Source organism: Trachemys scripta, chromosome 10, assembly GCF_013100865.1.
Source record: "Trachemys scripta elegans isolate TJP31775 chromosome 10, CAS_Tse_1.0, whole genome shotgun sequence".
Taxonomy (NCBI): domain Eukaryota; kingdom Metazoa; phylum Chordata; order Testudines; family Emydidae; genus Trachemys; species Trachemys scripta.
In genome coordinates, this window is record NC_048307.1 from 51,998,684 (window position 1) to 52,052,770 (window position 54,087).

Sequence of the window (54,087 nt, forward strand, 5' to 3'; positions counted from 1 at the left end):
ACATTTCAGGCAGTCAGAGAAATTGATGAATGAAAATCTTGGTTTAGAAGCTATTTGATTTTGGGGACAGATATCCAAGTTCAGGTGGGAAAAATGGTGCATGCCAGTCGGATGTAGATATCTAATGTGTGCTTTGCAATAAACCTTTCAAGGAAATTCTGCTGAATTTTAGTCAGGGGAGATTGTTCTGTCTCAGCTACCTGCCTGTTTCTCTCATTTGATGCTCAAGAATAAAAAATGCACCTGAAATGCTCTTGTCTCCCAGCTTCCCCTCTGTGCCATTTCAGTCCACTCTCATTTAGTCCATTTGTACAACCTCCAACAAACCTACACTCAGAACAAAATCCTAAACTGTATCCTCATTTGAAATGCATGGGTTCAAAGGTAAAACCAACCCGGCCATGTGCCCCAGGGTAAAAACAGCAGAGAGGAACCAGCTGAGATTCCAGCCAGTAAGAGCAGATGCAACCAAAGCAGGGACCTTCCCACCCATGCTCAGAAATTCCTACAGTCTTGATTGGGCTTTCTATGCCCAGTGCCAATTTGCTCCATCCCACACACTTTACCTCAGGTTCACTGCACACCTTCCCCTCTCACCCTTTTCTCCTCTGCCCTGTCCCCATCACTGTCCTTCCCTTCCTTTTCCTTTGAATTTAGCTGATCCCCTCTTAAATGACTTCCCCCCCACACACCAAAATCATGGTACTAACATGTCATCTGTCTCCATCAGACTGTTCACTCTACTTGTGCATGAGACCCCCTTCCCCACCCTGTGTCTCTCCTGTCCATTTAGATTGTAAGCTCTTCAGGGCACAGACTGTGCAAACTCTATGTCGGTACAGCACCTAGCACAATAGGGGCCCTGTTCTCGGTTGGCCTTTGGCCACAATAAACAAGATTACTAATAATAATCAGCAGCCAACCAGCAAAACAAACAGCATTAAAAACATGATCACTACATCTCAAGCCCCATCCCCTTCTGACTACTTCCAGCCCAGCCTACAAAAATGTAATCAACGATCATAATAAAGGCTTACAAGATACTGCAAAGAACCAGGAGAGGGGGGCAGTGGAATGTTTGGAGGTGGGCTCATGTCAAGCCCAGCCCAACTCTACTGGAGCTGAAAGTGGGGAGGCCAGGCAGCTGGCTGGCAATGTGTGTACACAGGGAGAGGAGGAACCAGACCAGCATACCCTGAGAGACCCTGATCAACATCTACAAGAGAGCAAAAACTGGGCCAGCTCTTCTCAGGGCTCTGGTTAGGGGCCAGACGGTTTAGAAATAAACCAGTCTCTCAAGAGCCCCACAGACACTGTCCCTTTAACAGAGTGATTAATTATGCTAAGTAATACTATTGAAAGCGAATAATCAATTAATCAATAGTAATGCTAACAATAATGAATAGTTTGGATAATAAATACCCATATATACTTAATAGTCAATAACTACTTGCAATCAGTAGTTAATACTCATTACAAACACTGGTTTCAGAGTAGCAGCCGTGTTAGTCTGTATCCGCAAAAAGAACAGGAGTACTTGTGGCATCTTAGAGACTAACAAATTTATTAGAGCATAAGCTTTCGTGGGCTACTGCCCACTTCTTCGGATGCATATAGAGTGGAACATATATTGAGGAGATATATATACACACATACAGAGAGCATGAACAGGTGGGTGTTTATTATAAACACCCACCACCTTAGAGCTACATATTTACAGAACATCGGTCCCACTGGACCTCTCCTTGGGGTGAGCTGGCTCTCGGCCCACCTACGGAGATAGGGGGAGTAATAGAAAGGCTCTTCTCCAGTTGTAGCCTGAGACTCCTAGGGGAGAATGGTGTGCACTCCCCACATGCAGCCTGTGTTCCTCAGGGGACATGCCCTCTTACCTCTGCTTCCCCCCTACCCCGCCCGCTACTCCCCTCTTTCATACATATACTGGATGTTGCCTTTGGGCTGTATCCTGATGACTCTCAATCTGTCCCATCTCATCTCTGCTGTCAGTTCCCGGTGGCTTCAATGGAAAAATCCCCTCCTTACAGCCTGGACAGTTTGTGACAGGAATTTTCCAAATTTCCCCTGAATTATTAAGAGTCTGACCCATAGTCCTTTCCCTCAGCTCAGCCTTTGGGGTCTATTATACCTGGCTGGACCCACATCCCCTCAACCAAATCATGGTGGTTTGGATGTGGGAACTGGGCAGGCTAGAACTGGCAAAGCAAAGGATAAAAAACCCATGAAGCAATGTCCATTTCTTAGGCATTTACATCTCTTCTGAAGGCTTCTGAAGCTCCAGGTCTCAATTCTCCAGCTAAGTACCAAGGTCTAACACTTCTGCAGTACAACTGAGTAGGGATTATCAAGGAAATGATCAGTTTCATGAAGATGCAGTGACCTGGAAGGCAGAACTCTGATGACATCATTTGTTTTGGGCTGAGTCTGGGGAGGAGCTCTGTAAAAACCAGACCAAAAGAGAGAGAGGGGTAATAGCTCATTAGCAGCAGCTCTGTGTACATGTTACTGTTAGCCGGCTCTGCAAGGGAGTTTCTTCAGGGAGTGAAGAAAAGCCTATGAACTGTTGGGAGATTCTAAATCTTTCCTTGAGATGTCAGCCAAGAGCTTCAGCATAGTCACAGCTGCTGCAGTGCTTATTCTCTTCCAAAAGACACAGCTCTCAGTGCAAGCACCGTTAAATGGTAAAGCCTTTCAGCTTTTTATTTTATTGGCATTCCTAATCTGGCAGGTCTAATGTGGGCAGTAAAATGGAGAGATTATTGGTCTCCCTAGTATATTCATTGGTGTTGTTCTAGCTAGCAGATTACTTGGACTAAGTGTTAGGAAATGTCTCAGGGCAGGTACATTCCTGGGGAAGAGCATGTGAGGTTGTGTTATGGACTCATTCCACACTCAGAGTCTGTGATCTCTCTGCTCCTCAGGGAGTGAGGCAGAAAAGGGACCCTCCCTGAGTTAGTGGGAACACTGTATACTCATCCCTTTAGTTTTAAGGAGGAAAAACATGGCTCAAGTCACTGTGAAATGCCACCTTTCTTACATACTGGACTTGATATTTTTGTTTTAAAAAGGTAGTGGTCAGCCTTCTCCTCTTGGCTGGAGTTAATTCTCATCCATTAAGAAAAAATTCAGTGCAGTTATATAGGAAATAAGGGAGAACTGCAGCACGGATCTGGGGGAGAGAGGACTGCTCAGCATCTGTGTGTTCATGGAGTCTTTGAGAGTTAGAGTGACTTTTGAGCACTCAGCTTCATACAGTGCTACACCAGTACAAACTACTGGATTACGGCTGTTTGCTAGCAAGGGTTATACTAGGGCTGGAATCAAAACTTTTGGGGTCAACATATTATTTCAGGCATTTTTCCTGAGGAGTTTCATCTTCTCCAGCAGAATCTCCCACCTTTGGGCCAGTGCTTTTCAAACTCTGCAGTTCAGAGTCCTATTGGTGGTTCACAGAATAAAGTATTTAAGAACAAAGTAGTGGGCGGCTTGGAAGTTGTGGCATGTCTGGGAGAGAAACTCTCTTATGAGCTCTGAAAAATTATATGTTCCATTATAACAGAAGTGGTAATTGAGGTATGTGCCCATGTCCTTCCGACTTCGCCAAGCCATAGGGGTAACAGATGGGGAGACCATCACTCCCCCTACACACAAGTAAGGGATAGCTATTGCTCCTCACTTTTCCAACTCAGAGGTGCATTTTTGAAAGATTATCACTTCCTCTCTCTCTCTATATGTGTGTGTGTGTGTGTGTGTGTGTGTGAGTGAGAGAGAGAGAGAGAGAGAGAGAGAGAGAGAGAGAGAGGTGGGACAGTGTCACTATATTTCCCCCTCCCCCATGCCCAGAAACATAACTGAGTCACTCATCACTCAGACTTCCCCACACAAATGGGGGAGATTCTGCACAAGAAACTGTCTCTCCCACACACAGAGGGAAAGCCAAGGATTACCTGCTGCTGTTTACCCCCTCACACCAAAGTGAATCCTGCATTCTGGTGACACTCTCCTCAACCTTTGCCGGTTGCTGCTATGCTAAGCTCTATCCCTGGCATTTTCTAGATACAGTGGCATTTATTTTACTGAGAAAAATAGGGATGACAGTGGCCTTGTCTACATGGGCAAATTTATGATCCAGATGTCACTACCATTGCAGCTCTACAGATGGTAGCAATACTGAAAACTGCACTGTAGACAAAGCCTAGGAGATTTTCCCATCTTGTCATCCATGCCTATTCTGATCAGAGTTAGATGGCACTGTTTCTACTGTTGCTACCACCAGAGAAGCTACAACGGTAGAGAATCACAGGTCATTAGAGCTGGATGGAGAATGGAAATTCCATTTTGCCAAGGATTTTGAGATTTTGAAATTTGTTTTCATTCTGATTTGGAATGAAACCTGAACATTTCAAAGTTCTCCACACAAAAAATTCAGAAAAAAATTCAATTTCAGTCAATCAAAATGTTTCATTTTGACTTTTTAAATTTTATAATATATAAAATAGAAAAAAAATCAAAGACAAGATTTTTAAAAATCAAAACGTTTCATTCCAGAATGGAACTTCATGACGTTATTGGAACTCACCCTCCTTCCCTTTTTGTTCCAAAGCAAAATTTCATAAAGCATTTAGATTTGACAGAACTGCATTTTATGAGGAAAAATGGTCCCACAGAAGATTTTTCAGCCAGCTCTATAGAGGTCAATTTTCCCACTCTAGATGCAGCCATGGAGGGAAATGGGACAGTTAACACCTGGTATTTCTGTGTATTAAGCACTGCACCTGTGACTACACTGACAGTTTAGGGAAAAATCCTCCAACCCCAGGCTAGCTCTGCCAGGGGCGTGCTAGTGTAAAGTAGCTGCAGGAGTTAAGCCAATCAAACCCTGTGGGATTTCTAACCCCGTTTAGCAGTTTTACTAGTCTTATCAGACTTGTATCTGGCAAGTATGTGGCCCCTCATAGGGTATGTGTTACTTTTAACAGATGGAGGAGGAGAGAACAAGGTGCCCAAAATAAAAGTCAAAGAGTGCATTAATTCTGCTACCTCAGCTGCTACTTACAGTGTGGAAGTTTGCATTTCCTTTGAAAATTTCAGCACAAGGGAACCAGGGCCCCATAACTACCACTGAAACAGAATTTGAGGCCTAACCTTACCTTGCTTCGAAAATCCCATCCCTAATCAGAACACAAGAGCAAATGCTTTGCAGAGCCCTACTAGTTCATCTTGATGATTTAAGCTGCGTACGTGTGCAGGGCTATGCAGGTAACTGCACTTCAGGACACTGGAAAGTCAGACAAGAATCACTTATTATGCACATACACAATAGTTGTCAGACTCTTATAACTTAGGTTCATTTTCCAAATAAAAACCCAGATCTAAATACCCCAAAGTTTGGGCTAGGTCAGATTTGCATCAGCTTGGTACCAATTCTACTTCAGGTATGTCAGTTTTGCATGAGGACAAGTGCCTCTAACTCCATAGAAAAGCTTTAAAAATCTGAATAGATCCCCATACCAAAAAAAAATAAGCATTTGAACAGTTCCTTCGTATGAAACACTTCCACCCCACACTAGAATGACTAAATGGAATTTTACTCTAACCAGTCACCTCCGCTTTGAGAAGAAGCAAGAGCGATTTCATTTACAAGAAATGTGATAGGCACACCCTACCCAAAACAAACTATCAGATCTGAATACCTACAGTACAGTGTTGCAAGTAATATCAAAGCTATATTTGGTGTGATCTGTGGCTGTGGAAATTGACAAACCATGGACCACATTCAAGATTTTAATCAATCCTGGCTAGTTATTTATGCTCTCCACTTTTACTTCTGAACCCTTGTCTTTGTTTGTGTATTGTGCTACTTAGATTGACAGGCTAAAAAAAGTCAAAAACTATTTAAAATATTGCTGTGCTTCTTACAGAGATGACACTTTTTGACCTTCCAATGACTTGCAAAGATATTGGCCCAAATTCAATCCCTAATGCAAAGAATTAATTTGTCCCATTGACTATTTTAACAAATAAGCAAACAATAGCCACCAAGTCATGGTCTCACACCTCACAGGAAGAGGCATTTACACTGTCTCTTAACAAACGGCAGCCATTTCCTACAAGAATCACATGGTGAATACCCAGAATGATTCTGCAGAAAGGACTTCCTTTTATCTCTCACTTTGGCAGCTGACAATCAATTTTTGCTTGCTGCAGGTGTGCTTCAACCATCTGAACTATGCATGTGACCTTAAATGACAACCACATGTCTGCCCATTTATGCTTCACATTGTACCAGCCAGAGAGAAGAGCTGATTTCTGTGTGTTGTCTCTTGCCATTCCAAAAAATTTGGCTTTAGAGAGGTAATTAATAAAAATCAATCAATCCAGCCAAGCCCCTATTTAGCACTTTTCATCTATAGCCCTCAAGGTGCTTTACAATGGAGGGCAGCATCATTATCCCCACTTTACAGTTAGGGAAACTGAGGCACAAAAAGGGGACAGTGACTTGCCCAAGGTCCTCCAGCAGGCCAGTGGCAGAGCTGGGAATAGAATCCAGGTCTCATGAGTGCCCATCAAAGGGTCTATCCACTAAGAAACACTACCTTTGCCAAGGATTCAAATAACTAACCGATTCTCTAGCTCTGTGGGCAGGAGGACAGGGATCATTGTGACTGACAGTACATGGGTTCAGTCTTTAATAATCTGTGAAAACTGGCCTGCTTGTACTGGACAGCTGAAATCAGAAGACAGTTAAGTACTGTAAAATTCACCAGCTGACACTATATAGAATAAGCTAAATTTCATATATTCACCGTTGTATTTGTTTTTGTTTTTTTTTAACAGGATCTAAGTGGTCTTACATTGGTAAGTAGTTATTTTAATTCATACACTGAAATTTAATTCTGTATTTTGTACTTTAAGGAAAACAGGCCAAATTCAACCTGGCAACACCACACTGGAATCAGTGTAGTTATAACAGGGTTGAATTGGGCCCATTGTCTAGCAACCTCCTACTTAGATGTCAGGGTTCGGCATTGGGAAGGATTGCTTAGCAATATTCACAAGTGCCAGCTAGAGGGATCTGTGTTAACCTGCAAAATGACAAGAACTGTAGATGTTCCCCGAAGGTGCTGTCTTCATACCATTTACAAGTCTCCCTGTAGGGCTGTGGACAAACCTCTTATTCTCCAATCCAAACCCTAACATGTACTGGAGGAGAATTTTCAAGCTAAAGATATTTTTAAAATGTTATTAATCTAATGACTTTTTATTTTAAGGTAAAGAAGGCATTGTAAAACCATTTTAAAGACTGGGATTAGTAGGGTTACCATATTTGGAGTGTCCAAAAAGAGGACACTCCACGGGGCCCCGGCCCCAGCCCCGCCCCAACTCCGCCCCCTCCCCTGCTTCCCGCGAACATTTGATTCGCGGGAAGCCTGAAGCAGGTAAGGTGGGGGGGTGGGGGAAGGAGGCGCGGCCCAGTCTAGCCCCCCCAGCGTCTCCAGCCTGGGTCTGCTCGGGCCCCGGCTCGGCCCCCCTGGCCCGGCCCCGGCCCCCCCCGGCTCGGCACCGCCAGCCCTGGCCCCCGGCTCGGCCCCCGCCGGCCCCCGGCCGGCCCCCGGCTCAGCACCGCCGGCCCCACATGTCCCGATTTTCCTGGACATGTCTGGCTTTTTGGGATTTCCCCCCGGACAGGGATTTGAAGCCCAAAAAGCCAGACATGTCCGGGAAAATCCGGACATATGGTAACCCTAGGATTAGCATAAAATATTAGAGTAGAAACTTTAATTTGTGATGAAATTTCATTTGAATGCAACTGCAGTAAAACCTGGTTAGAACACTGCTTACTGCGTTGTATGGAAAACAACACTATATCTATGTGACCCACATCAAAACAGTAAAGCATGTCTTCTGTGTGCTGGAAGCAGGGCCGGCTCTAGGTTTTTTGCTGCCCCAAGCAAAAAAAATTTTAGCTGCCCCTCCCCCTGCCAGCCCTGGGCTCTCTCTCCCCCCCGCCCCACCAACTGCCACCTCCTGCCGACCCAGCCCTAGGTCACTGGTAACTCGCTCCCAGGGCAGGTCATTCAGCAGGAATTTTGGATGTGCACAGAACACAGACAGGATTGGTTCCCATATGGTTACAGAACTGCAGTAAAGTGGAACAATTTTCAGCTTGTGTGATTGAAGGATATCTGGATGCATATTATAAGACTGTCCTACATAAATGAGGAAAAGTTGAGGTGCCTTTATTATTCTTTTGTTCCATTCTTTGTTTCTATGTGGAATTTGCCAATGCAATATCACTGTCTTCCTTTTAAACAAATAAAACTAAAACTAAAAAAAAAAAAGCAATGGCTGTTGAAAATAGCAATTCCAGTCCTAATAACCACTGGGAAGCATTTCTTGCTCAATTTATTCTACTTTTTCTACATCAAGTTACAGTGGATCCATATGTTTGATTTGGGAGAAATGAAGTAACAGCTGCCCAAATTGAGCTTGAGCACTCCTGAATTTTGAGGGTGTTCAAATCTGGAAGGCAGGTGCTAGTTCCCTTTCTGAATATTAGCTAAATCTGGAAAAGAAAAGTCAATTTCTGCTTCCATGGCTCAGAAGTGTAAATCCTCCTACGTGCCTGGTACTGTATCTAAAGCTGCCCAGGTCCTAGTAGAGCCTCCCGTCCCTTACTTTTCATTTTAAATTCTAGTGGGATCCATGTACCTCCCTTGCTAGGCTTCAGATAGAGAGGTGCACTGTCCATTTAGTCCACCCAATTCTTTCTTTGGGGGAGAGCCCAGGGCTGGGGCAGCAGGAGGTGCGGGGAGGGAGAGGGGACCCCAGGGCTGGGGCGGCAGGAGGTGCAGGTGGGGGCCAGAGCTGGAGCGGCAGGGGGTGCGGGTGTGTGTGTGTGGGGGGGAGAAGAGCCCAGGGCTGGGGTGGCAAGAGATGCGGATGGGGGGAGAGCCCAGGGCTGGGGCAGCAGGGGGGTGCAGGTGGGGGCCAGAGCTGGGGCAGCAGGGGGTGTAGGTGGGGGAGAGTCCAGGGCTGGGGCAACACGGGGGTGCGGGGGGAGCCCAGGGCTGAGGTGGGGGGCGGCAAAAAACCTAGAGCTGGCTCTGTCCCTACCATTCACAGCAAGCTGCAGTGTGAGGTTTCAGTTCCACACTCCTTCCCCTTCCCTTTCCTGTTAATTGCGGCCAAGGGAATGCTGGGAAATGTAGTTCTTTCCCTGCTTCAGGGCTGGCACTATAGGCAGTGAGCTAACCAAGGAACTACAGATCCCAGGGCCCCCTGTTGGTTCTCAGCTCCCATGCTGGATTCTTGCGCCCCTGCAAATTTGCCGCCCCAAGCAACTGCTTGCTTTGCTGGTACCTAGAGCCGGCCCTGGCTGGAAGTCATCTCCCTCCATCTCTGTCACTCTATCGCCTTTCACTATGTCAGACACTAAAATGAAGTCAGCAGCAAGAGAAAGGAAAGCAGTGGCATTATACCCACTCATGGTGATGGAGATGAGCATGCAGTTATAGGGGCAAGGGAAAAAACCATGAGAGCCATGAGCAGTGCTAGAGCTAGAGCTGCTATTAGTGACCAAAATCACTGTTTGTTTAATGAACACTGGATGGGACTGAATGCTGCCATTGCTACACCACTAGTGACATTAGAGCCCAGGGCTGTATCACAGGATACCATTGCATTTGACAAAGCATCACTTTCCAGAACAAACTGTGAACCTGACAGAACTAGGTACTTGTCTTGGATACAAATGGAACCTGCTGTATTTCATACAGTATCCTTAAAGGCAAAACTGTTCTACTATCTGCACTGTTCTTGTATAAAAGTGTAGCTCAACTGTGTTCTGTACAGCAGTCTTGTTGACATCATTAAGAATCGTATACGGTGTGATAGCAGAACATGCCTATTTGTGTAGGAACCAGTGCGGCTGAATGGATCACACGCTGAACTGGGACTTGGACCTGTGTTCCACTCCCAGCTCTGCCTATGGTCTGCTTTGTGACTTTTGGCAAGTTACTGCACCTCAGAGAGTTCCCCATCTGTAAAGTGGTCATAATGATACTTAATGACACACTTCTTTGTAGTGACTGGTCCCTGCAGGTGATGTTAGGGGGAAGCTAGTGTTCTCACCTATGTGCAGGGGAGTAGAAGAACAGAGATAGACTCCTGGTACCTTCCATCCTCTTTTGGCCCTGCACAGAGGTCTGGCACAGTCTAGCCAAGGGAACAGACATGTGCCTTTGGCCTTGTCTATACTGCCACTTACAGCACTGAAACTTTCTTCACTCAGGGGGGTGAAGAAACACCCCCCTGAGTGATGCAAGTTTCAGCACTGTAAAGTGGCAGTGTAGACAGTGCTCCCAGTGCTGGTAGCTATTCCCCTCGTGGAGGTGGTTTTATTACAGCGTTGGAAGAGCTCTCTCCCAGCGCTGGAGCCGCGACTACACAGCCATGTTAAAGCGCTGTCACGGCAGCACTTCAATGTCGGCTGTGTAGTCATATCCTTTGTTACATACACAGAGGATAGGTCTACACTGCAATTAAAAACCCGCAGCTGACCCCTGCCAGCTGACTTGGGCTCGGGGGCTGTTTAATTGTGTGTAGATGATCAGGTTGGAGCCTGGGCTCTGCAGCCTGAGCCTGAACATCTACACCGCAGTTAAACAGCCCCGCAGCCCTGCCAGCCCAAGTCATCTGGCACAGGCCTCCATGGGTGTCTAATTGCAATGTAGACATACCCTGTCACTTTTCTGCCCTAGTCCTACTGGGCTTCTGCACTGCCCAGCACTCTGCATAGCCAGACCTAAAGTCCCAAGAGTGGTCAGTTTTACACAGCATTGAGGTCTGAAGCTAGGGATAGACTGATTTGAGCAGCAAATTTGTGTTTCTCTCTGCTATACAGATTAAGCCTTATTATCCAAAAACCATTTCCCATTAGTGCTTATGTGTTTGCCTTTCCTTGATCACTTCGCTTTCCATGGTAAAGGTCAGAGAGTTAAGAGAAGAACTAGAAGTGTCAGCTACAAAAACAGTTTCAACTTCCGCTAGAAAACTGGAATTACAGGGCTGATTTAATCAGTGATAGTTTCCATCCCCAGCCCTGGAAAGAGGTGTTTTTATAGGACCTCTTTGTCAGCAGTGCAGTTTGGCCACGGTTTAAGTGAGTGTTTCAATTCTTCTGCAGCTCCTCACTAGAAGCTGAAAGTCAATTGACCCAGTGCTCTTTGTATGCTGGCCCTCTACCTCCTTAATCATGAGTACTGGATATAAATTGAACATACAGAATTACTACCTTAAGGTGAAAAGAACAGGAGTACTTGCGGCACCTTAGAGACTAACAAATTTATTAGAGGATAAGCTTTCGTGGCCTACAGCCCATAAGATTCTTTCTGCGGATACAGACTAACACGGCTGCTACTCTGAAACCTACTTTAAGGTGGACAGCTGGCTAGAATGCAGAAAGTTAGCTGGTGTTCCACAAGAGTATTAAAGAAGAATCCCAGCAAGGTTATTAATGCACTTTAGTGCATCTATGTGGAGGGGAAGTGGGTACCACTGCAAGTTACCTTAAGAGTCATAAATTAACAACACTTTAATTAAAGCTGAACAATCTTTAGTTTTATTGTTGCCATATGTTTACTTCAGTTCAGCAAGGTGCACAGAAGCCTGTGCTAAGAACTCTCACCTCAAGTGGGGAATGTGCAACTTTGATAACCTTGTTAGAATATCCCTAAAGTTTCCAGCACAATTATTAGGCCTTTAGTTAAAGGCTGTTTTTGGCAGTTCCCCAAGATGACCACTTAACAGGTTTCTCTCTCTACATAATGCCCATCACTGACCTTCTGCATGTAACCACATTTATGACTGCAGCTTGGCTTTTTGGGTCTCGTTGCTACAATTGTATGCATGCAGGTCACAAGGTGGGGGCAGGGAGATGGCACAACCCCAACATGCAGCCCCAGTTTTGGGGTGTGCATTGCTCAGCTCATTACAAAGCTGTGCATCAGTATAGTTTCAAGTAATTTTTATTAATCATAATATTTTACTTACACGCTTCTCTTGTAATGCAGCCACGAGGGCAAAGTCAGATCTCCTTACGCTCATTCACGCAGGACTACTTACAGCATGTGAGGAAATGCATGACCAGGAGCTAGAAGTTGTACATTAGAATAGGAGGTGGTCTACAGGACAGGTGGTCTACAGTAATCTGGGGTCCTAAAGACACCATGACAGGGAGACCCCATGGCCTCACCCTCCAGCACCTGGAACTGTGGAGGCAGGGGTCCCTTCTCCTCCCACAGAAGCAGAGGCAGCAGCAAGGGGCCTCCTTTCTCACATGGTAACAGCACCCCACCTTCCTCTGGTAGATGAGATATGTTTTTGGGGGGTAGTCCAGGATCATTGCACTCTTCTTCCACACGCAGAGTCCTCTGCGATCATAGTATATATCATATCATAGGTAGGGAGCAGTGACTTGTGGATAATCACCCATTGAGATGCATGGGACAGCTCACTCTTCCTGATCTATCTTTTGGCTGCAGCTGTCACTACATTGATTACACTTGTCATGTTTTGAAGTTTTCTTCACAACTATGAGCGCTAGAAACTTTCTATTTGGAAAACTATAATTTTACTGTAATAGCACAACCCCAGGAGTTGGGGCTCTCAGCACGAACCAGTAGTACCTATGCCTTAATCTCACCCTAATTTATATTGCAACTTCTTACACTCTGCTGTTAGTTGCTTTTCTTTCCCTGCTGTAGTGCTCACAGACACCCTTGATCAGTGGACTAAGGGTTGTGTGTACAAATGGGCTTGAACCTGAGTAGATTTAAGTCAGTCACACTAGGCCTTCTAGGGGCCTTGTCCACATTATAGAATCTTACATTTGAACACAATTGGCAGTGTTAGGAGACAATGCTGAGCACAGCTTGTGCTGGTCCACCATGACTGCAAAGCCCTGGACAGTATGTCATCTAATTTGAGGGTTCTCCATTCTCAAACATAAGATTTTTTTTTTTTTTTTTTTTTTTTTTTTTTGCTGTAGACAAGTGCTAAATCAGTTTAAGTTTATGCAACATACATGTTGAGAGGATCTGGAAAAAAGGGTAAGTTCCAATACAGGCTCCCTAGATTTACCTCTGAATTTGACCCTTGTTCTGCAACATAGGACTCCTATTTCCATAGCAATCCATTCCCACTCTGTTGCTACCTATTCTTCATATCCATTGCACCAGAAGGAAGAGTACTAAAACAGCAGAGCTGTTCTGCAATGTCTGGCATTTAAATACCATGTAAACTTATCACTCATTCCTTGAGTCCATCCCTGATGTCCCTTTTGCAACAGCAAACCGCACTGAACCCTAGTACCATAATTTCATAACTGCCAAAGTGTGACAAGAGTCCAGCTCTTTCAAGTGAGTTCTGGTGCACTAAAACAAGGACGGCTACATGACAATATGCAGGGTTCTTGCAATGCCTGGAAAAACTGGTTATGGACAAGGAAACAAGTTGATGAGTTAGCTGAAACTGATGTGGGGAAATAGACAAGAATCTCTGTAGTTTAATCCCCATTGGCTGTCATTCTCTTTGCTTACCAGAAATGTGCACATCCACCCTGATGTCATTGATGTGCCTAAAAATCTCAGTAATTGGCATATTTTACAAGAAAAAGAATTATCTCCAATCTCAACTGCTGACCAATTACTAATCTCCAGTAACCCAATCCCTCCAAAAAAGTAGGTCTGAAAAAGTGTATTGCACTTCATGATGTGGTTTCCAATGGCTGAAGTCAGATTTCTGTTTTACTAATCTTTAAAGACTAGCCATTTAGCAATCACGCGACTGCCATAATCTTTTTGGTACAAGATATTAATGTCTTCCTGGAAACCCTATACCTTAGCAAGGTGCAGTCAGAGTTTGGGCTGGGCTTCTTGGGTTAAGACTGGGGCAACCCTTCCTCCCCTTTCCCAGCTCCACACAGAAATATAGCCCCTGATTCAAAGAAGCAGACATCCCTTTTTACCCTGCCTGCTGGGCCCTAACTGACTGCTGCCTGGTCCTAGCTCATCTAGCTGCTTGAGGACTGATTTTCATTGGTTCCACCTGCAATTGATCCTTGGTGGCCTCTCTAGGCAGCTCAGGAAGGACTAAACTTGGTGCTCTTTTTCCCCAAAAGGACACCTCCTTCAGGCAGGGTGCACCAAGATGGTAGGGCCTCCAGCAGAAGCCAACAAATGCCTGGTACACTCTGTCAGTCATTAAACTACAGCTGCACTGGTGCTGGAAAACAGGTATGAAGTTTTGTAGTGTAGAGGCAAGGGAGAACCCTGGAAGTTTTGTCTGAATAGTGACTACAGGATCAGGCCCATGCCATCTGAAGTGCATGAATAAGATAGAAAGGGCTGAATTCTACTCTGTTAGACTAAAAGAACTTGTATTGAAGTGAAAGGGACGGCACTTGAGGATAGAATTAGTGTAAGTGCTTTAGGTGATGTCATACATTTGCGGGAGAGAGACAAACTAAACAGATTTTGTAGTATATTTGCCACTGTCAAATCTAACAAAAGTTGAAATACAGGTTTCACTTCTTGCACTAAAGCTTAATAAAGACTTGCACATCAAGTCTCAACCTCAAGAGGCCAATTGTTCTCATTTCCTGATGAGCTGGGTTATATCCTCAAAGTGTGTGTATTCCCATAACCCAGTGCCAAAACAAATAGTACATAGTTCAGATTTCTGGTCTATGTTCTGATGAATGGGTCGGTGTTTTGCTAAAACACATGCAAGACGGATAGCATTCACCTTTCAACAGTTTCGGTGTACCATTTATTAGCTCTCAAACCCACTAAAGAGAATTTAAATGCTGTTTAAGATATACCATGAAAATCTGGGAGATAAAGAATCAAAGGGATTTGCAGTCAAATGGAAGCTAAGATAGAAGCTACTCCAGCACTAAGTGAGATCCAATTTAGATTATATTTGTGGAAGACAAGCTCCCAGATCACTGAACCTTAACAACATCAGCATCTATCAATAATTTTCATATTCATTAGTTTTCTTTTTTAAAACATTTGAACTAGTTTTGACATCAATTTTCTGATCTAGGGCAGATTTTGGCATCCACAGTTCAAGAAGGATATTGGTAAGTTGGTGAGGGATCAGAGAAGCGCCACAAGAATGATTAAAGGATTGGAAATCATGTTTTATAGTGATAGTCAAGCAGCTCACTCTGTTTAGCTTAACAAAGAGAGGATTAACAAAGAGAGGTGACTTATTCCCAGTCTATAAGTACCAATATGGGGAACAGAAATTTGGTAATAGAGGGCTCTTCGATTTAGCAGATAAAGGTACAACAAGATTCAGTGGGTGGACACTAAAGTGGAGAAAATTAAAATATAACATATCTGGTAAAAAATATACTCTGTTAGGGCCCAAACTTGCCAACATGTATGTAAGTGATTTGATTTGGTAGTTAATGGTGGTGCTTCAGTGAATAAACATTTTTAGCACTTCTTTTTAAAGTGTCATTGCAATTGCCTGGCTACAACACAAAATGATAAGACAAGACAACTAAAATCAGTGCATATCATCAAATCAGCTTTCCGTAAGAGTTTCAGACATTTTGGAGAACTCTAGTAAAATATTCCAGGCCCTTGGACCCACTGCCTGAACACCTGCCTTGATCAAGAGTCTGTGAGTGTGTCTGCTGTGCTTTCCCTTTTAGCTACAAGATTTTCCCAGTCTTTTTGTTCTGTGATTACTTCATATATCTTTTCCTAGTGAGCCAAGGAAAAGAGTGTAGCATCAGGCACCCTTGGAGCTTCAAAAGCAACCCCATTTTGATGACTCTCAGGAAGGACATACCTACCAAATCAAGCTGACTCTCACACTTCATGTGTCTATCTCTTGATGCCATTTTAGTTGCCTAAAAATAGATATTCAGTCTAGAATACAACAATGGCATGGAGTACAAAGTATGAGTTCTAATGCAATGGCTCAACTAAGAGACTACTTTTATAGCATATAGAGAAGAGGTGTTTACTTGTAAAAATGAAATGTTTTTAATCAAACAGTAGAGCATGTTTGAAAGAGATCATCAAAATTATTATGACAGATTATGTCTGAGACGAATCAAGTAGTTTGAGGCTATTCAACCCAGGCATAGGGCCTCTTCTGGGCAGCATCTGTGTGGATCCCCAAGAGTATAAGAGGCGCCCCTCTGCCACCACACATCCCAGCAGCAGCTGGCCAGATTCCACACCAGAAGTGTAGTTCTTGTCTCTCTCCTTCTGCCCATTGGTGCCTAGGTGTCTGAAACCGGCCAGGGAGGGTCCATAGCTGACCTTCCCCATAGTAGCCACTGGATGAGTACACTGCACCCTCTGCTACGGGAGGTGCAGTTCCTGGGAGCCCAGATTTCTTTCTGCAGATGCCAGCTGGTGGCATGGCACCTTTAGTTCTCACATTGCCTATGATAAATCCTATCCCTCAGAAAAGGGGCTGTTTTTATAGATAGTTTATGTCTATGGAAGTGAATCATTTACATATATACGTCAAGTTCTCTGAAGGCTTTTCCTGTTTGAGGGTGGAGATGACTAGATGCGAGTTCATGTATGTAGTGACTAATAAAATCATAGATTAATGTATATTTACCATTAGGATTAAATGAATTTGAGTCTTAATATATAAGCATTTTTTGCACCACAATTTCTTAGTAATGATGGGTCAAACTCAAACTACTCAGTCAAGGAAGTTACATGAACAGCTTTGATTGCAGGAATTTGGCCCACTCCTTCCAGTAATAGACTGAATGTATGAAACTGAGAAACAGTTTATCTCACCATTTTAAATAGAGAAAAGGACAGTTAGAGTCTGTTCTGGGTTTTGGGTGAATATTCAGGGAAACAGGGGAGTTCTTATATTATCCAAACCAGTTGTTACTAGCATGTAGGGAAAGTACCAATGAAGACGACAACAAAGATTGATAAACGTGTCTCTTCTGTTAACATTCCCAGGTCCTGATGGAGAGAAAACTTGGCCCAAGAAGTATCCATTTTGTGGAGGAGTATTCCAGTCTCCAATAGATTTTCATAATGATATTCTCCAATATGATACCACTCTCTTACCTTTAGAGCTTGTAGGCTACAATGTGTCCTCCACTGACCACTTCATGTTGACCAATAATGGTCATTCAGGTAAGGAAACCAAATGTGCAGCAAGAGAATTGAAAGAAAGAGTTTCTGGACTTATATTTCATTTCTTATATTATTGGCAGTGATCGACCAAGCCCTTGCAATAGAATACAAACATCTTGGATAACTATCTAAAGAAACTTGTAATTATAAAACACACATCAGTATACCATAAATATAGCTGTTGCACTTTAGATTAACTTACGCTTGTGAAAAGTTTTTCTTATTAATTTGGTTAAAATACTCAGAAATAGGAACAGAATTTGCAGCTTTGTTTAGAAAGAAGTGAAAAGTCAGTAAATCTGGATGAAGTCACCCTTAATAGATATTGTAATCAACTGGAAAGATAAAAAGTGGTTCACTGAATTTAAGACAAAAATCAAGCAAACCTGGGAGTTTCAGCAAACGCCTCTACTACTTGAATGAAGATAGAGAACTTCCTTAAGTGTGAGACAGAAAGACATATATAACCATTAGGATCAGCTTACACACACGCCTAGCGCCCTCCACTGTAGCATCAAGGCAAGATACCCTACCAACAACAACAGGGATGAGAACAGAGATGAAGCAATCTCTTAAAACCTCAGAATATTTCAATGCCACAAAGTAGAATACTTATAAGCCAATTCCCCACAATTTTTTCTAGAAACAACTTAAAGACTTACAAACGAGAACAGCAGCAAGGCTCTCCTGCAGCACATCCTTCTCCAGTACTGCCAAAGTGTCAAAAAACCCTGCATTATAAAATACCTCAGACTTCACCCCTTCCCAGCATGCTTTGTTAAAAGGAGCTTGACAGGCAAGCCTCTCTTTTCTCACTGTTTCTGTGGGATAAACATGCTCTGTACCATACCCGTAAATAGCCAGGTCCCCCAAGGAACTGTACTGGAATCAGTTCTGTTCAACATATTCATAAATGACCTGGAAAAAGGGATAAACAGTGAGATGGCAAAGTTTGCAGATGATATGAAATTCCTCAGGATAGTTAAATACAAAGCAGACTGTGAACAGTTACAAAGGGATCTCACAAAATTGGGTGACTGGGCAACAAAACGGCAGATGAAATTCATTGTTGTTAAATGCAAAGTAATACACATTGCAAAACATAATCCCAACTATACATACAAAATGATGGGGTCTAAATTTGCAATTATCGCTTAAGAAGGAGATCTTGGAGTCATCAGGGATAGTTTTCTGAAAACAGCTGCTCACACAACTCTCCCAGTCAATTCACATTCCATGTATTAAATTCTACAAGAATATAGGGGGGAAATGTTCTAGACCAGGGATCGGCAACCTTTGGCAGGCTGAGGGATGTGCTGGCCACTGCTTCCCATCGCTCCCATTGGCCTGGAGCGGTGAACTGCGGCCAGTGGGAGCCACGATCGGCCCAACCTGCGGATGCGGCAGGTAAACAAACCAGCCCGTCCCGCCAGGGTGCTTACCCTGGTGGGCTGTGTGCCAAAGGTTGCCGATCCCTGTTCTAGACTCCCTTAAATTGCCTAGAGAGTTCCAAAGACTGCTAAAAATGATAATCTTCCAGATACTATAACATATGGCATGTGCTGGATTCTGGGTTAAGAGCCTGAATGGTTTATTCTGCTATTCTAATTCTCTGTATCCAATAAAGTCAGACACACTAGTTCTGTGAACCAAGTGCATCAACACAGCAATATAATCTTCTTCCATATTTTTTGGTCTACTTGCAGTAAGAATGAGTCTGTTTCCTACCATGCACATCAGAAACCTCCCTTTCCAATACACCGCAACTCAGCTTCACCTACACTGGGGAAACAGGAACAAGCCAGAAGGCTCGGAGCACACAGTCAGTGGAAGGCATTTTGCTGCTGAGGTAAGATGGTCTCAAGTCAGAGAAATCTGGAAGGGAAAGTTAGACAGTTCCCACTATTTCAAAGCTAAAATTTGTATAGGCAGTGGTTGATGTATTCACCACTTGTGTATAAGAACATTCTGCCAAAGAAGGCACACAGGCACTAATTTAAGCACTTATGCTCTTAATATTTAATATATCCTATATCAAGATGCTACGGATTTAGGCTGGACTCAGTAAGTGGTATGGCTTTGTTGCTAAAGCATGACACTAGGAATCAAGAGATCTGAGTTCTACTCTCAGTACTGACACTGGCTTGCTCTGTAACTTCAAGCAAGTTATGTATTCTCTTGGCACCTCAATATCTCCACAATGGGGATAGTGAATATCTGCAACAAAGGTGTTTTGTGAGGCTTAATCTCACTGTTTTGACATGCTTTGTGATAGTTTTTATATAGATGTATCCATCAGACTAAGAATGATTTGGTAGGTCTTTTCCACTTCTACCTTTCCTGATTCTGTCATACTGATTTAGGAATAGATATTGAAAAGCAGCACCAACTGCTAAATCACTGAGAAAGCATTGAATCAAAATGTTTGGCTTTTCAAAATTGATCCAAGTGTTTTGCTTAGAGGTTCGCATACATGTAAACTTAAAATGTTTGTACCATGCAGATACTCTAAATTCTGCTGCTTAACACCTATCTATCCAACTGGAGACTAGAGATGATGCAGAGCACTGTTTAAGTAACAATGTGTAATTATGCTCTTTGTTGCATGACACAAGCTCAAATAGTCTCTGTGCAGTTCTGCTTGGGTTCAGATTTGGAAGTGCTATGTAACCGTTACATGAACAGTGTCTGGATCCTGGTCGGCAACATAAGGTTCTACATAGTTAGATTGATTTAATAGAATTTCCTGTATGAATGTATTAGTCTAGCTTAATAGGGGGCTGTTGGAAAAACAGCAGGGAAACAACGCAATGGATCTAGATAGGCCATACTCCAAAAATATTTGTGGGGCAATTACAGGAAAACGGCCTACTTCCAGGTTCCAATCCGAAGTTGCACTGTTGTTTTGCCAGTTCTGGACACTAACAGATCAAAGAGCTACAAAACAGTTTAAAACTGACACATTCTCTGAGAAGAGACTGAGCAGCTTGTAAAGGAGTCATTCCTTGAAGCAGTGGGGAGAAATGATTGGTGAGTTATGGAATGAAACCATCACATAGCCTATAGCGGTCTTTGAGTGCCTGTAGGATGCTCAGACCTACCAGAATCCTGACTGCTCAGATGGGCAGGCACCTGGTAAACTAGACATGCTCATAATCTGTTATTGTTTTAAGAACTTTTTCTCTGCAGTGGTTTTGTTCTAAATAAATAATGCTTGGCTTTAAGAAGGCTGTCTGTTACTGGATACTACCATCAGTGTTCTTGGCATTAACAGACCTGCAGCTATGAACTATAAAACAGGCCTGCTGAGGTAATCGCAGTTAGCACCTGGGAATGGCAGTCCAAGGCCTGATCTGAGAGTGGGAGAATTGTATGAACCCACCCCAAGAGCTCAAGTGATGGCTTGAGGCCTGAGAGAGGGTGCATTTGCACAGACCAGGAGGGGTCTGTAATGGTGACAATCAGTTCTAAAAGCATACAGCACAATTCATGGAAATTTATTTTAGTAATCAATACTGGATTTAGCAATGAATAATTATATGCTCAATTTATTCAATTTATAATCCCAGAGTAATTACAAGTCTATCTGAAATTGAGTAGGATTAAAGGTACAATTCTAGGCTAAGGACAATAGCCATACCCTTTGCTGAAGCTATTGGAAAGGCCATTTCTTTCTCACAGGCTAACTCCAACAGTGGAGACTTCCCCTTCTTCAGTGGCTGTGGGAAGGGGTTCTGTGCAGTTCAAATATTTTTCAGAATAAGTTTGTCTGTTACCTTAAATCCCTGCTCTACATACACCAAGTCATCGCAAGGGTGAAGTTGGAGAAATCCAGTCAAACATAATTCATTAATGAAAGCTCATTCAGTTGGATGTTTATATGTTAGCTGGTTAAGGAGACTTGTTTCTAAAAGGAATTTAACCTTCCAATTTCCGAGATACAACTATATCTCAGTATCTTCACTTGCACTCCTAAATTTAAATTTAGGAGTGCTAGAATATTTGGTGCCTCTGCCTACTCTATTCAATATAGGTTCTTATACCATGCTCATCACTATAATAGCTGGGCACTTTACAGTAGTGCATTAAGCAATGTGACTAACCTCTCATGTGTGATTTGTTCTCTCATCTTCTCCCCATGGGGAGAATTGTATGTACAATGCAGTGCTTTGTTTTAGTAGTTTTTTTTGTGGTTGTCAGGGTGGGGAGCTAATGCCTATCTCAGGCCACTTCATTCATATGGTAATTCATAAGACTTCTACCAGGAAATTTTCTGGTTTGTAATAAATAGTTTTGGGACAGGCACAGAACAATGCTGTTTGGCCTAGGGTGGACAGGAGGAGATATGAGGCCAGAATCCTCTCACACTAACACCAGCATGACTCAAGATTAACTCCATTGACTTCAACAGAATTCCTCTGGATTTATATTGCTGCAAAAGAAAAGAAAATGCATAACTGCCTATTTCCTACATGTAGCAACCAAGGGTGTAGCCAGTCTTGTTTTGGCTTAATTCACACACTTTAACATGAAATAACTGCACAGCTGGTGACTTGCTCAGCTATCCAAGACTACATCAGAGAGCCTAACCACAATATTATCCAATTAATACACTAAATGCTCGTGTTAAGCAAGTTAATTGCATAACTTCTGAAGAGTTTGCATAATATTATATAGTAACAATGTAATAGATGATGTTCCATATGGGACAGGAAAGTAGGGTAAGGTACGTAGCAAAGCCCAGGGGAAAGCTTAGTAAATCAGGCTTCCATCAGAGAATTCCCAATGCTCATCTGATGTTTTAGTGGAAAATTTCCAAACTGTTAAAGAGTGATCCATCAAGCAAGACCAAACCAAGCATCAGCTTCCAGAACATGATTTTGTTAATACTAATAATCTTTAATTGATAGGTACCTATACATGAGGTCTCTGGGAATCTTAGCAACAATAAACTGAACACACTATTTACACTAAATTCTTGACTCTTTTTTGAAAACTGTAAGCATATCAAAATTCACTATTAGATTTCTATGTTCCCGAATCACTGTGAACTGAGAGACTAAGGGTATGTCTACACTACGAAATTAGGTTGAATTTATAGAAGCCGGTTTTATAGAAATCGGTTGTATACAGCCGATTATGTGTGTCCTCACATAAAATGCTCTAAGTGCATTAAGTTGGTGGACCGCGTCCACAGTACCGAGGCTAGCGTCGACTTCCGGAGCGTTGCACTATGGGTAGCTATCCCACAGTTCCCGCAGTCTCCGCCGCCCATTGGAATTCTGGGTTGAGATCCCAATGCCTGAATGATGCAAAACAGTGTCGCGGGGGGTTCTGGGTACATGTTGTCAGGCCCCTCCCCCTCCATCAGAGCAATGGCAGACAATCGATTCGCGCCTTTTTACCTGGGTTACCTGTGCAGACAACATACCACGCCAAGCATGGAGTCCGCTCAGCTCAGCTCACCGTCACCATATGTCATCTGGGTGCCGGCAGACGTGGTACTGCATTGCTACACAGCAGCAGCTAATTGCCTTCTGGCAGTAGACGGTGCAGTACGACTGGTAGCCTTCATCAGCGATCTGGGTGCTGGCAGACGTGGGGCTGCATTGCTACACAGCAGCAGCCCCTTGCCTTTTAGCAGTAGATGGTGCATTACGACTGGTATCTGTTGTCATCATACTGCCGTTCAATCAGATGATGGCTGAAACTCCGTATGTCCCCCAGTCATATTCTGCTGCCTTCCTAATGATGATGGCGGCTATCTGTCGTAGTACACTATTTTCTGCCAAGCACTCAGTATTTTCTGCCAAACACCCATAAGATGCCGAGGGCTATCAGTCATGCTGCACCGTCGTCTGCCAGCTTAAGATGTAAAAAATAGATTTGTTCTGTATTAATTTGCTTCCCCCTCCCTCCGTGAAATCAACAGCCTGCTAAACCCAGGGTTTTGAGTTCAATCTTTGGGGGGGCCATTCTGTGTGACAGTTGTTTGTGTTTCTCCCTGATGCACAGCCACCTTTGTTGATTTTAATTCTCTGTACCTGTATGCCATGTCATCACTCGCCCCTCCCTCCCTCCGTCAGACAATAGTTTCGCGCCTTTTTTCAGACCAGACGCCATAGCACTGGGATCATGAAGCCCGCTCAGATCACCGCAGCAATTATGAGCATTATGAACACCACAGGCATTGTCCTGGAGTATATGCAGAGCCAGGACATGCCAAAGCAAAACCAGGACCAGCCAATGAGGCGATTGCAGTGCAGCGACGAGAGTGATGAGGAAATTGACATGGACATAGACCTCACAGAAGGTACAGGCCCCAGCAATGTGCAAATCATGGTGTTACTGGGGCAGGTTCATGCCGTGGAACGCCGATTCTGGGCCCGGGAAACAAGCACAGACTGGTGGGACCGCATCGTGTTGCAGGTGTGGGACGATTCCCAGTGGCTGCGAAACTTTCGCATGCATAAGGGCACTTTCATGGAACTTTGTGACTTGTTTTCCCCTGCCCTGAAGCGCCAGAATACCAGGATGAGAGCAGTCCTCACATTTGAAAAGCGAGTGGTGATAGCCCTGTGGAAGCTTGCAACGCCAGACAGCTACCGGTCAGTCGGGAATCAATTTGGAGTGGGCAAATCTACTGTGGGGTCTGCTGTGATCCAAGTTGCCAGGGCAATCAAAGACCTGGTGATATCAAGGGTAGTGACTCTGGGAAACGTGCAGGCCATAGTGGATGGCTTTGCTGCAGTGGGATTCCCAAACTGTGGTGGGGCGATAGACGGAACCCATATCCCTATCTTGTCACCGGAGCACCAAGCCACCGAGTACATAAACCGCAAGGGGTACTTTTCAATGCTGCTGCAAGCCCTGGTGGATCACAAGGGACGTTTCACCAACATCAACGTGGGATGGCCGGGAAAGGTACATGATGATGTCTTCAGGCACTCTGGTCTGTTTCGAAAGCTGGAGGAAGGACTTTCTTCCCGGACCAGAAAATAACCGTTGGGGATGTTGAAATGCCTATCGTTATCCTTGGGGACCCAGCCTACCCCTTAATGCCATGGCTCATGAAGCCGTACACAGGCAGCCTGGACAGTAGTCAGGACCTGTTCAACTACAGGCTGAGCAAGTGCCGAATGGTGGTGGAATGTGCATTTGGACGTTTAAAAGCGCGCTAGCACAGCTTACTGACTCGCTTAGACCTCAGCTAAAAGAATATCCCCATTGTTATTGCTGCTTGCTGTGCGCTCCACAATATCTGAGAGAGTAAGGGGGAGACATTTATGGCGGGGTGGGAGGTTGAGGCAAATCACCTGGCCGCTGATGACACGCAGCCAGACACCAGGGCGGTTAGAAGAGCACAGCAGGGCGTGGTGCGCATCAGAGAAGCTTTGAAAACGAGTTTTGTGACTGGCCAGGCTACGGTGTGAAACTTCTGTTTGTTTCTCCTTGATGAACCCTCCGTCCCCCCTCACCCGGTTCACTCTACTTCCCTGTAAACCAACCACCTCACCCTCACCTCCCCACTTCGAACACCGCTTGTAGAGGCAATAAAGTCATTGTTACTTCACATTCATGCATTCTTTATTAATTCATCACACAACTAGGGGGATAATTGCCAAGGTAGCCCAGGATGGGTGGGGGAGGAGGGAAGGAAAAGGACACACTGCAGTTTAAAACTTTAACTCTTATTGAAGGCCAGACTTCTGATGCTCGGGCAATCATCTAGGGTGGAGTGACTGGGTGGCCAGAGGCCCCTCCACCGTGTTCTTGGGCGTCTGGGTGAGGAGGCAATGGAACTTGGGGAGGAGGGCTGTTGGTTACACAGGGGCTGTAGCGGCGGTCTCTGCTCCTGCTGCCTTTCCTGCAGCTCAACCATACACTGGAGCATATCAGTTTGATGCTCCAGCAGCCGGAGCATCGACTCTTGCCTTCTGTCTGCAAGCTGACGCCACCTATCATCTTCAGCCCGCCACTTGCTCTGTTCATCCCGCGATTCAGCCCGCCACCTCTCCTCTCGTTCATATTGTGCTTTTCTGTAGTCTGACATTGACTGCCTCCACGCATTCTGCTGTGCTCTGTCAGCGTGGGAGGACATCTGGAGCTCCGAGAACGAATCATCCCGAGTCCGCCATTTTCTCCTTCTAATCTTCGCTAGCCTCTGTGAAGGAGAAACATTTGCAGCTGGTGGAGGAGAAGGGAGAGGTGGTTAAAAAAGACACATTTTAGAGAACAATGGGTACACTCTTTCATGTTAAATTTTGCTGTTTACATTACACAGCACATGTGCTTTCGTTACAAGGTCGCATTTTTCCTCTTATATTGAGGCCCTGCCGGTTTGGTGTGAGAGATCACTCACGCAGTGCCAGGCAACAGATTTCGGCTTGCAGACAGCCATGGTAAGCCACAGTCTTTTGGCTTTTTTAACCTTCTTAACATGTGGGAATGGTTTCAAACAGTAGTGCCCTCATTTCCCATACCAAGCACCTCTTTGGTTGGCCATTTAAAATGGGTTTGCAATGTAAAAGGAGGGGATGCGGTTTCCGGGTTAACATGCAGCACAAACCCAACTACCCCACACACACACACACCCAATTCTCTGGGATGATCACTTCATCCCTCCCCCCTACCGCGTGGCTAACAGCAGGGAACATTTCTGTTCAGCCGAGCAGGAACAGGCACCTCTGAATCTCCCCTTAATAAAATCACCCCATTTCAACCAGGTGACCGTGAATGATATCACTCTCCTGAGGATAACAAAGAGAGATAAGGAATGGATGTTGTCCGCGTGCCAGCAAACACCGGGACCATACACTGCCATGCTTTGTTATGCAATGATTCCAGACTATGTGCTACTGGCCTGGCGTGGTAAAGTGTCCTACCATGGCGGACGGGATAAGGCAGCCCTCCCCAGAAACCCTTTGCAAAGGCTTTGGGAGTACATGAAGGAGAGCTTTCTGGAGATGTCCCTGGAGGATTTCCGCTCCATCCCCATACACATTAACAGACTTTTCCAGTAGCTGTACTGGCCGCGATTGCCAGGGCAAATTAATCATTAAACACGCTTGCTTTTAAACCATGTGTAATATTTACAAAAGGTATACTCACCAGAGGTCCCCTGTGTGCCCTCAGGGTCTGGGAGCACGCCTTGGGTGAGTTCGTGGATTACTGGCTCCAGGTCCAGGGTGATAAACATATCCTGGCTGTTGGGGAAACCGATTTCTCTGCTTCCTTGCTGCTGTGAGCTATCTACATTATCTTCATCCTCATCTTCCTCGTATCCCAACCCGCTTCCCTGTTGTGTGTTTCTCCATTGACAGAGTCATAGCACACGGTTGGGGTAGTGGTGGCTGCACCCCCTAGGATCGTATGCAGCTCCACGTAGAAGCGGCTTGTTTGCGGCTCTGCCCCGGACCTTCTGTTTGCCTCTCTGACTTTGTGGTAGGCTTGCCTTAGCTCCTTAATTTTCACGCGGCACTGCTGTGCGTCCCTGTTATGGCCTCTGTCCTTCATGGCCTTGGAGACCTTTTCCAATATTTTGCCATTTAGTTTACTGCTACGGAGGTCAGCTAGCACTGATTCATCTCCCCATATGGTGAGCAGATCCAGTACCTCCCGTTCGGTCCATGATGGAGCTCTTTTGCGATCCTGGGACTCCATCATGGTTACCTGTGCTGATGAGCTCTGCGTGGTCACCTGTGCTCTCCTCACTGGGCAAACAGGAAATGAAATTCAAAAGTTCGCGGGGCTTTTCCTGTCTACCTGGTCAGTGCATCTGAGTTGAGAGTGCTGTCCAGAGCGGTCACAATGAAGCACTGTGGGATAGCTTCCGGAGGCCAATAATGTCGAATTCCGTCCACACTACCTCAATTCCAACCCACAAAGGCCTATTTTAGCACTAATCCCCTCGTCGGAGGTAGAATAAAGAAACCGGTTTAAAGGGCCCTTTAAGTCGAAAAAAGGGCTTTGTTGTGTGAATGTGTCCAGGCTTAATTCGAATTAACGCTGCTAAATTCAACCTAAACTAATAGAGTAGACCAGGCCTAAGTACTGTCACCTGTCATGCAGTTGTTCTCTCTTGCAAATTACTATGCGAGTGCCTGATCCTGAACCATTAGAATTTTTCCATCTACTTTAATGGTACAAAAGTGGGTCCAAAACCTTTTTTGCAACTGTTTTAAAAAGTGATTATAAAAAAATCAGAATATTTGTTAAACATGGGTATTTAGAGGACTTAATTTTAAATACCCTTCTCTTCCAGGTCCTTTTTGTAGTTCTCCAATAAGCACAAATAACGGTGCTGTTGGCAGACCCCATTCCAGCTGTGTAACTAAGTCTCTCTTGCAGCCTATTTATTTATATTTCCACACTGACAGCTTCAGTTTCATCATGTTAACATTTCTTGTTCAAAATATTTACCTTTACCTTTATTTACCTTTCTAAATCTGTTCAATTTCTGATGACAAAGAATCACAGGCCAGGTGTTTTAATGTAATTAAAGTACAATAAAAAAAATTCAGCGTGAATTTTTATGCATGATTGATATGCATGTAAGTGTGTTCACTTGGCCATTTCAAGTTTGGTCTGGGATTATTTTAAAATGACTTGGCCTCTCCATGACCAGTGTTGGGGTCAGCATGAGGCATAGACACCACAGGCCTATGCCAAAGGCAGTAACTTCTGGCACTGTGTGATTAGATCACAATCTCATCTTTAATTTAAATAAAAAAGTTTCTAGTCCTCGTGGTCACAAAGAAAAGCTTGAAAATGTAATCCAGGGTAATTGATGCAGTGACAGCTGCCTGAGTCTGTAGGCAATCGGAAACAATAGCTCTTAAAGGGGTGAACTGTACCATGAGTCTCAATGGGGGTTAACCCCAAGAGCCACTGCTCTGGTTTCCACCAAATCCACCCCAGCAGAGGACTCTGTGCAACAGGAGAAGAGTACAGGGGGCCCATCATACCCACCCAAGAAGATATACCTTGATTACTGTGGCAAGTACTGGGGGTGGGGAGAACACCTGCTGTTGACTCTGCCTCTCTGTGGAGGAGAGGAGATCCCCGCCAATCATGGGTGAAAGAAGGCAGCACCATAGCACTGCCTTTGCTTCTCTGAAAGGGGAGGGAGCCACCGGCCGCTGCTAAAGGGGAAGGTGCTGGGAGGCCTTATGTTGTGGTGTCTAGGGCCCTGGATTGTTTTATGACAACAGAAATGCTACCATGAGCCAGAGGTGATAATACCATTACTTCTCCCTCTCTGTAGCTTCATATTGTACATTATAACTCTGATAAATATCCCGATGTAACAGCAGCAATAGACAAATCAGATGGGCTAGCAGTTTTGGCTATTCTCATTGAGGTAAGATGCATGCCTTGTGCTTTTTTCATATTTAATAATGCTATAATTAAAGCATCTGTAAGCTTTAAGTACAATTAGATGACTGGGATTAACTTGGAGACCATCAATATTGGCATGTCTGGCTATATGGTCTCTCTCTTCCACTCCACCTACACACACACATATAGGGTCAGATTCTGCCCTCAGTTATATTTCTGTGAACTAGGTGTATAGTGCAGGAGAAAAGATTGAGTATTCCCTCAGATTTTAAAATGAAATAACATCAGGCAGGTTCATATCCTTTTGAATTTGCTTTCTACAGACTAAGGAGCAGGTGAGTTTCTCACAAATGATAGTAGAAAGTGAAGATCAAGTCTGCACATTTGAATAGTCTCAGATAGTAAAGGCAGTTTTATATGTAGCACAGAACACTTTTTAACACAGCAGGGGTCACCAGGCTGGCAGAACCCTGGCACAGGTAATTAATTATTGAAGACTAGGATATGACCATACCCTTCACAACTAGTACTTCACAGGCACACAGTTCCTTTGTATCAATGAAGCTGGTGGTGACAAAAAAATTATGAGACAAGTAAATTAGTGCGCCTTTCAACACAGCAGGGGGACAGGTTTTCACACCTAACCCTGACACAGAAGCAATTAAATAACCCAGTCAGCAATCTGATGGAACCTCCTGTAACTCTGCCAGGCAAACATTTCCAATTACTTTGTGTAAATGTGACCAAAAAAGGCTAGCTATAAACTCAGCACTCAACTAATGAACTTCACAATAGAGCGGATTGAAAAATGTGTTTCCCCCCGACGAATATTTTGACTTTTTGTCAACAAAATTGAAAACTCCAAAACTTTCAGTTTTCCATTGAAAACCTGAAAGTGTTCAAGGAATGCAGACACTTTCTGAGAAAAGTTTTGTTTCTTTGAAAACCCAACTATCTGTCAGAAGGCTTCTGGTTTCTCTACAAAATGCTTATTCTATAATGCTGCTTAAAAATCAAATAAGGACATCTCCAAATTTAACATTATTTACTTATTTCCAGCTGAGAACTTCAGAAACATGGTGGCTTTCAGAGTTGAATTTAGGATACACTTTTTTCTGGTTGCCAGATGAGTTGCTGAGAATCAGCTCCAAATTATTAAGAAAACAGGCATTGATAAGAAGCTATAGCAGTACGTCTCTTATTGGATATTAGAGTTATGACACTCACCACTGGTTGTGCCCTTTTAACAGTGTCATTCTTTATTTTGAATTGCAAGCCGCAGACTAACAATTTCTGGTTGGCAACAGAGAACCCAAAATATGCTACCTATGGCTATGACTAGAAACCTATGCATGATCTGAGAAGCCTGTCAGTGTAGAATTAGGATGTATAAAGTTCTTAAAGGAAACAGACTTCCACTTGTTTGCCCAGCAGGCTAGCCACTAAAAGGCTACCTGTTTTTCCAAACACACACCATAAGGTGTGTTACAGAATAAAGAATGTAGGTTTCATCTAAAACCTTCCTGGTCTGAAGTTTTCTGCTCCATAATGCTGTTCTGCAGTAAGGGACCAATCCTGGCTATATAAAGGATTGCAAGATGAGACCCTAAGAGGTTACATTTTATGAAGAACTGTGTGGAGTTTCAGCTAATGAGAGTTGTGCAGCTATATGCTTTGGAAATTTATCCTACAGTCAGATATTACTGGTTACTTAGTTTAAGACTACTGTTATTCATTGAGTCCAAGGGCAGAAGGGACTATTAGATCATCTAGTCCAGGGGTCTCAAACTCAAATGACCAGGAAGGCCACATGAGGACTAGTTCATTGTCCCAAGAGCCGCATCACTGACACACACCCCCTTGCTGCCCCCAGCCCTGACCCCACTCCACCCCTTCCATGAGGCCCCACCCCTGCCCCCATTCTAATCCCTTCCCCGAAGTCCCCACCCCCAACTCCACCCCCTCCCTGCCCCCAGAGGGTGCAAGAGGGGTGTGGCGGGGGCTCAGGGCAGGGAGTTGGGGTGTGGGGTGCAGGATGGGTGAGGGGTGCGGCAAGGGGTTGGGGTGCAGGGTGTGGCAAGGGGATCAGGGTAGGGGGTCGGGGTGTAGGGTACAGAAGGGTGAGGGGTGCGGCAGGGGGTTGGGGTGTAGGGTGCAGGAGGGAGTGCGGGGTGTGGCAGAGGGTTGGGGTTCAGGCAGGGGGCTTGGGTGCAGCAGGGGTGTGGGATGCAGCAGGGGGCTTAGGGTGAAGCAGGGGGGTGGGATTCAGGCNTGCATGTGCTGTTACTTTGGCTACTTGCCCCTCAATTTAGTATGCAGATAGCTGATTTATGCAAATAATGATCACTGGTGTGCCCACTGCCAGTAAGCAAATGGTCAGAACTCACCGGATTTTTTCCTCAGGTATCTTTTTAAAAAAAAGCTGTTGGTGGATGCAGTAAAATGCAGACAATGTTGACGAGATGTATAGAAACATGGTGTTGACAAGAAAATCTTCAGCGTAGTGGCAAAAACACTCAAACCATTATAAATAGCAGACAGCGTATTTCAAACCCGAGTCCTCTACACATAGGTCTACACTGTGGTTGGAGGTGTGATTGCAGCATGGTTTGGTATATCCATGCTAGCTTTAATCTAGCTAGCACAGCTAAAAATAGCAGTGAAGATGTGGCAGCATGAGCTTCAGTGCAGGTTAGCAACGTGAGTACATACTCAGGCTCCTTGGTGTACTTGTACAGCTTGGTGCTGAAGCCTGCACAAGCACATCCTCTCTGCTAGTTTTAGTTGTGCTAGCTAAATTAAAGCTAGCACAGATACACCTATCAAAGCTGCAATCACACCTCTGATTGCAGTGTAGACGAACCCTAAATGTCTAATATTGGGTAGTTGTCTGCATTGCTTATAAAGAAATTCATTCAGTAGTGCTCCTGAGCAGAGCGCACTCAATAGTAAAGAGCAATTTTTCTCATTAATCACAACCCTGGTTTGGTATCCAGGTGTAACATGTCAGACTTGTATAAGAACAAATTTAGAAGTGGTTTAATGAACTACATTTCTATATTAAATTGGGCCTAGCATCTATCAAAGTAAATTTTTTCCTTTTCCATTGAGATCAGAATGTTTGCTGAAAACAAATTTGCCCTACTGGGACTCACCTGTGCAGAGATATACAGCAAACCAATGCAGTCCAGTAGAAAGTCATAATGATGCAAAGTAGATTAGCATTGAGAGAAGTGTGATTAAGAATACGGAATTAAAATGGATCCTCTCTTTCAGACCAGGTAGCTCTAGTCCCAGGTTTTGACATCCAAGAACTGCTTCCTGACCAACTGGATGAGTATTATCGCTATGAAGGATCCCTGACCACTCCTCCTTGTTTCCCTAGTGTTCTCTGGACAGTTTTCCGACACCCGGTAAAAGTTTCACAAGAACAGGCAAGTTTAAGTAAAACAGATATTTTCTTATTTAACCTGTCATTGTAGCCTAAAGTCGGATATTAAATTAAATGCTAATAAATTAATCTGTTTGGTGTTTATTAAGGAATGTTAAATTTGTATTCTCATTTCCTGGATTCCAAATATGAAGTTTTCCATAAGGTCTCTCTGACAAAGCTCTGTCCTTGTCTCCATGGGTCCTGCGTTTCCTGGTGGATTTCGCTAGCCTCAGAGGCTCATTGTGACCCTCCACTTAACCCTTCTCTCTCTAGAGACACAGACTACTGAGCCATTTTCATCATAAGCCAGCGAGGGAGGTGAGGAGAAGCTATCCTCCCTTGCACAGTCTCTGTTGCCTCCCAGTCTCAGAAATTAATCAGGGGGACATGGGGGGGGGGATCCCAGGCCCACCCTCTACTCCGGGCTCCAGCCCAGGGACCCTAATAGTATCAACTATGGTAGCTGACCTTTTAGGAACAGGACACATACAATTCCCTGGGCTACTTCCCCACAGCAGCCCCCACTTCCTCAAGCTCCACTGCACCCTTACCTCAGGGCCTCCCTCTTTGTGCCTAATATGGTGTGTACAGCTCAGTCTCTCCCACAGCGCAACTTCTTCTCACAGCTCCTGACATGCACGCATAGGCGCCAACTTTCTTGGGCGCGGGTGGGTGTCCGCGCCTCCCGCCCCTTTCCCCACCCCAACTCCACCCTTTCCCTGTCCCTGGCCCCCATTCCAACCCCACTCCAAAGTCCCCGCCCTAACTCCGCCCCCTCCCTGCCCCTATTGGATCCCTTCCCCAAATCCCAGCCCCGCCTCTTCCCCCAGCGCGCTGCGTTCCCCCACATCCCCTCTCCCTCCCTGCCCCGCGAATCAGCTGTTTCGCGGCGCAAGAGCTGGGAGGGAGGGAGGAGAAGCAGGATGCGGTAGCGTGCTTGTGGAGGAGGCAGAGGTAAGCTGGAGCGGGGGGGCAGAGAGCTGCCAGTGGGTGCTGAGCACCCGCCAATTTTTTTCTGTGGGTGCTCCAGCCCCAGAGCACCCACGGAGTCGGCGCCTATGGATGTGCACCCACCTAACTCGGAGGCTTTTAACTAGTTTCAGCCAGCCCCTGATTGGCTTCAGGTGTCCCAATCAAGCTAACGTCCTCCCTGCCTTCTGGAAAGCTCTTAATTGACCTGGAGCAGCTGCCATTTACTTATCCTGGTACCAGGGATTTGTTTAGCCTGGGGCTAATATATCTGTCTTCCACTACTTTTCTATAGCCATCTGGCCTTGCCCCGTCACAGTCTCATAAAACTAAAAGGTGTGATTATTCAAATTAATCTTAGAGTGGGAAAAAGAAAATTATTTAATCTCTTTGATCCATCATATTTTGTTTGCAATTGACATGCAAAGGCCACAGGACTGGAGACTGGATGGCTTTTAAATTCAGAATAAACATATTACAGTCCAAATTTTCAGCCCCACCTTAATGGGATCTTTATTTTTGTGCCCACAACTTTGTGGATAAAAATAACTGGTGATGCAGTTTAAGGTCACCTGAACTTCCAAGTACCTGACTGCCCCTGAAAATTAGATACAGGACACCTTAATTGGGTCTGCTATCCATCATAGGTGAAAAGTTTCACACACAGTTAAACAGGGACACAGAGAGAGATTTATGTTTGAAACTCGTAGTCAATTCCTTTGTTTCAGCACTTGCTCTCTACATGCAAGTATCTTTCATGAATTGCTAGTCCAATCCTATGTAACAGTAACATCCAGATAGGAACAACTTCTAGCTTTGATTTTGCTTTCATAAAACCAAAGCCTAACTGGTGACGGGTTATTTGGCAAAACAAAAGCTACCCTGGTTTTTACCCACCTCTAGTCTTCATGTGCATGTCTTAGGCTGTGGCTACACTCGAAACTTCAAAGTGCTGCTGTGGGAGCGCTCCCGCGGCAGCGCTGTGAAGTGTGTGTGTGGTCGCGTGCCAGCGCTGGGAGAGAGGTCTCCCAGCGTTGCAGGTATTCCACCTCCACGAGGCTGGGGCACTGTTTACACTGGTGCTTTACAGCGCTGTAACTTGCTGTGCTCAGGTGGGTGTTTTTTCACACCCCTGAGCGAGAAAGTTGCAGCGCTGTAAAGTGCCAGTGTAGCCATAGCCTTAGAAACTAATTACGTTTTTTCCCCCCCTCTCAGGTGGTCAACTGATAAACTAGCAGGAAAAGAGAAGAAACATGTTCTATACTGAGTTATATAACCCCCAAACACCAGATTCTTCTGACCCACATCAGGTGGAGAGAGCTTAGCTAGTAACTTACAAATAAGAAATCCAAACTGTTTTATCACAGAAATCTATGACCAAGTTAGCAGCTGCACTCCTTTTGGTGAGCATTCATTTCTATGAAGCTCGCCACTGCGTGTGCATTCCTTACCTTACCAAAATATCCAGCTTATTAAGATTACTTCTATTACTTGGACTGTTTACGCTAATATTTCAACCACCCCTTCATGGAAGGAAACTTTCCCTCAATAATAATTATTTTTTTCTTCGCTAGTCCTTTTATTAACTTAAAATCAGACCCATTCATGTGATACCTATTCCATTCCAGGTCAAACAGCAGGAACGAGGGGGACTGGGTACTTTTTGGGGGGTTTTGCATACACAGATGTTTGTTTGCTGTGTTTTGAGGTTTAAGAAAAACAAGCAGAGAACAAGTCTACAAACACTCGTCATGAAATAAGGGCTTCCTCTTCCACATTTTCCTGACAGCTACATATCAATTATTAGAGTTACTCTAACATAATTAAATTAAGTTCATATATGGACATGGAGAAACAGCCTTTTAGACAATTGAGGTCACACTGTTTGCACATCAAATTATATTTGGCATAAGTGCTGGAACTAGGGATGCTGCTAATTGCAACCCCTGGCTTGACATGGTTTCCATCATATCCAAGGTTTACAGTTTGGTTCAATGGCTCTGAGCACCCCATTATGAAAATTGTTCCAGCACCCCTGACATTTGGGCTTATACAGCACATTGCATTGGTAGCTACTGCATAACTGAACCCAACTCCTTCATCCATCTCTGTGTGTTGAAACAGTCCCTCTTTGGATGGAATTGATTCTGAGGGTATGTCTACACTACGGGATTAATCCGAATTTATATAATTCGAATTTTGGAAACAGATTGTATAAAGTCGAATGTATGCGGCCACACTAAGCACATTAATTCGGCAGTGTCTGTCCATGTACCAGGGCTAGCGTCGATTTCCGGAGCGTTGCACTGTGGGTAGCTATCCCATAGCTATCCCATAGTTCCCACAGTCTCCTCTGCCCATTGGAATTCTGGGTTGAGATCCCAATGCCTGATGGGGCCAAAAACATTGTCACGGATGGTTCTGGGTACATCCTCCCCCCTCTCCAGGGAAGCAATGGCGGACAACCGTTTCGCGCCTTTTTCCTGGGTGAACACTGCAGACGCCATACCACGGCAAGCATGGAGCCCGCTCAGCTCATTGTAAACACCTCACACGTTATCGTGCAGTTTATGCTGAACCAGAACCTGCAAAACCAGGCGGCGAGAAGTAGGCTACGGCAGCGCGGCGGTGAGAGTGATGAGGATATGGACATGGAATTCTATCAAACCGCAGGCCCCGGTGCTTTGGAGATCTTGCTGTTAATGGGGCAGGTTACAGCCGTGGAACGCCGATTCTGGGCCCGGGAAACAAGCACAGACTGGTGGGACTGCATAGTGTTGCAGGTGTGGAAAGATTCCCAGTGGCTGCGAAACTTTTGCATGCGTAAGAGCACTTTCATGGAACTTTGTGACTTGCTTTCCCCTGCCCTGAAGCGCCAGAATACCAAGATGAGAGCAGCCTTCACGGTTGAGAAGCGAGTGGCGATAGCCCTGTGGAAGCTTGCAATGCCAGACAGCTACTGGTCAGTCGGAAATCAATTTGGAGTGGGCAAATCTACTGTGGGGGCTGCTGTGATGCAAGTAGCCAAAGCAATCACTGAGCTGCTGCTACGAAAGGTAGTGACTCTGGGAAATGTGCAAGTCATAGTGGATGGCTTTGCTGCAATGGGATTCCCTAACTGTGGTGGGGCGATAGATGGAAACCATATCCCTATCTTGGCACTGGAGCACCAGGGTACCCACTACATAAATCGCAAGGGGTACTTTTCAATGGTGCTGCAAGCGCTTGTGGATCACAAGGGACGTTTCACCAACATCAACGTGGGATGGCCGGGAAGGGTTCATGACGCTCGCGTCTTCAGGAACACTACTCTGTTTAAACGGCTGCAGCAAGGGACTTACTTCCCGGACCAGAAAATAACCGTTGGGGATGTTGAAATGCTTATAGTTATCCTTGGGGACCCAGCCTACCCCTTAATGCCATGGCTCATGAAGCCGTACACAGACAGCCTGGACAGGAGTCAGGAGCTGTTCAACTGCAGGCTGAGCAAGTGCAGAATGGTGATGCAATGTGCATTTGAACGTTAAAAGGTCGCTGGCGCTCGTTACTGACTTGGTCAGACCTCAGCCAAACCAATCTCCCCATTGTTATTTCTGCTTGCTGTGTGCTCCACAATCTCTGTGAGAGTAAGGGGGAGACCTTTATGGCGGGGTGGGAGGCTGAGGCAAATCGCCTGGCTGCTGATTATGTGCAGCCAGACACCAGGGCGATTAGAAGATCACACCAGGAAGCGCTGCGCATCAGAGAAGCTTTGAAAACCAGTTTCATGACTGGCCAAGCTATGGTGTGAAAGTTCTGTTTGTTGAAAAACCGCCCCCTTGATTGACTCATTCCCTGTAAGCAAACCACCCTCCCCCCTTAAATCACAGCTTGCTTTTAAAGGAAATAAAGTCACTATAATTTAAAAATTATGTATTCTTTATTAATTGATTATAAACATAGGGAGAGAACCAACAAGGTAACCTGGGTGAGATTTGGGAGGAGGATAGGAGGGAAGTAAAAGGCCACTGAAAAAATTCAATATAAATGACAGCCTTTTGGTTGGGCTGTCCACTGGGGTGGAGTGGGAGGGTGCACGGAGCCTCCCCCCCACGTTCTTACACGTCTGAGTGAGGAGGCTATGGAACATGGTGAGAGGGGAGGGGCATCTTTCCTCTACTGAGATATCGTGTCCTTCCACTCATTCAAATGAGCTCTTTCATTGCGGGTGCATTCCATTATTTCCGAGAACATCTCTTTCTCCGCCGCCTTATCTGAGATAGCCTTCGGGACGGTGGAGGAAGGCTTGAAAAATTTGCAGCTGCTGGAGGGATGAAAAAAAGGAGAGAAGTTTTTAAAATGATACATTTTACAGAACAATGCTTATAGTCTTTCATGATGAACAACACTATTCACACTACATAGCACATGTGATTTCAGTACAAGGTCGCATTTTCCATCTGAATATTGAGTGCCTGTGGCTTTGGTGTTAGAGATCACAGACGCAGGTCCGGGCAACAGAATTCAGCTTGCATGCGGCCATGGTAAGCCATTGTCTTTCGGCTTCTGCACCCTCCTTTCCCACATACCAAGCAAAGCCCATTGCAGTTTTCCTCTTAACCTTCAGCAGCAGAAAACAAACTAATCCCCTGCACCCCCCTCCTGCCATCCAATTCTCTGGGATGATCGCTTTATCCCTCCCCCCACCGCATGGCTGGTATCAGGGAAGATCCCTGCTAGCCAAACGCGAAAAGCTCAGCGCCAATGCCCCCGCCCCCTGTTTGGCTAACTGCAGGGAAGGATTTCTTTTCAGCCACAGGCAAACAGCCCAGTAGGAACGGCCACCTCTGTCCCCTTAATTAAATTCCCGTATTTCAACCAGGTTACCATGAGCGATATCACTCTCCTGAGGATTACACAGCAAGATAAAGAACGGATGTTGCTTGAATGCCAGCAAACACCGGGACCATACGCTGCCAGGCTTTGTCATGCAATGATACCAGATTACTTGCTACTAGCATGGCGTAGTCAAGTGTCCTACCATAGAGGACGGAATAAGGCTGCACTGACCAGAAACCTTCTGCAAAGGCTTTTGGAGTACCTCCAGGAGAGCTTCATGGAGATGTCCCTGGAGGATTTCCGCTCCATCCCCAGACACGTTAACAGACTTTTCCAGTAGCTGTACTGGCCGCGAATGCATCCCAAGTCCTCAGGGCAAACTAATCATTAAAAAACGCTTGCTTTTAAACCATGTTTTATATTTTAAAATGTAAACTCACCTGAGGTCCCTTCCATGGGGTCATGGTCTTGGGTACTGGCTTGGGAGGGTACTTCAGTCAGGCTGAGAAAAAGATCCTGGCTGTTGGGGAGAACGGAGTGCTCGGTGCTCTCTGCAAGCTCGTCGTCCTCCTCCTCCTCCTCCTCTTCCCCGTCCGCAGAATCCTCAGGTGTAGCTGATGAGATGATCCCCCCCTCGGAATCCACGGTCAGAGGTGGGGTAGTGGTGGCGGCCCCCCCTAGAACTGCATGCAGCTCGTTGTAGAAGCGGCATGTCCGCGGCTCTGACCCGGAGCGACCGTTTGCCTCCTTTGTTTTCTGATAGGCTTGTCTGAGCTCCTTGACTTTCACACGGCACTGATCTGAGTCCCTATTGTGGCCTCTCTCCATCATGCCCTTGGAGACTTTTTCAAAAGTTTTGGCATTTCGTCTTTTTGAACGAAGTTCTGCTAGCACTGAATCCTCTCCCCATATAGCGATCAGATCCAGTACCTCCCGTACAGTCCATGCTGGTGCTCTTTTTCGATTATTGGCCTGCATGGTTATCTGTGCTGATGAGCTCTCTGTGGTCACCTATGGTCTCCTGTGCTGGGCAAACAAGAAATGAAATTCAAATGTTCGCGGGGCTTTTCCTGTCTACCTGGCCAGTGCATCCGAGTTCAGATTGCTGTCCAGAGCGGTCACAATGGTGCACTGTGGGATAGCTCCCGGAGGCCAATACCATCGAATTGCGGCCACACTAACCCTAATTTGAAATGACTATCAATTTTGGCGCTACTCTGCTCGTCGGGGAGGAGTACAGAAATCGAATTTAAGAGCCCTTTATTTTGAAATAAATGGCTTCGCTGTGTGGACGGGTGCAGGGTTAATTCGATTTAAGGCTGCTAAATTCGAATTAAACTCATACTGTAGACCAGACCTCAGTGTCACTTCAGCATAAGATGATGTCTAAACATACCCACCTTGCGTTTTCTATACACTGGATGCAGAATTGTATGCTTTGTCCCTAGCTGCTGGCACTGGAAACAGCTCTGTACTGCACACAACCCAATGACCCCGCACCCCTGGAAATGGTTAATAACTTCAGACACATTCAGGAGTTTGATGAAAGGCTGGTTTCTGTCTCCTTCCGTCAAGGTAAGTAAAATAAATGCCTGTGTAAAGAAATAGTAAATAGTTATGCACGTGGATATGGAATACTAAGTGCCTATAGCATTGCTTTGGTTTATTCAGGCACAAAGAGATCAGTAGGAGTTTTCACACAGTATCATTTCCCCTTACATTGTGGTCTCCCTTTTTCTCCTCTTACAGTTGCTTATATGAGCAATTGTATGAGAATAAGGTGAATACAAAGTTCTTTTTGTCACCCATTAGGATCAAATGAGCAGATCCCACTCAGTCATTGTCCTTAGACCTTGAAGAGTAGAGTGAGGAAGATCGGGCAGGGGAAAGTGTATTGGGGAGCCCCAGCCCTTCTTGTCATGCTCAATGGGAGAAGAATTTTTTGATATTTACTCCAGACCGTTTTTCTCTCTAATTTTGAATCTTTTACTTCCAGTCACTGTTTTAAGTGGCATTATGATCACGTACATCCTCCAGTTCCATGTTGCCAAATTTTCCTCATTTTAATTAGCCTGTCTAAGCTTTTATCAATTAACTCTAGCATACTCCATAACTGCACTGCAGCCCCACATCTCTGGACCCCAAACATATTTAAAAACTTTTGCTGAGGCTCCAATCCTGCTCCAATCAAAGTCAATTACAAAATGCCTGCTGACTTCAACAGAGACAGGATTGGGCCCTTGGGAAGTTTCATGAGATATGCAATTTGATTTTAATACACAAAAGAAAGGGCAAAACTTTGCAGGGCATGTTACAAATTGGAAATCTAGTAATGCAGAGAATAGTGGAAACATATTCCTTTTTATAAGTATCTGATTAGAATGAGGCAGAATATGTTAACCTTTGGGGAAAAAACTACATACTTTTACATTTTGGATTGAAGAAAGACCATTTTTTGATCCAGCCTTGAGGCCTGATCCTGAAAACATGTATGGGAATAAAGTTATTCCAGTAAAATGTATCTAGAGTTAACAGATGTTAATGGTGAAGGGGAATCAGTTTTACACTTGATGAAAGAGGTCAGTATAACACTTTACATTTATTTAGCACCTTTTACCCCAAGTTCTCAAGGCATTTCACAGCCCCCTGGAGGCATATTCATTATCTCCAATTTACAGATGGGGAAATTGAGGAACAGGAAGACTTTCTTAAAGTTTTACAGGAAGTCAGTTCCAGAGTGGGACAGAACCCAGTATTGGCTCCCAGCCTTCTTTGAACCATTAGATAACACACCTGCCCTGTCAATAAAATAAAATGCTTGATGACTGCACTTCTACAAATATATAAAACTTTCAAGAGTCTTGAATCTAACTCAGTTAGAAGTTAACAATTAAAAAACAATTGTCATTTGCTTTTTCCCATCTTTATTAACAGAAGGGATAAAATGTCTCAAACACTACAAACTTAAATCCCAATATTTGGGGCCCAAGTGCAAGTAAAAAAAAACAAAAACGCCACTACACGAATAAACCTAAGTTACTGTAAGGACAGTTCTGTAATTTTGACTATAAAGAATGAATATGAAGTCCACCCAGTTTTAACTGCCTAGTTTTAGAAATGATGTCCATTTTATAGTCTTGAAGCTTTAAAATTCCACCCCCCAGAGTGAATTCTATTGAATACCAGCGAGTTGCTGTAAAGGAGACACTCTTCTACATAACAGATGGAATGTTAAGGCTCCAGACAACTGTAAACATATTTAGTGTACCTGGAACATTTCAACCTTTTCTAATATGCTCTCATTTCACTGGGCATTAAATTTAGATTTACTCAGTGGTTTGAGCATTGGCCTGCTAAACCAAGGGTTGTGAGTTCAATCCTTAAAGGGGCCATTTAGGGATCTGGAGAAAAAATTTGTCTGGGGATTGGACCTGCTTTGTTTTCAAACAACTGAATTATTTTTCATTGTTGAAAATAAGAGATTGAATTTACCATTTTAGCAGTAGACAGTCTAAGTTTTAAAATCTAAAATAATTGACCTGTTACATATGTCTTCTATCCATACCAGAATTTTTAATCTTGTGTCACTGCTGGAAGAATAGAAATTATTTCTATAATTGTCTATGTTTCATAGAATCATAGAATATCAGGGTTGGAAGGGACCTCAGGAGATCATCTAGTCCAACCCCCTGCTCAAAGCAGGACCAATTCCCAACTAAATCATCCATTGGTTATTATTCTGAATGTAGTTCTGAGGTCTGCCCAGAACATAACACCAAATCTACCTAGTTTGCAAGACAAGAGATCAAGCACATCTCTGGGTATCTACTTGATTGTATGTATTGTATGTGTCAATGCATATTCTAATGAAAACACTGATCTCTCCCTTTATAAAAGATCACAAATGCCTCTCTGTTGTGCATGAAGTACCTTCTCAGTCTCTGTTCACATATTGCTCTGTGCGGTAAGGAGTCATTTGACTCGGACTGCCTCATTTCTCACAATAAGTCATCAGTATTAACAGAACTACCCCCTTATCAGGTTAGTAGCTGAGCAAAAGAGTTATTGTACTGTATCAGTGACAAATTGGAAATAAAAACAACAAGGAGTCTGGTGGCACTTTAAAGACTAACAGATTTATTTGGGCATAAGCTTTTGTGGGTAAAAAACCCACTTCTTCAGACTCATGGAGTGAAAATTACAGCTACAGGCATAAATATATATTGGCACATGAAGAGAAGGGAGTTACCTTACAAGTGGAGAACCAATGTTGAAGGCCAATTTAGTCAGGGTGGATGTAGTCCCTAGGGAGTGGACTACATCCACCCTGACTAAATTGGCCTTCAGCATTGGTTCTCCACTTGTAAGGTAACTCCCTTCTCTTCATGTGCCAATATATATTTATGCCTGTAGCTGTAATTTTCACTCCATGAGTCTGAAGAAGTGGGTTTTTTACCCACAAAAGCTTATGCCCAAATAAATCTGTTAGTCTTTAAGGTGCCACCGGACTCCTCATGGTTTTTCTATATTGATAAGAATTTCAGTAAAACAAAGGATATTACAATAATGATTTCCCTTGGATTTATTGGGCCAAATTCTCTGCTGCTTTAACTCCAGTAAAGTTATCCACCCACAGAGAATTTGGCCCAATAAATCCAAGGGAAATCATTATTGTAATATCCTTTGTTTTACTGAAATTCTTATCAATATAGAAAAACCACAAGGAGTCCGGTGGCACCTTAAAGACTAACAGATTTATTTGGGCATAAGCTTTTGTGGGTAAAAAACCCACTTCTTCAGACTCATGGAGTGAAAATTACAGCTACAGGCATAAATATATATTGGCACATGAAGAGAAGGGAGTTACCTTACAAGTGGAGAACCAATGCTGAAGGCCAATTTAGTCAGGGTGGATGTAGTCCACTCCCTAGGGACTACATCCACCCTGACTAAATTGGCCTTCAACATTGGTTCTCCACTTGTAAGGTAACTCCCTTCTCTTCATGTGCCAATATATATTTATGCCTGTAGCTGTAATTTTCACTCCATGAGTCTGAAGAAGTGGGTTTTTTACCCACAAAAGCTTATGCCCAAATAAATCTGTTAGTCTTTAAGGTGCCACCGGACTCCTTGTTGTTTTTGTGAATATAGACTAACATCCACCCTCTGATAAATTGGAAATACTTTATTTCATGTAAGCAAAGCCCTGACTGCATTGGGAATAAATTACTTCAGTGACTATGTGCAATTCACAGACAAGAAACACTGGTTATCTCTAATTTTTTGTCAGTTCTGCACCTTGACTTTTTTCATTCTACCCCAAACTCAAAGGCAGCAGCAAAATTGAGTGTTGTTGAATAGATTGTGTTGCACTATATGTTCCAACAAAAATAGGCTTACATGTCTTGTTTAATTTCCACTTACTTAACTGAGGCTTGAACTAAAAATTTGATACATTGGTGAACCTCAGCAAATTTGGGATAAGGTTGTTTATATGACTAGGAAGCTGGGCCTTTATTCTTCCCCAGCAACTTCCCTCTCTGCCCGTAACAAGCCTCTTTAGGAAGGGGTTGCAGCATGACAGAAGGGACTTAGAATAATAATAACGTCAGCACCTTCACAGGTTAATGTTACAGAAGAGCAATATCCCAATACACTGCCATTATGATTACAAATACTCCAGTATTACAAAGCCCGTCTTATCCAAAATAGACAAGTAGTGACCAATGTGTTTACCAGATCATCATAATACTAAAACCAACCTCTCAGATACATCTAAGCTAGTACTAGCTGTACATACAATACAAAGAAGAAAGCAAGTCAAATGCATGCAAACAGAGGTCTACTATAAACAAGCTATATTACTCAAATGTCAGGAAGTAACTGTCCAAGTTTTGCACATAATGCCACCCCTCACTATTTGGCAACAAAGTAATTGTTCTAGAGTTTTTATCTTTGCCCTGCAGGGCAAACGTGCCTTTTAAAAAAATTATAAACTGTTAAAGAGAAGTAGTTTGTGCATTTTATTGCTTCTTTATTATATAAAAATACAAAGAGAAGGAAAATCTTTGATGTTTCCTTTACTTCAGTGTTAGGAATCCGGACTTCCCTCTCTTTTGGGGTGTGTGCGGGTGTCTTTGGAGGACCTGGATCATTACTATACAGGAAACTGAGAAGTGAGATGCAACTCAGCCAGCCACCAACTGAGGGAATATTGAGTCTTAGGCCTGGTCCACACTAACCCCCCACTTCGACCTAAGGTACGCAAATTCAGCTACGTTAATAACGTAGCTGAATTCGAAGTACCTTAGTTCGAACTTACCGCGGGTCCAGACGCGGCAGGCAGGCTCCTCCGTTGATGCCGCATACTCCTCTCGCTGAGCTGGAGTACCGGCGTCGACAGCGAGCACTTCCAGGATCGATTTATCGCGTCTAGACAAGACGCGATAAATCGATCCCGGAAGATCGATTGCTTACCGCCGGACCCGGAGGTAAGTGTAGACCTACCCTTAATCCTCAACATTCCCTCTCCTCTCACTTGAGGGCTGGGAGAGCTTAGCTCAGGTTTCAACTTCCTGTGACTGGTCAGATTTCTTTGATGTTCTGCTGAACACAGTAGTAATTCTTGCTATCATAGGCCATTCTGCCTCCTTAGCTACTTCAGATGCTGTGCTAGGGACTCAAAGTCAGACCAATGCACTTCCTACTGTCTCATGCTTTAGAGGATCAGATGATTAGCGGTAGTATACAATTGCATATAGTAGGAGTTTACGCCTTTTTTCCTGAAGCTTCCAGAATTAGTCATTGTCAGACACTGAATAACTGGTGTGCTCCAGTATGTTTGTCTGTGATCCACTCCAAACCTCTGCTCTGGCCAAACAATGTGCAAAGATTTTAAGGTGTCTATGAAGCAGCAGTTGCAATACTGACTATAAACATTTTCAGATAGCAGTGCTTTAATTGACAGGCAATCTGCAGGGTCTGTCTTAAAAGCCACACATTAAAAATGACTACAAGACTAGTACCCAACCAGCACCATTTACCAAGGAGAAATAAAAAGTTATGAGGAAAATACCTGCTCTATATTTCTTTAATACTCATTTCCAGTGTAACCTTAGTGATTAACCTTTCACTTTTTCCCTCTCTGCCCCCTTCATTTTGTCAAGATTCAGTACATGGTGGACTGAGCACGGGTATGTTGTTGGATTGCTAACAGCATATATACACAACAGCGATCTTTGTGATTCAGATTGATTGAGCTTCTCATTCTATGCAATTTTCCATTTCTGTCTTAAAGTGACCTTTCAATATCTAATGTACCTCTTTGCTGTAAGTCCTGCCCTATGGTTAACACTAATTATATTGAATTATAATGCATGATTTAACTAACCTAAAACAAATAAAATAATATACTTTTCACCCATAATATCCAAGTGCTTTACAAAATGGCATAAGCATTGTTATTACCATCTAACATGGAACATGAAGTGACTTGCCCAAAAATCACACAGAGAGTCAGTGTCAAATCCAGGAATAGAGTTTAGGTTTCCTGTCTTCCAGTCCATCCAAACAATCACATAATTTAGCTCCTGTTTGTAAGCAACATTTCCTTTAAAGACATTCCGAATATGTACCCCACAGCCATCCTGCTGTTCTCACACCAGGAATGGTCTCTGGGGTTACAGAATCCATTGTTTAGGTGTAGTGATATTTTGATAGAAAACCCATTCAGTCTTTTGTTGCAGTTAATTGACTGGGTCAATGAACCAAAGCAAAGATTTCTAACACTAAAAAAAGGACCATTTATCAGCAGCAAAACCTCCCAAACAACTTTTAGGCACATTCCACCTGTTGTGGTTTTAAGTGTTCACTAACAAATGCAAAACACCCTCCCACCTCCCCAAAAAACCAACAACCCTGCAAGAGCACTCTTAACATATGCATCTTTATGCCAGTTTAGAACAGCATGATGCAGAGCCTTTTACAACCACTTGTGCCAAGAGTAGTAGGAACAAACTTCAATTTGGAAGGTGGAGGAGATGGTGGGGAACTGCGTAGGGATGTGTTTTTATCCAGGAAGCCACAGTAGAGCAAAACCTTATTGTGCACATCCATGACTGCAACAGCAGCAGGCCTAAAGAGAAGCCTTTCTGACTTCCAGAGAGGCAAGAACAGAGGCAGGCATCTCTTGTTGAGCGTAAGGGATGCAAGGTAGTATTATTGTGCTGTTTTCATGGAGTGCAGATATGCATTCAAGTCAGTGTTTGCCCTTTGTTGTTGATGATTACACTCACCTCAATTATTTACAAGTATCAGGTCTACAGAATCTCAAGCTTGAGAGGGTTATCCAACACATCATCTCCAAAGTGCTTACAGACATGAACTAATGACATTTTTTAAATGTTATATTAATATCATGATTTAATCCGCTACCTCCTTTAACCTTTGTAGCAACACCTGAAAATAATATTCTCAATTACAAAACACACCATCTGCAGCAAGGACTACACTCAGCTGTGTTCTTTGGGCATAGAAAGAGCAGGAATTCGTTTGGCATTCTCTCTGATTTGGGCCCGATTCTTGAATTTTGCCTGTACTGAACAGAGATGTTAACTGACAACGGGCATAAAGAACCCTGATCCTGCAAGCTGCTCCATGACTCCTGTGCCAATTCAGTGCTCCTTGGGGCTCTGGGTGAGTACAGACTTATGCCTATGTGGATCCGATTTCAGGATGGGGTCTTCAGGTTTGCATCTTTTGAGAAGTATACTTAGTAAAGGCATAAGTTTGCCATTTTACTTCCTTTAAGTAGCTTTGTACATCAAAGAAAGAAAACAAACCTGTGCATTTTCCTCCTTTTCCTAGGTGTTGTCCTTTCAGTTGTGTTAGCCAGTGTTCTTGGAGTTATCATCATGCTTGTAGTAGCCTTTTGGCTGCTTAGGAAGAAGAGGTAAGAGATTTTGCTGTCCCACCTTTGTTTGTTTAAACATGGTAAATATGTTGATTCTCCTCTATGATTAGTGGACCTGAGCAGACGAAACTCATTTAATAGAAAATAGAGAATAAATATGAACTCATGTTGGTGTACCGGACATGACTTTTGCCCCAATGTACCTATCCCTCTACCCTAACCCCTATAGAGGTGCTCGGTTTTTTGCCAAAATACTTCAGCGATGCTCACATTAACCCCCCTTCCCCCGCCCCCCCAAGATATGGAGTTCAGAGTGAGGGAAAGCCTTGTAGCATGAGTCTATGGAGAGCAGACTGAAATGTTTTCTGTCCTGGACAGCTCCAGGGAGTAGAGGCTAGGGAATGAGCTCCTTCTTTCTCCTCCAACTCTGCATTCTAACTGGGGTGGACAGCTGGCTAGATGATGTGCTCCCTCCCAGCATTTGCCATCTCTCACCCCCCTCTATTTGTTCTTTCCCTGATCCCATTTCTGTTGCTTAAAATTTACCTGCTTTTAGCTGCTCTCTGAATCTGCTGCTGTGCATATGCAGTTGGAAAGGAAGTCAGACTAGAAGAGGGTGGAGTTTTAGAATAAATCCCTACCACAGGAATGGTTATGTCAATTAAGGGACGAAGTCCTATATGAGATATATGCTGAGAGCACTTGGCTTTTATAGCAATCAGTCTGGGTTAGTTCTGGAGGAGAGACCAAGGTTGCTTACTTCCCCTTTGCCTACTCAAAGTTTTCCCTTGTAATGAACACTAGCTTTGCATGGTGCATAAACTGTTATCCCTACATATTTTTAAGTACTGGCCCCAGTGAGTGGTGCAAAGTGCACTAGTACTGAAAGTATCACTCCATACCCTGAAAAATAACGTGTTTTAAATAGTCATTGATGCTTTTCTCTCATTGCAATTTCACTTTGCTAATATAATTATTTTGTTATAGTTGCAAAAAGGAACGAGAAGACAACAGAAGAGTCATCTACAAGCCAGCCTTTGACAAAGAGGATGACAACACCTCTAAAGTATGAATTCCTACTCTGCCACAGCAGTCTCTTTTCATTCATGGCATCAAGAGAAGTTTGCCTTGGGCAACATATTTCTTGTCTCCAGCCAGTTATAAACCTTGGATGCACTTTTAAAACAAAGCAGCCAAAACACTCTGTGGTACTCCTTGCCCACCTGAACCAAACCAGTTTTCTCCTAAGCATGAAAAGCAGTCAGAGAACTTTTTTGTTTTTATGACAAATATGACAAAATGTCACTGACATGAAGAAATGTCCAAAAACTACACACCTGTTAAAGTTTGTCCTAAATTATCTGGCAATCTAACCAAATGCTTGTCTATTTGCACAAGAGCTTAGAGAGATGTAATCAGCCAGTATTCTGGCTGGACTTGAAGGCCATTTTCATAGAATCTTAGAAATGCCGGGCTGGAAGAGACCTTGAGAAATTCATGTTGGGCCTTTTTAATTTATTAATTAATGATAAACTTGAGCTTTATAGGCTGTTCATGCGACATATTTCCCACAAAACATTGAAGTCTAAAGACATTCATTAATCAGTTATCACTACTGTATGGGGGTGTCTATATCCACTTCCCCACTAAAAATTAGAATTGGGTGCTTCTCCAACAGTGGGAGGTTTAGCAGGAGCGGCACCAGGGTTTTTGCCACCTTAGGCAGCAGCACTCCTACTCTGAGCATTCGGCGACGGGGGTCCTTTCACTCCACGTCTTCGGGGCACTTTGGCGGCAGGTCCCAGAGCAAGTGAAGGACCCCCCAACGCCAAATTTCCACCGAGGATGGCAAAATGCCACCCCCCAAATCCTGCTGTCCTAGGTGACCGTCTAGGGTCGCCTAGTGGAAGCGCCAGCCCTGAGCTTTCGTATAAACCAGGTCTCCTAGACCTGTTAGTGTAGATCAACCAGTAGCATGGTTTATATGATAGTTGTTAATTGCAGTGGACAGTCTTCTATACTAGCACAGCCATTGGTGGAGCTGCAATAGTGGGAAATATTAGGGGGAAGAGGCTAGCATAGATATAACCAAAGCCTCTTGCCCAGTCAGTGGGGTTTGAATCTAGAACTTCCAGTGTTAGACATTTATGTCTCTCTACTACTTGTGCTAAAGACTCCTAAGCTAGTTGCTGTATAAGACTCATTACCTGTTATGTGTCAATTGCTAAAGGGTGAGGAAAATGATACTCTCCTTGTGTGATTTCCATAGATACAACCTAAACCCTTCCTCACATTTTATTGTGCTAATTTTATTTTAAATTTGTGCCTGAATGATGGGGGGATAATGCAATTACTACTTTTAATCAGTCTGCTTTCCATTATAATCATGAAGCTGATTCTTTTGATTGTATGAAATGAGTATTGACTTAGTTGTCTAAATTTAGCAATTTAATTATTAGAAGAGAAAATGTATTTAATTAGAATTATTGTCTGAGATCTCATAAAATGAATATAGTTAAAGTTTTCACTGGCTCCAGCATTATCTCCATTATGCATCTTCAAAAGTGTTTAGCATGGATTAACTCTGCTTCCATTGAAGACAATGGGAGATTTATCATCGACTTCAGTGGGAACAAAATCAAACTAATCTCAATCTCCATATATAGGGAATCCCTCTAGAACCTGTATTACTGAAATTTTAGGTGTGACACTAGGGTAACATCTCAGCAATTTGAAAGGCTCACGCATGACTAGCCAGGCAGGAACTCAATCATAGTAGAGATGGGCCTGAAACACAATCCCAGATCTGAACGCCAATGAACATTGGGGAAGTTCCGATCAGGACTTTGCAGCTTGGATCCATTTCCCTTCTGAAGTGGCTCAAGCATACACTATTGTTGGCATATAGTACGAAGAATTAGCACTGGGAAGGAAGACAGTTATTAATACTATAATTACCAAGAATATGATATGTTTGAACTTTCAAATTAAGCACACTGATAGAAGTTATGCAGTTAATAGTTTGACTGGTATCATCATCCTTCCCCTTTTCCCTATTAATTATTTATTTATGTCTTGTCAAGCTAGAGTGTAAGCTGCTGGGACCAGGAATTTTGTCTGTATAGCACCTAGGAAATCCTAACTGGAGCCCCAAAGCTCTATTGGAATAAATATTTTGTGGGCTCAGAGGTTCAGGAAACTTTCAAGAGATGCAGAAAGAAAGGTACGAAGGGAAGAGGGTTAAATTGAAGCCATAAAACTTTCTGCAAAGTCTAATTTTAATATCGATTGTCACTATTCTTCTTATTAATCACTCTAATAAACCTCATGATGCAACAGAGCAGAATGCCACTATGAATGGAGTTAGACCTGAAATCACTTTGGTCCAATACACTGTCCTCCTGGAATTCTTTTGTGCTCATCAGGATGTGCTCTTTTAAGGGTTAATTTCAAAGATCAGAGTTTGCTTTTTGTTCTGCTTAATCACCACCTTTTTCCATCTGCCAAAGAGACAACTAATTTCTGACAAAACCTTGCTTTGAGTGGCTCTATCCTGTCATGACAGGTGGCAGTCACACTCCTATATGGAAGATGTTAATATCAATGTGATATCTGCAGTGGCACCGGCAGAGCAGGCTGTTCAGCCTGACTGGCCTGACCCATCGATGGACGACTACAAAGGGAGGCCAGGCTGACGTATGACCTGCCACTGTCACTGGAGCGGGAGGAGCAGCAGCTCCGGCAGTGGTGCTGACCACAAGACTGTGATCACAACATGGAGGAATGGTACCGCCGGTAGCAGCTGCTCTGAGATTGGCTCCAGCGGGCAGATCCGCGATAGTGAGGTGCTGGCGATCAACGTCCAGGGCTGTGGAAGTGGTGCAGTAGTGGGGTCCTGAAGTGAGACAACGAATGGGAATGGCGTCGATGTTCGTGTCGCAACTGGCTACGATAGCCCCTCTTATATGAGGGCCTTCAGCAGCATCTGCCTCGGTCTCATCGGTGTCCGCTCTTCAAGGTGCGGCGGTGCCTGGAATCTCTGTCAGTTGGAACCCAGCCAGACAACCTGGTGAGGGTCGATGGTGACCTGCATGGACTATGCACGGGACGGTCGCCAAGCGGCAAACAGCGTCAGGAACATTCCCTTGCCCATGACCGGTACCGAGCCGGGGGCGACGGCGGAGATCCCAGCGGCGCCTTGCCTCTGGACCGCAGGGTCAGCATTGGCGGTGCTTCTGGTACCGGCATAGAATTAACATCCCGGGCCGCTTGCAGGGCTCCTGGCATGGAGGACATCCAGACATCCGAGGAAGTCTGCTCCAAATGGGACAGGCTACTCCACTCGATCTGAGTTGGAGGCCTAGAGGCCGATGGGGACCAACGACTTGCCCAACATGGGTCTAGCCTCTCCCCCAGTCTTGCTCCGGTGCCGCAGCGGCGAAGGCCTCTTCTTAGCCTTCTTGGCGTGCCCTGTGGATGGAGAGTGGTGCTGACGGGTAGACGGTGTCAGGAGGTCGCCTGGATGGCCTGGAGCCTAATGTCTCTCTCTCTCTTGGTCCGAGGCTTAAACAACTTGCAAATCTTGCAGTGATCGCTGAGATGGGTTTCACCCAAACAGTGTAAACAGTCCGCGTGCAGATCACTTATTGGCATCGGTCGCCTACAAGTGTCGCACAACTTAAAACCCAAGGCACGCCCCGGCCCAGGCGCACTAACTACACTACGGGGGGGTGGGGGGGGAGGGGGCGGGTCAACCTAAGATACGCAACTTCAGCTACGTGAATAGCGTAGCTGAAGTTGCGTATTTTAGGTCGACTTACCTGGTTGTGAGGACGGCGGCGAGTCGACCGCTGCCGTGCCGCTGTCGACTCCGCTTCCACCTCTTGCCGCGGTGGATTTCCAGAGTCGACAGCATAGCCATCGGGGATCGATTTTATCGCGTCTTCACTAGACGCGAGAAGTCGATCCCCAATAGATCGATTGCTACCTGCCGATCCGGCGGGTAGTGAAGACATGCCCTAAGAATGGGAACAATTAATGAATATTAGCAGCCTGCCTGCTTAGTTGTTACATTTCTGCTCTGCCTCAGGGACAGCCTGCTTCACACAGCCTACGCCTTCAAGCCCAGGATGCAGCAACAGCGAGGAGAGGGACAGAATGAATCTCTCTCACTCATTCACACACAGGCAGGTGCCCAGCCCCACCCCCTTAATGCCTCTCCGTGGATCCACTCAGACCCAGCCTCTCTTCTCCCCTCCCGCAATCTGCTCCCTGCTCCCAGAAGACACGCCCGGGCTGTTGCAGAAGGGGCGTGTGTTTGCCACAGATTTCTTGGCTCCCCCATTTTTTTTGCAGGGGAGCCAAGAAATCTGTGGAAGGTATGAATTCTGCGCCCCCCACCAGTCACAGAATTCCCCCAGGAGTAACTACTTCGACCAGTGATACTCAGACTGCGGCTCACAGGCCACAAGTGGCTCTTTAATGAGTCTCTCTGCTGCACGTGATATTAAGACACTGTGTGATTTAATTATTAACCAATCAGGATACTTTTACTATGTTATTAACCAATTAAGTTATCAACATGCATTAAGTTATTAACTTATTTACTGTGAGAATATATTACACACACAAATATTTCCCATCATACTGTTTAAGTGTGAATAATACTACAGTAAATAAAACAATGAATTCACACTACTATGGCTTTTTTGGCTAACGTTGATTGCTAATTTGGCTTGTGAACCACTGAGGTCTCTGTATCACTGACTTAGACTATGTCTACACTACAGCTTATGCTGGCATAATTTATGTTGCTCAGGGTGTAAATAAACGCTGGCATTGACGCTCATATGCACACCGCTATGTCGGCAGGACAGCGTCTCCCGCCGACATAGCTTCTGCCATTCATGGAAGTGGGGTTTTTATGCCAATGGGAGAGCTCTCCCCTGTCGGCACAGAATGTCTTCACCAGATGGGGGAGCTGTATTGGTACAGCTGCGTCGCTGCAGCGCTGTACGTATAGACATGGCCTTAGAGAGTAAAAACAAGTAATTAGCTGGCTGAAGTTCATTTGAGTTACTACATCTAAAGCTTCAGCCCTACCTAATGCTCAAGGGCTCAGCTCAGCAATAAACATTCAACCATACCACATTATTTCCCAATTAAGTTTAATCATCTAATTTCTCTGGAGTCAAAATATTTACAGGCTTCTAACAAATCAGCAAATATAAAAGGCAAAATAATTACAATAATAATTACTATGAATCACCTCCTGAAGTTTCTCTCTACTGTTACTCACACCTTCTTGTCAACTGTCTGACATAGGCCATTCTCTTACCACTTCAAAAGTTATTTTTCCTCCCTCAGTATCCTGCTGTTAATTGATTTATCTCGTTAGACTGACCTTACACTTGGTAAAGCAATCCCCATCCTTTCATGTATTTATACCTGCTCCTGTATTTTTCACTTCATGCATCTGATGAGGTGGGTTCTAGCTCACGAAAGCTTATGCCCAAATAAATTTGTTAGTCTCTAAGGTGCCACAAAGACTCCTCGTTGTGTCTCCTGAAGTTGTTCTTTTAAAAAATAAATAACAAGTTGCCCTCAGTAGCTACATATATATGCTTAGGATTTTAAACACTGAAATGAATATTTATATCTCTAAATATTTATCTGTCCAATATTTCCACTTACAAATTAATCGGTGACTAAGACTAAACCCAAAGTTTTCAGTTCAGATTAACTGACTGCATAATAGAAATTTAGAAGATGGATAAAGTACAAGGGAAAAGCCAAACTGTAAATGAGGAAAGCATACAGTTGATGGATCATGTATGAACAAAAATATTACTTTTTAGAAATTTTAGGGCAATATAAGGCATGCCCAGACACTTGGGCTACCGGACCTAAAACCAATCCAAATATATTATCAAGTAAATTGGATGCCAACAAAAAGTGTTTGAAAAGAACATGCTGCATAAATTCGGTTAATTTTGCAGTATGGAGAGAGCCTAAAACAGTTTTACGACACAAGGCTTGTATTCTACAAAGGTTAACTGATAGCCAAAAGACTTTGTATCCAGCCTCTGAGACGCTTCTAAACCAGTTTAACAATAAAATTCTAAATTATACTGAGTGGTGACCAAGTCATTGGCATCCTAGATGATGATCACCAAACATTAAAACTGAATCCAGTGCAACTGATACACAAGACTTTGTGGCAACAAACTATTGGGGAAACTGGATGAAAGGAGTGTGGAACAAATCCAGACAGGTCAATATTTGGTGCATGAGTATTTCATAAGAGGTAATGATGATCAATTCTCTCATGCAGCACTATGACAGAAATCTAAAACCAGAGAGCTGCTGTATTTTACCAATACCACCAAAGCAGTTCT

The 54,087-nt window shown here is 44.1% G+C and overlaps 1 protein-coding gene across 1 annotated transcript; it reads left to right on the top strand.

Moving 5' to 3' along the window:
* The first annotated feature begins 2,544 nt into the window (after positions 1 to 2,544).
* On the top strand, positions 2,545 to 49,216 carry CA12 (carbonic anhydrase 12). Its single transcript, XM_034784998.1, is given in 9 exon segments — positions 2,545 to 2,699; positions 6,856 to 6,876; positions 17,040 to 17,219; positions 18,926 to 19,068; positions 28,486 to 28,597; positions 31,782 to 31,993; positions 39,228 to 39,354; positions 46,645 to 46,729; positions 47,678 to 49,216. Coding segments are annotated over 9 exon segments (1,056 nt in total). The 5' UTR covers positions 2,545 to 2,608; the 3' UTR covers positions 47,763 to 49,216.
* Positions 49,217 to 54,087: the final 4,871 nt, after the last annotated feature.